Source organism: Pipra filicauda, unplaced genomic scaffold, assembly GCF_003945595.2.
Source record: "Pipra filicauda isolate LSUMZ 115617 unplaced genomic scaffold, ASM394559v2 scaffold196_size3971931_pilon, whole genome shotgun sequence".
Classification (NCBI taxonomy): Eukaryota; Metazoa; Chordata; class Aves; order Passeriformes; family Pipridae; genus Pipra; species Pipra filicauda.
This window is the reverse complement of record NW_024104305.1, coordinates 1731984-1792931: the sequence shown is the minus strand read 5'-3', so window position 1 is coordinate 1792931 and position 60948 is coordinate 1731984. Positions and strand designations below refer to the sequence as shown.

The window sequence follows — 60948 nt, the reverse complement described above, 5'->3', positions numbered from 1 at the left end:
CAAATAATCCAGGATTGACAGTCACAGCCCTGGAAGATAAGAATAGGTTATATCAAGTATTTGTGTGTAGTAGTTGTATTTTCAGGTCTGAGTTTTAGATGCTGGATCATTTTCCGAGCTGGTATATCATCAAGCATCAATGAATATGTTCTCCTAGAAGTGACTATTTCCATTATCTTCTTAGGTGCAACTAGACACTGCAAATATAGGAAAATATCCATAGGATTATTAAAGAATCTGCCTGAAAATTGATTCAGTATTAATTACTGATTGAAGGGTTTGTTATAGAGGCTCACCCTTTTAGATTAAAAAATCAGAATAAAACATGCATTAAATTATTGAGGACAAGAGTCTATTTCTAGAATGATGAATTGGATGTGTACTTTTAAAAATTCTGAACCTCTCAAAGTTTTCCAGCAAGTCTGTGTCCTTTAAAAAAACAAACACCCCCCCCCCAAAGAAACCGAAACCAAAAAAACCTGAAACAAACAAGCAAAACAAAAACAAAAAAAGCCCCAAACCAAAAACCCAAACCCAACAACCTGATATGGAAGTTGCTCTTTAGCATTTAGCCTTTTGCTTTTATCACTTGTCCTTTACAGGTTGTTTCAACATAATCTAAACAGCTATGCCTATAAAAACGGGTTGAAAAATTATGGCTTTGGAAGTCCTGTAGTATCTGTGGTCTAGAAGAAACTGTTGTTTATTAATATATGGTGGATGGTTCCTCACAGGAACATTCCCACTGAACATACTAGGATGTGCTCTCTAAGGATTGTCAACATCAGAAAGTAAGTCCAGCTTTATCCTTTCCATTCTGTGATGCAGCGAAGACGCCTTACAGATGATGAGCAAAGCAATCTTACAGATGATTGTTTATAGTTATACTATAGACCTATAGCATAGGTCAATCAAATACACTCGTGTTATCCTGCAATGGCACCGTCTGAATCATTCATGGATCACTCTTGTTAGTTTAGCTTTGTGGCAGTGGGTTTACCCGCTAGGACCGCATAAAATGATGAAGCGGTGCGGAAAACACGCACCCGGATTCTCCCAGTGCTTTTTTCGCATCTAGTTGAAGAAAACAGCTATAGCAGCTTTCGCCCGCATCTTGCGGCCCCGGCCCCCGCCCCTCCGCGGGCGCGCCCGCACCTCCCGCCGCGGATCGCGGAGAGGGAGGAGCGGCCGGTCCCGCCCCGCCCCTCCTCCCCCGGGCTCCCTCCCGCTCCCTCCCTCCTTCCCTGCTGCCGGGGCTGGCGGTAGTTGCGCGGCCGCAGGCGGGCGGGATGGCGGTGCGGGTGGTGCTGGCGCTGTGCGCGGTGCTCGCTGCCTGCCGGGCGGCGGCGGCGGAGCCCGCGGCGGGGGCCGCCAGTCGGCGGCGGCGGCTGAGCGCCGAGGAGGGCATCTCCTTCGAGTACCACCGCTACGCCGAGCTGCGGGAAGCGCTGGTGGCCGTGTGGCTGCAGTGCCCCGCCATCAGCAGGATCTACACGGTGGGGCGCAGCGCCGAGGGCCGGGAGCTCCTGGTCATCGAGATCTCCGACCGCCCCGGCGAGCACGAGCCCGGTAAGGGGGGCGGCCCCGGCGGTGCCCGCACCTGGCGGCAGGTAGCGGCGGGGCGGTACTGCCGCCCGGTGCTGCCGCGGGGACGGGCGCTGTCCCTAAAATCCTCGCTGCGGCAAAGGCACCGGCGGTCAGCGATCGTCTGCAGCCGGCGCGAAGCGGCTTTATGCCGCTGCCATTGGATTTAGCGCCCCGTTGCAGAGAGAAACGCGCTGAATTCCCCGGGAGATGTCAGGAGATGCGGCAGCAGCCGGAGTGAAGGCGCTGGAAGCAGGCGCCCAGCGCGGGTCCGCTGGCAGGGGAGGTGCTGGCCGCCCCTTCCCCGCACGCACCGCACCGCACCACCGGGAAAAGCCGTGAAGCAGGAGACTGTGCGTGTGAGCGGCGTGGCACGGCCAGCGTGTCCCAGCGGCCGTGTCACCCACCGCGGCACACTGCGGGCACCGGCGCAGATGTCTCTGGATGTGTGGTTGGGTGTACTTAAGGTTTGGGACGTTTTTTATCAAAGGGAATGTGATTGATGCTGTGCACTTGTTTTACACCTACGAGTGTGCATAGTTCATTGTTTCCAGTTTTAGAATCGATAGTATCACTAATGTCTCTATGTGAAAAGGCTTAATCGTGAAAGCCGCTCAGTACCTTTGGCCCAGCCATAAGCCTCATGCAATTATGTCCTCACATTTCCCTCACTGGGTTAGAGCACAGGTCTGAAAGTATGTGACTTTTAGGGAGGGATGTGGCTTCTGTGAGTCTCCGTGGATTTGGCCAATACAATTAGTGTTTAATATTCTACTTTATGACCTGAATATAACCTTGCTTTGCATCCTCAGGGGACTTAATGTTTTTATTTACAGCGTTAGGGCTACAGATAGAACTTGAAGGTTAGAGGATACTGGACATAAGGAAGATAGAAGAGGAAGGCAGGGTAGCAAACATCATCTTGAAATGAAAAATGTTGGAATTGCAGTGAAATTTGAAAAATTTCTTTGTGGTATGTTGCCATCTTGATATCAGGAGTGAGGATTCTGAAGCAAAGAATTATTCTATTGCCGCTGTGTAATTTGCACGATACAATGATAACAGTCATTTCTGTGGCTTTGGATTACTATCAGGAGATAGTAACTACAGCTCATTTTTTTGACTGTTGTGTTAAGCCAGGAGGGCTTGAAAGAGGGACAAAAAGAGCATGCTGCCCAGTCTGAGATGGGGCTATGGCTCTTCCTGGAGACACACTTCTCCTCTTGGTGTCAGTGACGTGAGAAAGGGTTCGTCATTGAGCCTAAGCAAAAGGGAATCCAACAGTATTCCTTTTCTGAAACATGCTTGGTCCCTCACTAAGGGAGGCCTCTAGACAAAAATACCACATGTTGCAACGTCCAAATCACATGTCAGGGAAAGTGATGAGTCCTGGCAATCTTTAGTGGTGGATGCTGAAAATGCTGCTTTTTGGAGGGGATTAATCAGGGTTTGAACCAAAGCAAATTCATTGTTTTATTTAAATCCTCAGTTTCATTCTGTCAGGTTCTGAGAGTTTCTCAAAAAGTGCAGAGCTATTGCTCTCTGCAGTGGCACATGGGAGAAACTCGGGGTCTTTTCAGGAAAGGCAACAAGCCAGACCTCATGCGTAGTTATGTTGCGCTCCTTTGAAAGAATTCTGAAGGCGTTGATAACACTCCTGCTTCTTTGTTATAGAGCCTAAGCACCTACATATTGTGCCAATGGTTGCATTAGACGTGTTTTCTTCTTAATAACGTGCCCTTTCTTCTACTGTGTAGTAAAAGGCAACACTGTTTATTTTCCTATGTGAGCTTTTTTAAGCTATGCAGTAAAAGAAGTGGAGCCTTGTATCAGCCTTGGCAGGAAATATGAGGCTGATTCTGCTCATACCTGAGGGGGGAACCTTGCTCACTCTGAGCATCTTACTTAATTCCCAGGGCAACAAATGGAGTAAGGATATTTGGTGAGATAAAACTTGCAGGATCAGAATCTAGTTTATCATCATCTATTATTGTTAATAAATGATAGAGAAATTCACAGACACAAATACATACACACATATACTTATTTTTTCTTTTTCCCTGACAGGCCAAAAAGTTGTAATTTCTGAGCATAATCTGTTCCTGCAAGATATCCTGAGTGTCATTGGGTTTATTTTTAAAATACAGGGAAGTATGAACAAAATATATGCTGTGGTTCGTAGATTTACAGTCTGTAGAGAGCTCGTGCTTCTAGAAGCCTGGTGAGTACACAGGGATGATACCTGAATCATCCAGTGAACAGCTGTGAAACAAAAACGTTTGTGTTCACTTAGCAAGCAAGTTGATGACAAAATAGATCAGGAAGGTGTCCGCAGAGCATCAGTAAAGACTCTTTGTACTGAGTAAATCAAATACTGCACATACATGCAACCATTGCATAATCACACATGGCCATGCAGCATTGTGAGAATGTATTTGATACTATGCAAGCATATAAATCAACTTTAATTTTAGAATATCAGCTGTTTTTGAAAGTTAATGTGTAGTATATGTGCAACATTTGAAAAAAAATGCATGAGAGAAATAGGAAAATTTTAGAAATGTGCTTTAGACCTCCAAAGCAACTGGAAAAAATCCTCAGTGAATGAAGACACTGGAACAAATTGTAAGGGCCTCCTTTTTTCACAGAGTAAATATACATTATGAGAATATTTTTTTAGGTCCTAATCCTGCACTGGAAGTCAGAATGATTCCATATGAGCCAGTCTGGTTTCTTGCTTAATCATACAAAGTGTCTTCACAAAACCTGGAAACCCTAATTAGTCATCTGGAAGATGCCAGCTGAGCCTTCAGCCTTTACTGAGTTCTTCCTGGGGACATGATAAATACCAGAAGCGTGAGACTGCCTAAAGTTTCTGATGCTACATTGAATACTTAGAGGATGTGCCTTCTCTGCAAACTCAAACACCTCTGCTTCAATTGTGGTTCATACCAACCAGAGTTTGGGCTACTGTTCTGCAATTTTGTGCATTTTGTGTTTTGGGTTGTTGTTTGGTTTTGTTTGCTTGTTATTTGGTCGTTGTTTTTTAAAGGTTTTTTTTCTGTCTTTGTTTGTTTGTTTGTTGTTTTTTGTGGCAGCAGTTTCTTTAGGCTGATACTGCACCTGTATGGGAGATTAGAGCCTGCAATCACTGATGGAAAAACAGCCCTTGAATAAGGAAAACCTGAACAACCCAGAAATGAAGATATTTGAACTTTATTCAAGTTGTATATTGAGGCAGGTGTTCCATGCAGATAACCTCACTTTGAGTCAGTGAGGAGAATCCTTAAGGGAGAGGAAGATGAATTAGTCTGTGTCAGTGGTTACTTATAGAAGGTGTTGCATAAACCTAGACTGGAAGCAATCAAAATGTTTAGGAGTAACTTTGATTGCATGAGAAAATATGGTTTTGTCCTTGTGCTTGCCAAAAATTGGCCAAGTTGACAGAAGGTGGTAGACAGGAAGGTCAGATAAAATGAGGAGAAAGAGGTCGTTGAAACTTGATGGTGCACCAAGGGATAGCAGAGGACAATTGATGGTAAAACACAGATTTTTTTATTTTTTTTTCTAGGACAAACTAAGCAATCTTTTGCCTCAGTTTAGGTACAGGAGGATATGGACTACTCTTGCTCTGGATATCTGATGTTCTGTTGAACAAACACCCATGGATGCTGATCTCTAAAGGCTTTTTGTTTGTTACCATAATTAAGCTCATTTTGAGTATGTTTGTATTCTTTAATAGCAATGAAATGTATTTAGAACTGATGAATACCAAAAGCAGTTTGTCCACCGTTTATGTTCAGCCACTTGTCTAGGCATGCTGCCACTTCTGGCTCATTTGTACTATTGATTTTGGAGGTGGAAGATCAGTCCTTTCCATTACCACTTCACTTTCAATGTGAAAGTGAAATATTTTGACACTTTCAAGATTCCTAGGTTGGATGTTTTGGGTTTTTTTTTCTTGCATTTACATAAAAAAATTGCAGGTAAATATTTCTATGGCTTCCTACTTTTTAAAAAATATAAACTACTAATATTTTAATAGTGTTTATTTTTCAGTGTTTAGTTTTGCGAAGAAATCCTCAAAGCAAGGCTTATTAATTGGATGGTTACATGTGTAACAGATACAGGCCCTGAAAATTAGTTTTGCATAAATTGGATGAACATATAGATTTTGTGACAAAAAATGACCTGCAAATTTGTGACATTTTCATCAAAGTGTTCATGCTAGAGAACAGGAAACAAAAATCCTGAAAATATCAGAATAATGACATTTTTGTAAACAAAATATTTAATGCTTTTTTAGTGTTAATGATTTTATCGTTCATTCTTTTCCCCACAAGCGTCTTTAATAATACTTCAGATAGAAGGAAAAGGTTTATTTGTAGTTGAGTGAGACAACTGATCTTCTAGAAAATTGCACACCTTGGATTTTGCAGTTTCGCACAACAAAGCATTGTGAACCTGTGAGGCAGGAGCACACTGAGCGTGAGTTGAGCAGTGCATTTGTGACTTGGAGCATTTTCAGGGCCTTGTGGGTGAGACTGCAGTTGATTTTATGAGGTGTAACTCAGCTACATTAATCCTTGGACCCATCACTTTATCAAAGACCCCACTTGGCAGGATGAGGAAATGAGCTGGGTGGGTCAGTGCTGGCACAGAGCCTGAATAAGCTGCTTGGCTTCCCAAATTATAGCTGCTGTACTAGCCCCCCCCCCCTCCAAATCACCAGATGTGAGGCTCTCAGTTTTTCACACCCCAGCCCTGCAGTGTTTCCTCCTGCAAAAACATAATTAAAGGGTGACTAAAAGAGAAAGGAAAATCATGGCTCTATATTGATAAGTGGGGAAATCCAAGATTTGTCCTCTAATGCGGAAACTATGGCTGGTTTTTTTTCTGTCAATGAAGTGATCCCTTATTCAGCTGTGGCACCAGCCATGTGAGCTAGTGTTTTTGGTGGTAAGAAATTGTGATAAGTAAAGCTGACAAAATAAAGAGAGAAGAATCATTTCTCATAACGTCTTTATGTCACTGTTGCACAAAACCTATTTTAAAATATTTTTTAAATTACTGTAATTTAAAAGACTCTGCAACCATTTCAGAGAACCATGAGCAAGTGCTGCTCTTTTTCAAAAGAGAAAAAACAGCAGTAAGAAGGAGAAAACATGTAGGAGGCTGCCATGATTTCAGCCCATCGTGGGCATGGTAGTCTTAGAGTGGGGAGACCACTGGATATTGCCTGTGGGTCTTATGGGCTGTCCTGCTTCAGATGGGTAAGTGCAGTGCTGGGTTTGATGGCAGGGCATTGTATCAGTGGTGATGTCAGAAAGTATAGAGCTCGTCTCTTGCTTATGGTGATATCATCAGATACAGCTGTTCTAATTTTATTATCTACAGTTAATTGCACTTGATTTTCTAAAGGTGCTTTTCCTTATGCTCTGAATCTGCACGTAAAAATCGTGTGAGCTCTTTGGCTCTATTCATATCTCCTGTATTTGCAGAGCATTAATACAAATTACATATGGGAAGAGCTTGTTATTAAATCCAGGTATTAGAGAGCAACCCTAATTTTTGCATGCTTGAGTTTTAAGCAAACACCAGTTTTTATCAAGGGCCTCTCGTTTAGCATTCCCTTTCTGAAGGGAGATGTTGAAGGGTAGAGGGCTGGTTGCTGCTAAATGCTTGTGCACTTAGTTCACACTCATCCAGCTGCACTCCATAAAAGTAGAGGCTGTAAATGAGTGGATATAAGCAGAACACTTTGTATCAGGAGTAGAGGAGATGCTGTGCTGACCGTCTTCTGTCAGCTGTAGTTTTGCTTCTCTTCTGGCTTAGTTTTGCAATCCTCTTTAAAGGTGAGCTGCTGTCTGGGCAGCCTGGTAATAAGAGCACCTGCAGCACCAAATCGTGAGTGGGAGTAGGGCAGCTGCTGCTGTCTCTATAGGAATGGATAAAATAAAATGCAGAGTAAAACATGCTTAAACCTATTACTCATGTAGCCTGCATTTGGACTTTTTCTTTCCTTTGTGCATCAGGGAACAGATTTTCTTTCAGAGCTTGTGAGGATGTTCTGGCTTTCTCATCAAACGCCACCAGCGATATGCTACTGACTTGCCTGCTGGGAATGCAGATCTGGGGCTGGCTGTACCTTGTGCATTCTACAGAAGACTGAGAAGCTGTAATTACCTTTCCAGAAAAATCCCTTATGGACTTTAGTGCCACTTGGGGTATCCCTCTGGAGTCACCCAGCCAGGATTTGGCCTGGGGTCATCTCTGGCAGGACGATTTTAATGCTGCCTGCATTCAGAGTGAGGTGTTCAGTGTCCTTTGTAGACTGTGTAGGTTACACAGGTCTTGGGAGGGCTATAAGATTTGCTGGCAGGAAGATGGCTTTCTGTGCATGCTGAGTGGGTTTTTTAAAGGCATGCTTTATTGTTAAGAGCCTTGAATATCTTCCTTTTTTTTAATGTACTTCATAACATGCAGTTTTTTGAAAATAGATTTTTCTTCCTTATTATTTGTTTAAGAGAAAAAATATTATTTCCTTGATAGTTCTGATTTTGTCCTATTTCAGTTTTCATGTTCAGCTAAAAATAGAGGTGCAGAATACCAAGAGAGAAGTGTGCTCACAGAACTCTGGTGAAAATCAAAGAGAGGTAGACACGTTTATAGATCACATTCGCAGCTAGTTGTTAATGCTATTCACGTTCCCACTGAAGTCAATGGAAATTCACAGTAAGTGTGGTTGGGCGGCTGTGCTAGGCAGTCTGCAGTGTTTTCTAGAGATACCCTCACTCTAAATTGCTTCACGGGCTAAGGTATTTAAAGACTCCCCTTTCTCTTACATCATTTAAAAAAGGGTTGAGCGGCTGTGTGCTACCTCTGAAGACACTGTGGCTTCCAGCTACGGCATGTCAGAAGTTTATCTTTTATTTGCTGGAATAACACAAAGGACAAACAAGCTGTGGTAAAAAGGTCTGTAATTATTAAGAATAAACATGACTCTACAGAAGGCTGTTGTTTTATTTTTCAGGCTTAAAATGAGTGTGAGTATGCAGAATATTCAGTTTGTTGATCTGACCCAGGCTGCTTTTTACAATCCTACTCCTTTTGAAAGAGTTCATTACTTTTATTTCTTTTAAAGAGTCATCATCACCTCTCACACCTGCAGAATGCCTTAGCAATTCTCAAAGAAAATAGAAGGGGAACCTGTTTTGTCCTGTACTTGGCTTAAACTGATCTTTTATTATGGAGACATTAATATGAACTCCAGAGAGTTAGTGAGAAGTCTATAGTCTTAGTCTATAGTGAGCATGGTATTTCCCAAGATTTTGTGAGACTTTTTGTTAAAGCCAGGAAGTTGCAGGTGTGTAATTTCTCAAAAGTGACCTCATTATTAAAATAATTTTTATTTTTTTTCAGGAGAAACTGTTTTTTATTCTATAATTTAGTAATCAATATCTTAAGTCTTTAAATTACATTGAGGGTGAAAAGCACAAGACAGCTATTTCTATTTCAGAATAAACAGAAATTTTTGGTTGTAACAGTGGAGTGGTTACTAGATTCAGCCAATAATTTAGTATTAAAACTAATTTAGAATTAGTTCTGTTTTAGTTCTGCCTAATTTTTGTTTTCAGAGGTGGTATGTGATGTAGAAGCCTACATACTGGGCATGCGTATTCATGCTTTAGTCTCCCTTTTACTGGTTATCAGATTGGGCTACAGTGACCTCTGAAAATGTCTGTTTTCCCTGCTGACTGCAAGAGGAGGTAACATTGGGCAGGCTTCTGACTTAGGAACATGTGCAAGAGCTTACGGTTAAGACCTGATGAATCCCAGCCTTCATGTGTCATCATCTAATGTACCTTGTTGTGGTTTATTGTGCTTGCTTAGCAAAACATACCATTTATTAACCCTTTCTGATCTTTCCTCAGCAGGTTAATTTATATTGTGAAGTCCTCATACCTATTATAATTCATGTTCCTCCTAAAAAAAAAGCAAAACCAAAAACATCATGCCACAGCTTTTTTTGGCCTACATTTTCTTTTTTAAAAAAATGTCTCATGCATGTATTACCACAGAGTTTTGCTTTTTTTTGTTTTGTTTTTCTTCTGTTGAATTGGAAATTAAACTGTAAAGAAGATTTGTAACTGATTTCTCTTAAAATTTTGTGGAATCAAGCAAAACTGAAAGCTACAGTGTGTACTTTCAGGCTTCTGGGTAAGGTAATTGAAATGATTGTAGAGTTACAATGAGCGGAGTAAAGGGTGTAAACTTCATATATTTCATTTTGGAGTAAGTTGCACATCAATAGCCAGAGTTCAGTGAATTCAATGCAAAGGTTATTTTGGTATGCTGAAGCTAAATGAAGACATCAAGGGTCTAGGTAGTTAAAAGGTTAGAAAAAAAATCCTTATCGGTAAAACGATAAAGATGAAACGGTAGCAGAGTAGATGGGTTTGATTTGCTGTGTGACAGGAAATGGAGCTCTTTGAATTGCCATAGGTTGGCTTGTATCATCTCAGGATAAGGATGAAAGCTGGTATTGTATTGGGAGTGAGTTAGGAGCTCTGCAGAACAACAGTGCTGAAACTGAGCAAGTCCCAGCTTGACATGCTGGGATTTTGGAACAGAAGTTCTGCCATACTGTGAAAAAACACCTGTATGTGCCGTGGTGCCATAGCTGCTCCCTGACACTGAAGTTGTCACTGCTCTTGCTGCTTTCAGGGGCACTGCTGGAGACAAGGACACTAGACTAAAAGTGAGGTCTTGATCTGTAGTGCCCTTCCCTTTGAATGGAGGTTTCTTGCAGTGTGCCAGTGTTGTGCCAGCTGAATGACATTGGCGGCATCTTCCCATCACAACAGCAGGTGATTGGGTCAGTACAAAGGCATATGTTAAAGATGTGTCTCTGTAGGTACAATGGCCAGATAAGAGAGAATCTTGAATCATAAACCTGTGGTTGACAGTTCAAAGGCAGTAAACATTTGTTTTTAATGAATTCGTTTTCCAAAGTGAGACATTTATAACTGCATGAGCAATTAGCTGCTTCCTGGTGTTAATATTGAATTATGAGCAAAATCTGACATCCTTGTTTACTCACAAATGAAGTCCTGTGGAGCAAGCTGAGATAGCCATTCTTTGTATGGAGCTGCTCGTGGCCATGGAGCATGAGCTGCCTGATTTATGACCAAAGAAAGATACTGCTCTGGCTGCAGAGCCTGCCCACAGTGAGAACAGCCATTGGATGCCATTTTGAGTACTTATGCTTTGGTATGATCTACCTTAAAGCTGAATGAAAAGAATTGTTTGATCAGAAGGGACATTGGATTGGCCAATGTTTATTGATCTATTTTCTTGGCAAAGACATCCTTACTAGTGTAGCAGCCTGATGATCTGGTAGGGTTTTTTGGTGTCTAGAAAGTATGATCTCAACCTTTGCCATATTAGTTCCTACCTGCTTCCTGTCAGTTTTTTCCTAGTAGCAAATAGCCCCAATGTTTGTGCTGACTTAGCTATGCATAATGGACATGTGGTGAGGGGTCATCAGGAATTTGTCTGCCATTTACCTGCTGCAGATAGACAATTTTTTGTTTTGTTTAAAAATCCACCTTGATAGCATATAAGTATGAAGAAGATACCAATTCCTTTTCTTCAGTGCTGATAGGTAGAGTCAGAGACAGAGACATCAACATTTGCGAAGTTTCCATGTGTTACAGTTAGGGGAACAAATCCATAGTTGAAATAAATAGTACAGACCTTCAGTGAAAATCTTGCAGTAAAAATCTTTAGAGGAAAAGTCTATAAATAAACAGAAACAGAGGAGCATCTGTTTCTTGATACTCCATGAAGCAGCTGATAAAAATAAAATCTGTATTATTACAGTAGCCAATACAAAGTGAAAAAGTACCTGCCAACAGAAGATCCCCTGAATAGAGAAGTTTAGGGGCCAAGAAGCTCATCTGACTTGAAAATTGAAGAATTGTCTGAAATAGATGTTGCCATGGAGACAGAGAGGATTAGCAGCCTGGGACTGATTTCATTGGTCTGCTGCTAGCACAAGTTGCTTGTTTGAGTAGCATTAATATGTTGTCTCATGCTGCTTTATATGCGGAGACCATCTGGCATTAGTGGTATTTAAAGGTGCAGTTCTGTTAAAGAAAGATTTGGCCAACATGGATTGATTTATGTTTGTAAGATAAGTTACAAGAGTTAGGAGGACTTTGAAAAGCTGTTTTGTGCATAAAAATATTCTGAAAAGTCACAGCACGTACAGAGATGAAGTGGGGCTTTGGGAAGGAGTACGAGAAATTTCAGAGGTTTGTTTTATACTCAGTCAGCACACATTTAAAATATTCACTGGACAAATATGCGCTTTTCCATGTTTCTTCAGGTGTGTATGTGAAGGCAGCCACCTTTTTGCAAAAATAAGCCTTTTCACTTTGCACTGCGAAGCTGCTTGGGAGCTACAGCTCCACCACCTTGAATAAGCGCAAGATCATATTGTGCATCATATTGTGTATTAAGGAAAAGTATGTTTTAGAGTTAAATGAACAAAATAGGGTCTAACTAAACAAGAGTCCATTTAACTCACTTCAGAGTCCATGATTTCAAGAAGAAATATTTTCTTTTACTTTGACTATATGCCTTTGAAAATGAATTTTTTAGCAAAGTATTTGAGAAGAAAGACAGTTTGTAGAGACTAAGATAAACCTTATCTTTGATCTATTTATAGCTGTGAGTCTTCATCTGCTTTCCTTAATACCACTCTGGAGTAGGAGTTATCTTCTAAAGAAGCTTATATGACAGTACTGACATTCCTCAGAGGCTTATAAATTTTCACTACTTTGTTTGATAAATATTATTATGATACTTAATTGTTCTCAAGGATTTTCCCCCACAGAGATGGCTGGTTAAAAAGTGACCAAATAATAGCCATAAAATGTTCCTGTCCGAACTTATGAGTTCCAGTGTGGAGGTCTTTCTGTGGGCTGAGCATCACAGGGAAAGTGGCTGGAGAGAAAACACTAGACCAAATTTGAAGTTAGGTCTTGATACTATACACTGTGAAAGCATAGGAATGGAAGCATTTTTATGTTCTCAGCTTACCAATGTCCTGAAATTACTGATGAAAAGTATTTATAATGGTGTTCTGCAGCTACATAGCACTTGTCCTCAGATATTCATTGGATATTGGTGTGTTCAGTGTAGTATGATAATAAAATGAAACAAGGACTTGTGGTCTGTTCCACAAATCTTTGTTTTAAGCTTTTATTCTGGAGCTCCGACTTTGGTGCCAAAATAAATTCTTCATATAATTTTGCTTCAAGTGCAAGACCCAAGAAATACATAGCTGTGGATGTCCTAGCTCATTCAAATAGCTTTAGAATGATTATGTTTGATACTTGATGTTTTTACAGCTTAGTTCTGTTTTAACTCTGTCAGAATGAATATAGGGAGCATGAAGAAAGCCAAATAACTTGTCTTCCCAGCCCACTTCCAACACCCAGTTCTTTGCTTGCATATCAGTTCAGTCCCTGGAGTTGGTTGGTTTGTTTGTTCTGCTGTGGGTTTTTTTTATTTTTTAAAACACTGTCATTCAGTTCTTACAAAGCTTGGGTGCGGTTTTGGGCATAATTCACCCAAAAACCCACCTCACAGTGACACAGACAGTACTATTGCAGGGCTTCTTGCTGCTGTTATCCCTGAGCTGCCTTCCAGTGTTATCTCATCATGTCTGGCATACATTTACCTACTTTCACAACACATGCAGGGTATGCCACACACTTTCACAGTGTGTGAAAGTATTAAAATCAGCCTGAGAGGCTGTGACCCTACCCTTGCATAATTGCAGGCCCTTTGAACCAGATAAACCCACAAGTAATTAAAGACACACTGTGGGGCCCATAGTAGCCTACTCCTACTGTGGGGGATGATTGGGAGGGACTAGCCCTGAGGAACCAAGGTGTGAGCCACCTACGCTGCTTGGTGTGTGGGGATGCCCTTGGTGCCCTTAGCAATGTAGACGTAGCCATAATTGTTGGTTTTCTGTTTTATTATTTGTGCTTAAAAACTTAATTTCTGAAGTCACAGATTTTGGCCAGATGCTTCTTCATTCCTTTGCATTATTTGGTTTGTTTCAGTTCTCCAGATACTGACATTTGACATACCAATATTTATAGTCTGGGAATTAACTTTTTTTTTCTCCATTCCATTAATTTCCAAGGATGCAATGCTACTTCCATTTTTGCTGCGTTTCCATAGCACTTAAATGAGCCTACTGCAGCTGATTAAACTATTCACAGATTATTTCAATGTGAGGAAAGATGATAGAATGGAGAAACAATAGCATCTGAAATATTGGTTGTACTACATAACATTATCCTGAGGTGAAAACTGGTGTCTTGACTGTATGAAATTGAAATAACTTCAACTAGGCTTTCTTGTCTGGAGCGTCCAACACAATTCTTTAAATTTGCTATTAATGTGAAGTGAAATGAATGTAGATGAATGTATCATAAGTTTTGTGATCTGGTAGCCCTGAAAACTGATGGTATGGAAATGTGCTTTTGAAACAACCAGCTGTAAATGCCTAATGACACCTTCTTCTCGTAATACCACCACAGTAGCTCCAGTAGATACAATAGATGTATCTTAACAATACATTTTCTTTATTTAGTGGATTACTCAAATATGATTCCATGTGATGGGGACAATTTCAGAAACTTGTAGCTAGAAACAGCTGAATTATGAGAAGGTGAAATGTGTCCTGTACAAAGAATCAGTAAAAGGCTCAAAAAATGCTTTGTTGAAATACAAACAGAACTGGTTTTAGATTTATGCTTCCTAAGATTTGTCCCAGGTAAATTGCACCTTTGGATAGCATTCCAGAGCTACTGCTGTAGTCCTAGTGAAATCACAACATGAAGTCGCTCTGGAGTGTTCAGTTATTGTTCTGAAGACTTGACAAAGATTTAGTGACCATCTATACCTCTGACTTCCTCCTTGAAGTTGCACAGAATATTTGTTCTACCTGAACCACAGTTTACCCTCTGGAACCCTGGAGCACGGTAGGGCTTGTACAGCTTGCCACAACCTGTGAGAGGGAATTCTTTGATATCTGTGTTGGCCAAACACCACAGAAACTGGAGATATTGGTTAGTGCAGTCCAATATGTTTTTCATTTTCTCTTTCCTAGGAACTGGAAAGATTAGGATGATCTAAACAAGAAAAAGGATTCTTTAGTGACCTCTCTAATGACTTAGTGGCATTTTCTTCTGCTCGTACTCATCTACTCTGCTAGCACAGAATATGGTGTCTCTATGAGTTTCTTATTCACTTGGTATCAACTTTAAATTGCTTTAAATTCTTTTCTCCAGTGTAAAGTAGATTGGTGTGGGGCAGGACATTGAGCATTGTGCTACTAGTCTGAGTTAGGATGAGAGCTGCATTTTGCAAAGGACAAATCATCATTCAGAGTTGCACAATTTAAAATTTATATATTGCCTATGCCTGTCATCTGGGGGCACTTCCCAGATTATTTCCATTAAAAGTAAATGTATGGACATTGAGTTAGATGGACCTTACCCTATTGGTGGTATATATTTAGAGTTGTTGCACACTGGAAAGCTGTGAATGGCATATATTTTTTGATACAAGGATTCATTTAAAACATTTTTCTCTTTCTCTTTTTCTTCCTCCTTTCTTTTAGCTACTACTCTTATCCTCTTGACCCTTTTTTTTTTTTTAGTCACTGCAGTTGTCTTTTAAAAGCAGCCTCTCAAAATACAGCAAAGGTGAAATAGAGGAGAGGAAACAGAGAAGACTAAAGAAAATGTGGCTTTGCTGCAAATTTTGTAGACTTCCAGGTTTCTCCAGCCTTAAGGCTGCATTATGGGGTGTATCAAGATTGTACTGTCTAGAAGGAAGCTGTAGCTGTAATGCACAAGACCATGGCACAGTAGTTAGCAATTTGTTTATAACATTGTGGTTTAGAGCAGAAACCCTTTCTGTAGGAGATTCTCCAGCAAAATCTCAGGAAAATTGAAGCAGCTGTGGCTGTAAAAGGAAACGTACATTAAAAATGCCAGGGAGAAACCACAGACAGGGATCCTCCTCTGCCATTTTTAGCTCTGTCATTAAATGTCCCTTTCAAAGCTTTGAACAGAGAGAGAAATCACATTTACATTTAGATACATAAAAGGAATACACAATGACATCAGTGGTTCAGCTGACAGTGAGATGATTGCTGCAATCTCTGATAAACTGAGGTCTGTCGTAGTTTGTGTCTAAATAGAAACCTCTGAGCAAAAGATCATGGGATTATAAGAGACAGTAAATGTACAGGGTCTGACCTAGTATCTAGGAGTGGAAGAAGCAAACAAAATATTGTGAAAATGTCACCATTAATACCTTTACAGAAAATGCTGATTTAGTTATTGAGATTTTCATGTGCAGAGTCAACAGGAGTGTGGATCAAACTCTTCCCTGTGATTGCTTTAGGTGAGGAATAAGTTCATTTCAATTCAGTCACCCTGCTTTTCTATTACTTTCCCTTTGGTTACCCTTGTGTTACTCTTTGTTGTTTAAAAATACATTGAAATTAACGCAACATAATTTCTCTTTGTGTTTAGTTGGCAAGTTAGGTAGCCCTTGTTTAATTTTTGAAACAGTTTATTGGACACGCACTAAGTGCATTTCAAGAAATGTATGTCAAGAGTTATTTCTTCCAACTTTCCCATTAACTGGATTACAATGAGTAATACATCTTCCAGGAAAGCAGTAAAAATTAAATAGCATGAAAATCTATATGGGTTTCAGTTCTGCACACAATGAAGTCAATTGAAGCTTTGCCAGTAACATCAAGGGACCCAGAGTTTAACATATCACTTAAACTATTAAGTACTATGAAAGTGAGATACAAAAGTTGTCTATCTGCGTCTTCTTAAGCTATTAATAATAATACAACTAACCATAAATTAAAATTATGTGGTTGTATGTACATATTCATGCATATGTGTACCTTTTATATCAGAAATCTTCCAAAAGATCCCCATAGAAAGGAAAAATCAAATATCTACAACTGGTTGTAGAGGATCCGTTTCTTGGTAGCTGTAGCAGAAGCTTATCAATGTGGAAGCGAAGGTGCACTGATTTGTGGGGTAATTGCTGAGCTGATCTTTAAAGCTCCTTGAATACTCAATAAGAGACAGTAAATTTAAAAGACTGGAAAGACTTACTCTAGTCCTTATCTTAGATAGGAGTCCACATTAAAAAGTAGATAAGTGGTAAACTTTCCAGCCCTTCATATTCATGCTGCAATTACTTTTTCATAAAGCAATGGTATGAAAATGTGAAAAGAAGCATAGCACCAATGGTTTTGAGATTTTGTTAATTCTTCCATTCAATAAGCAAATAAATCCCAGAACATCTGATGATAGTATACAGACACAAATTAACGCACAATTGTACCTGATCTTGTGTTGCAAGTTGTTTTGTATTGTGAACAGCGCACACAGGAAAAGGTTTAACAACAGATACAATATGTGAAGCCCATGCTCTTCCTCTCTTTCTAGTCATTTACACAGCTCAGTTGAGATATTTTGCCTTTTTTGATGTTAATTAGCAAAGCTTTCATGATCGTCAGTGTGCGCAAAATTGATATTCTGATTGATTTTATTTCCTATTTGTTTGGCTATTCCTAGCAGCAATTAAAATTTCAGGCTGCTTCAAAAACCAATCTTTTTTGCTAAGCTCTTGGGGGGATTAAAAAAACCCCAACAACTGAAGACCAAACACCAAAATCAAACAACAAAAAGAGTCTTTCCAAACTGCTTGTTATTTTCAAGCTTTGGAAAACAAAAATGCATTTTTTTTATTCCTTTGGGTATTGCTCCCTGAAAAATTACCAGAAAAGGAAAAGGGGAAAAATATCTATCTAAAAAACATGACAGTCTTGTGAGTTTAAAAAAAAAAAGAAAATGTTTTGGACTTAGGAAATGTCAAAAATCACAAGTCTTCTGCCTTGTAGTTGCATTCCTTGATTTCCTGGTTCAGTCAGGATGCTGTGGAGTAGCCTTTCCTGGAATGGTCGTAATTCTCCAGTGGCAAAGTTTCACCTTGAACAAAGAGGGTTTTTTCCCCCCCTAATATAGATCGATTAAATAAGTTTTAATAAAAATGAATAAAATTAGCCAATTATGAATCAGTTTGAAGCATGAAGGTATAGTTGGAATTCAGGTCTCACATGGCGTGTCAAAATTCACCAGTTGTTTACTGAGGATTTTGAGGTGATTTCCCGGCATATGTTGACATATCTTTCAAAATTTCAAGCATTATTATATATTATAAAAAAAGGTCTTTTGAACTTTTCATCAACTCTGTAAAATTCAAAGTGCACTTGGGGAAGGTTTCTCAGGTCAGCTTGCTTGCTTGATTTGCAAGAGTGAAGTCAGTATCTGTAACACTGTGGACACAGTGGGCCTGTCTCACCAGAGGATCAAGGCAAATCAGAATACCATTGGTAGGTGGCCAAATGAAAGATATCCCATCAAACAGTGTTTCAAATGTTCACATTGGGCTCAAAAGCCTTAAAGATCTACTAAGCCTAAACTATGTTCAAGTCAAGAGCTTGCTTTGTCTACAGTTCAGTAATTTCAAAGGGAAAAAACATAAATAACTTTAAAAAGGAAGTGGTCTTAGAGAATAGGAACAAAAATACCAAAGGTAACTTTCTAAAACTTTCTCATGTATTGAGGGGGTAAGAGCAGATAGGTTAGAGGGATATGGTGCATCTTGAATAACTGTTTTATTTAGTTCTCTGCAAATAGAGAAAAGACATAAAAGAATCCAGCTAATGTTAAAGTCTGTGAAAAGTCTGTAGATAAAAAGAAACAGAATTCTCCTGAGAGTGTTAGCGTGTTGCTATGTGAACAATTATAGTGTGGTAGCAGAAAATGTTTACTGAGTGCCTGCTATTCTAGGAAGGATTTTCTGTTGGCTATATTAAAAGAGGAAAAAGTGTTTTGATGCTAGTTAAAAAGATTTGTCCATTGTGAGTCTGTTCAGTTATGTTTACTCTGAGGAATCATGGCAAGCCTATTTACCAAGGCTCAAACAGTCTCTAAAATTGCTCAAGAGTTAAAAAGACATTCAAGGACAATTTCTTTCTTTTAAATTATTGATATACGGGTAATTATATGTGTGGAGGACAAATTTATTCAGAAGAGAGATGCACAAACCCAACCCTTCGTAGGGTGTCCACTAGATAACTAAAAGTACAGTTGTACCAAAAAATATTCTTTTACTTTGTTTAGTCAAGTCACTGAATCCAATGATGTTGATAAAAATATGTTACCACAGGTTTTCCTCTCCTTTAATAGAGCTTTTCCTGAGGGGATTTTTCAGTGTTTATTTGTACTGCTAACCTGTGCTTAAACCTGCATCTTCATCACTGTTGCCACCCACTTCGGTAGGTTAAACTTGTCCATGCTGCTTTCACACCTCCATTTAAAAGATTTTCTTGTGCAGTGTGGTTGTTGAAAATGAAATCTGAAGAGGAGACTGGGATAAACAACTCATTCATTAAGGAGATGTCACAGAATTTTTATCGAGGTCAGATAGTAATTTATTATATTTCCTAATGATCTGGAGGTTGACACCCTCCAAAAGAGGTGATCTTCAACAGTGGGAGACGTTCGTTCCCAATGGGACTGGAGGTATTGTAGTATCCAGGTATTATGTGCAAATAGGCAAGGAAAGAAATATTCTTTGTTGAAATGTGTTCCTTTGTAATGATGATGACATTGTTACTAGGTTTTCCTTGATATTTTTGTGTGAAAAAATGTTTCTAGCTGGTATGACAAAGATGATGTTCATTGTTCTCATTCTTTTTGATGTGACTGTGTTATTAAACTTCTTAAAATGGATTTTTTTTTACATTTCCCTAATAATGAAAATAAATATAATTTATTAAAGTAGTAAAATTGAAGATAACTATTATGATTTATTACATGTTTTCTTTCGTCAAGGAAAACTTTGGAAACTCATATAAAACTTAATTATAATTTTGAAGTTTTTTCTCTGTTCCTTCCTTCTTTACATTGTTATTATGTTATTTTTTTTAATCAGGACTCTGGAGGGAAATTCCTGACCTTTTTGTTTTTCCCATGTAAGTGCTGAACTGCATTTGACATGTCAACTCATAAAGTTGTCATAATGTCATGATTATGGTTTCAGACCTGTGTCTCTGTGAGATTTCCTCAGGAACCAGGAATCATAAGCAGTGTTTGTATATAGACTCTGGAATTATATTTCACTGATAAATGGAATGCAAACAATGAATTAAGAAGTGTTTTTAGTTAATTATTAAGCGTTACCATTTTTAGAATGATCAGAAGAGAAAGAACTGGGCAAAACTCTTCATAATTCTAGTAAAAGTGAAATGAAGTGTATATGATTTTTATATTAATTTTACTTTTGAGAATGATCTGTAATTGAAATGTAATTTATCATGGAGTAAAACATCACTGTTAAGGATACTTTTTACTCAATTCAAGTTTATTTTACATACTGCAAAGATGAATGCATTGTTCTTGGATATTTAAGTCAACACAGCAGTGGACAAAATGAACTGGCTTTTGTAGGAACAGTTATGCACTGCACTGCTACTTAAGTGAAGGTAGAAATTGGTTGCAAGATATTTTCCAGAGGTAAGAATACTGTTATGATGGATATAATGGAAAAATGTAAGAGAGGAAGGTTAAAAAATGGCTCAGAGGGAGCACTAAGTTTTAAAGCACTAAGCCTATAGAGGCATCAGCAAGAATAAGTTCACCTTTTGACACAAAAAGTAGGACAATGCATGTCCCATCCCTGTTCCAATGCAAATAATGTTCCAGCAGTTCCTAGTGCTTGAATAAAACAATCCCAACATTATGGTTCTCTGTGAGGCCAAACACTAATTTTACTGTTCTGCTTGTCAAGACCATGAGGAGTATAAATGCAAATATATTAGTTTGGCAGTAACCCGGGGCACATAGCTGCTGCTGCCTTGGGTGTCCAACATGTCTCCAGTGAATAGATGCTATTACTGTGCCACATGGAATATTTTTCAGGGTGGATGTGTAGAAAGCAAAGTGCAAAGATTAAGATTAAGCAGTGGTGAGGTTATGGATGGAAACTACTATTCAGTGTCTCTCATTAGAGAGAAAGTAATAAACTGTGCAAACTTAATAGTGAGGAGATGGTTTATGACAAGAAGATAAAGACATGAAGTAAGAAAATAATCATATAAAAAAAAGACAGGAAAAAATGTAGTAACATTCAAGTTAGAAAGTTACATTATGAAAACAAATATGAACAAATCCCCAGAATTGTTCCCTCTCTGCTTGTTCTTAGGCCAGTGCCAGTTGACCTTGTTAGGTCTGTGGCATGAGAAACCAATGAAGACTTCCCCCTCCTCCCCTTTTTGTCCTTATTACTAGCATGAGTTGCAGTTTTAGATAATGTGAAAACAGCAGGATGGTCCAGGTGGTGTGATCTCACAGGGTGAATGATGATGAAAGCTGGTTGTTAGCTTATAGCAAGGCCATGGAAACATGAACTTGGTGGCCCAGTGCTGCCTATCTCTGAGTCTGAGCGTGGCACTTGGAGTGAACTGGTCTGTGTCCCACCTTCAGGAACATGCAGCGCTGAGGCACTGCTTGTTTGAGGGCTGTGTGGCTCAGCATCTGGTACCTCAGAAAAAGGCATTGCTTGAGCTCAGGCTACCAGGTTTACACTTTCTCCCTGTTGTTCTCCCTCTTCTTAGGTCCCACAGTGAAGCTTCCTCCTCACTCACCCTTTACTTTAGCGGACTTCAATTTCTTAGAAGCATTTCTTTGCTGCCCTCCAAAACATCACTTTGAATCATGGGAGAGCCTTCTGGGCAAGTGACTGAATTTCAAAGTGCTGTTTTCCAGCCACTGTGATATTGTGAGACTGCCTTTGTTCACTTACAAGCCTTGCAGCAGAACTGAGCTTGTTCCTTTCAGAGGCTTACGTGGGATATTATTTCATATTTCATCCTACTGTCTGCCTAGGGTAGCTTATACTGGTCTCTTATTCTTCTCTATAATTGCCTTTATTAATTGACCTCTTATGGCAGCTTAGCTCTTAACTCACCCTTAAGTCCACAATAACTTTTGAAATATTTTGACTAGGTGGAAAGGGATTACCTTCTGTATTGTATTTTAACCTCAGAAAATCCTGGCCTCCTGTTTCTCAAAATGAAGGACATGTAAGTGCTACAGAAGCACAGCAGGATTTTTATTTCCACAGTGATTTCCAGATGAAAATCTTAGCATGTATTAAGTGTTTTCTTCATTTTTTAAAACTTTGTTCTTTACTTATCTTCCAACATAGTTTAAATATGCCTCTCTCTCTTCTATTTCTAACATTCTCTAAATATTAAGATAAATTAAAAATGCACAAGTGTTTCTGAATGAAGACGAGTACTTGGAAGTTCTTGGAAGAAACACACTTTGTCTTAATGCAACACCTTATATATGGGACATAGGGTGATCAAAGTACCATACAGTACCATCACCTTAAAATTTTTAAAGGAAAAAAAGCTTATTTTTCTATACCCTCTTCAAGCCCATATGGTATGAAATGAAGTTTGTGTACACTGTGATGTAAAGTAGGATTTATAGCTGCTATGTAAACCTTGATAGGATGCTTTTGCCTTGTTTCATTGTTTTGTGGTTAATTTTTGTGGTATATAGATTCAGTAGAGAGATTTGAACTTAAGAAGAAATGGAGTTTAGCTTGGTCTGCTACCCAGGACTCTGCTTCCAGAACAATTCTTTGAAATTACCTGCATCAAGGTTTGTGTAAGAAAAAAATAGCATTAGGAATTTGTGCCAGCAAAATGTGGTGGTTTAAGTATCCCCAGGCATAGAATACTGATGCCAAAGTAAAATCTCAGTTTCCTATATTGGACAGAAAAAAGTACATCTAGCAGAACATGTGCTCTGAATGGAATCTCTCATGTCTCTTTAGACCTTTGAAATGTACAGTGTCACTGAAGGTAGTGTATCTTCAGAGTGAATTATTTGTGGGATGCACATCTGTGTTACGTGGTGCTCATTAGAACAGTAGTGGCTGCTTCTGTGGTTTGCTGCCACCCACATTTGTCTGTCCATACTGTTGTCTGTTATTCCTTTATAACTAGTTGCAGTCAAATCTAGGAGTGATAGAGGAATCCCATACCACAGAACTGCAAGAGTAAACCCACCAAACTAAATCATAAAAAAGTCCAGCTCAGAAAACTTTTTAAGAGCAAAATTGTCTTCCTGTATGAAATAGTACAGCTAGCACCACATGTAATGGAAAAAAGAAATGGAAAAAAAATGGAAAATGTTATTTATCTAAGTCTTAACACATACTTCTTTCATATGTGCTTATACATTTGAAGTGTTGAGGTTTTGCACTTTCAGACATCTGGGCCCTCCTTTTATTAAAAAGTGGGTATTGAAGTTAGAATAAATACACAAATAAATAAATCACTGTTGTGAACCAGTATGGTGATCTTTATGGCAGCTCTTTAAACTTATTTCAGGCTACTTTTCTGCTCACTATCAGAAACATGTTTAAGTGCGGTATTGAATTGTAGTGTGATTACTTCAGAAAATAATCTGTCTTCAGTTTGTAGACAGTTTGGCACAGGATTTGGAGTAACGAGGTTTGACACTGTTTTGTCAAATCTCAGATCGGCTAAAATATTTTATATTCTGTAGAATGTTATTTTTTTAATGAATTAAGGTTTCCAACCCTTCATTAAAGCCAGAAGTGCTTTTTGAGTTTGCAGGCTCAAAGAGGAACCATAACATTCTGATTTTTGTATTAGCAAAGGTGTGAATACAAACTGTCACAATACATTTGAATATCAGCATTTACTCTCTTATTGATAAATTTAACAGCCAGATTCACTTTAAAAATGAAATTGTTTTGGTGTGGACCATTGCCTTTGACAGTTGCTTGAATGTTGGCTCTCCAGGATGCTTGCAGTCTCCTAACTCATTCACTTGTGGGTAAAAGAAACTTTGTCTAGTTCTAGATAGGATTTCCACTTTGTAAGAGAAATAGAGTTGAGGGAAAAGGCCTACAGACTCTGTGGGAGGAGAGTATTTCAATCCATATAAGCCACAGTGAGCGACTGTGAAGAACAAATCTGCTTTTTTCTGCTGATGGTACTATGTTGTCAAGCTGCAAAATTTCACCTGGTTGTGATTGTTACCTTTCTTAGATTCCTCGGGGGCATGACAGCCAATTCAGGCACTCTATAGTGTCACACTTGAGTGTGCCCCTTTAAGCAGCGTGGCCATTCCTGGCTCAGCCAACCGCATCCTGAAACCTTGGTTCAGGTCTGGAGCTGAGCTGTGAAAGGCAGTGCAGACATCTCTTTCATGCTCTTGTGTCTCCCTTTTTATCCCCAAGACAGGGTGCTTCTGTAGAACTGGAAGATGTTTTGCAGATTATAAATAAAAGAAGAAGCAAAAGAAGATGGCAATGAGAAACCTACATCAACTGACATATGAGTATCGAGTAGCTCAGTGCAAGGAATTGTTATAGAGGTCAAAGTGATAAAGAAAAATTTACTGGAAGGTTCATCAGACGAGGGACAAAGGCTGTCAGGAGTTAGTTATTTAAAAATAAACAGATAAACATAGAAGGATGCTTTAGAGCAAAATCTGGCAGGAGGAGAATACAAAATTTCCATGTAGACCCTGGCAGCTTCTTTGGCTTCTTCACTTAACCGATTAAAAAATTAACTGTCTTTCACTCTTTTATGTTGAGATTTAGACTGTTCATGGGATTTAAATGAACCTATACATGGAGGGCGTAATGAAATTGCAGTCTCTTCCCTAGTTTTGTATAATTTACCTGAAAGGTATTATATTCACTAGGTGTGACATTGTTTTCATAAAACTTGTGTTTTCCTTTGTAGGTGGATTTGTGTGAGTGTAATCCCAATTCAGCAATCCTAAAATAAAAGCATAAGATAGCACATTTCCTTCCTTCTTTTAAATAGAAACACGTATCTGTAAAGCCCAGTGATAAGCAAATAGCAGCTGAACATCACACATCATCCTGCTTTCTCTCATGCACATTAATGCGATACTGAAATCACATCTGTTAGGATATTTCTGTAGTGAAAAATCCATGGAGAAAGTGCTCTGCAGTACAGCTGACAAGACTTTCAAGAATGTTATAATACTCTTAAATTTATTTTTTTTATTGGAACCATAGTAGCAATATACTCAGGAAAAAATACAATGTAATAAGTAGTGTTACATATTTTTTTTTTCTCTGCCAGTATTCACTTGCTTTTATAATAACCCTGCAGTGAACTGATATTCATTTTGTTCAGTCTTGCTTTTCTTACATTATTCTGTCTGGTTCTTCATTTTGAACTGTTCCTGAAGAAAAAATGTAGTCATATTCTGTTGTCTACTTGAAGTGAATGTTGCTTATTCTGCCTATTTTGGACGTTTCTTTGATTCCAAAGACTTGTAGCATCATTTAGGATTGGTACTCAATATTTTTGCTGTTGAAACATTAACAGACAAAACATTGGTAAATGTTAAAACCTCAGAGTAAGGTTAGTTAAAATACTAATTTGCACTTCTGAGCCAATAATGATCACTTCTGTTGTCCAGTGAGCAAATTTTCAAACCACCTTTCTTGCACTTGCTCTTGTGACATCTTTGATAGCAAACAACTTCCCCACAACAGTGTCAGAGGCAATGATTGATATCCTTCCTCAGATCTCTCCTTAAATATTTACTTTTGTCACAGCTGTTCTTAAAGATAAGGGAGAAAAAGGGGTTAAGGAGATCTTTGTTAAGATCATTGCCTGTCCTGTGCTTGCCATATGCTTCTATTCTCTTTTCTTCTTTTGCTTAGATAGCAAATGCTCTGAGAGCAGGTACAGTCTTTGTTCCGTGGTGGCAGACTGGTGTCTGTCCTATCACGGAGGCTGTTACAGGCTTCATGATAGTAGTATTAATGCTTATATGGGAAGTCTTGCACTAATGGAGTGGCAGCTTAGAGTAAATCATGGGTAAGATCCCAGAATTGCTTTCTGCACTCTGACTATCCCTTATAATCGTTAGTGTACTTGTTGGGAAGGAGGGTCTGTCAGCTCTGACTGATGTGTTGGGTTTTTGGCAAGGCTTTTTTTTTTTTTTTTTTGTTTTTTTTTTTTTTTTTGGTTGGTTTTTTTTTAATGCCCATTGTTGAGTGATCAGTACAGTAAACTGTATAGATTTTTCATATATCTGTATAACACTCAAGCCACTCACCATTGACAAACAATTTAAAATAGGAGCCTTTCTTTTTCTGCGAAAAAATGTCATGCTCAGACTATTTTTGCCTGGTTGAAAGAGCTGTAAGCCAAAGCATGAAATGCTCATAGCAGGCGTGTATAATACATAGCTCAGAAAGCCTGATAATGTCTGGTTTCCTACGTTACACAGTGTTATGTTTTAGTTTGATAGTTTATAAATTATGCAGCCGTGACAGAACAACATCTCAATGGAAGTCTGGGAGCTGTTCCTAGTCAGGAAACCCTTGCAGTTCCTGAATTTATCTCTTGGATTTTTTTTTTTTCTTCTTGCCACAAAACGTTTAGGTTTGCCCTTCTATCCTGCTTCCTTTGTTGATTATTTAGATCTAATGGGGCCTTCTGAATAGTGCAAGATGTGCTAACAGCATTGTTCCCAATGTGAAATGTTTTATGAGCATACTTTGGTTTTGAGTTTGTTGCTTTCATGGGATTAAATACTAGACTACCATGTCCAGCGGGCTACATAAAGCTTACCCTGAGATCCTGGAATGCATTTGTTCCCAGCATAGCCTGATAACTAAGGACTGCTTTAATTTCCCTCTGTAAAAAAAGTGTAACTCTCTAACATTAAAGAGTTTGAAATAGTTGTCTTACCATAGGATAGTATAATATAGATGCAATTTTACTGTCTGTCTTCCTTTTTAAGCAAAAGAAGAGATAAGAGGCTTAATGTTGTACTAACCTCCGTGTCCAGCCTATGGTTGGTTACCAGGTGAAGTCTGCCCAGCAGACAGTTAATCACCAACACCCCACTACAACCATGTGCCCAACACTGATACTTTATGTGCACTTTTTCTAGTAGCTTTTCAAATAGTGTCAGGATTCTAAATTTCACACTACAAGATGGAGTTGTCAAGCCTTTTTGAATCTGTTGGTTCATATCTGGTTTGAAGAGTAGGCCTCAGGGAAAATGAGCCGCCTGGAGAATTTTAGTATGAAAAAATTATTTTTTCTGGGTTAACACAAGTACAAAGAAAATATCTTTGGAAAAAATTGTCTTATTAGGACCTGTATTTTTTTATCCTCAGATAAATTATAAGTATGTGAAAAGACTTGCTTAAAAAAAAGTTTGTTAAATGTGGATAGAACCCAAATATAGAAAAATTACATCCAGAAAGAAACTTCTCAGAAATAAAGACTTGATGGAGAATTTACACAAGTCAGTGGAAAGTCTCTGATGAAAGTTGCTTTTGCTTGAGTCTGTAATGCCTCATTCTGGCAAACTCGTGAACATGTGCTTGACTTCATACTTCAGACTAACCCCTCTGACACTAATATGCTGAAGGTAAGTACATGTTTAATGGTTCAAGTCCTACATAAAGGGAAAAGAAAAAATGAGCTCTAAAGGCAATTTCAGTGGTAGTTTTTGCTACTAGTGAAGTTAAAAGGGAAAATGTCTTTATTGTATACATACAAAAGTCTTTATGGTTAGAAGAGCAGCTCAAATATCAGTGGGTTGTTTGGGGAGAAAAGTATAGTTCCTTCCTGCTGGGTTAGTAGCATGGCTTCGTGAGTTATATGGGCTGACTGCGCTTTACCAAATTTGTTGCCTTTTATTAGGTGCGGTTTTAATGGACAGTGTGGTAATCTGCAAGTCCCTTTACTTTCCCATTTCCATGTTCCTAAAATCTGAACACAATTTTTTATATTAGTTATGTTTTGTAACTATTTCTTTTTTCTGTATGGTTCAGCAGACTGTTGGGAAAAATACAGTGAAAGATGTTTTTGGCAGTTGTGACACTGTGATCATAAAAGTTAAAACTAGGATGAAAGAAAAAGTTAAGTACATATAAAAAAAAAATAGAAAATGTGGCAAAGAGCGGTTAGCTAATATTTTATGAAACAATCTAAGCAGCTTTAAGTTTGTCTTTTAATGCAAATATATAATCATTTCATAAAAAGCTTTTTCTTTCAGATTATTCGATTAAATAAGAATGAACTACTGAATTGTAAGGTGTAACAGGGTTAATAAAGATGGGGAATACTGGGTCACCTCCCAAAAAGTTCAGTTTCTCTCTCTCCCTTGAAGTCATGTGGTTTTGATTTTGTTTGTGAACTGTGCCAAATCTGTCTTTTCTTATGATTTTGAGTATCTGCAAATGCAATTTCTTTAGTTAAAATTAGAAGTATGCTTTAGATCTAAGAAGATGTTAGCAAAAAGAAACAAATGAAAATAATTTTCATGACCTGGGGATGACCTTCTCGGTGCCTGAGTCTCTCTATGAGGGATGTTCGTGCTTTTCTGTAAGATGTACCTGTCCACGTACATACACAATGGTAAGGAAATACCTGTATACAGTTAGAAAAGATTTTGCATCCACATTACTCAGTACTATTCCTCTTGTTTGTTGAATTACTATTCTTGAATTAAGAGCTCAACAGATGCATAGTGGATCAGGCACCAACCACATCATCTTCCTATTCAATTGGCATTATTATTTCCTATGTTCCATTTTTTCTTCATTAGAGAAGTTTTTCTTCGCAAAATATCCCAAATACCTTGAAGCTCCAAGTGAGAATATTGCTGTAGGTTTTCTCAGGAGGTGCCTTTTGGCTGAGTTATGCTCTCTTCTGCAGGCTGGCTAGTTAGCTACTTCACGAGGTCTCTGGCCATGAAGAATGATAGTATGTTATGAGAAAAGTAATTTCATGAACCTCAGAATATTTTGAATAAATAAAGGTACAAAATGCATAAATCCAGCTTTTAAAAAAGTGCCAGACTTTATTATACCTCTTCATTATACCTTGCCAGCTCTCTATACATGCATAAAATTGAAATAAAATGCAATAAATCTGGAAGGTAGGGTGTGGTTTTCCTCTTGGTTTCAGTGCTTTAATATTGGTCTGAATTACAGAAGTGTGGCAACATATTTCAGCTCCTAGTGTTTTATTACACTTAGTAAAAAATATAAATGACTACACAGGAATCATGGTACAAATGCTCAGACTGATGCCAGATACTTCTGATAGCAGTAAAAAAAGTCCCTTGGACTTCTATTAGTGCAGGTATTTGTCCTTGGATAAGATGTACATTTTCACTTATATGATATTTTCTCCCAAATTGTCAGAAAAGAGCTTGTCTGATGTACTGCTAGTGCCATAAAAGAGAAAGTAAGTTTCAAGTGAGATGAAAGGGACAACAAAAGATGTATTTGCTGTAGTTTTTTGTATTGCTCAGAGGAAACAGTAATTAGACAGTGCTAGGAATTAATCCTTGATTTCTGACCCTGCTGGTATGGCCCGTTAATGTGCTTGGCTATTATTTGCCCTTTGTGAGGAATGTGCCTTGTTACTTGGAACTAACCTTTCTGCTTGCACTTAGAATAAACTCTAGGTAGGTTCATTTTATACCAAATTGCACATAGGTCTATTGTCATACGTAGAGCTCATTATAAAATATGAAGTCGCTCAGCTTCCATTTGACTTTCTGCCCTTACAGGTGCTGTTCAAGGTCAGGATTGCACTTTCTGTTGTTCTTGACTGAGACCATATGTACCATATCCTTTCTCTAAATGCGGAACTGTCTTACTACTCTTTGGAGGAAAAACCCAGTGGAAGCTCTGAGAAAAGCTGAGAAGATACCAACCATTACATTTGTTCCCTATATAAGAAAAAAAATCTGTCTGTTTTTAGGACACTAGGATGTATGCTTTTGGGCAGACCTAAAAGCCATTACAGATTTTTTTGTTAACCATTTATTTCTATCTTATGAAGGGTGTTCTGTGTCTTGCAGCTAATACAGCTGTGCTGTGGTTTGCAGTGTCAGGGTCAGTGTCCATATGGGATTTTTGTCTGGAGTTTCCTCATTTAAAGGCAAAACATCTTTTGAAAGCCTTATGGATACACTCCCATCTGCTATTGAGACAAAGAATTTGTCTGGTTCAGTTATCTCCATCATTATTCTTGAGTCAGCAAGCTGTTATGATTCACTTCTTCCTCTTACGCATGAAGCTTGATTTTATTAGCCTCTGCACCAGTTTAGCTTTCTCTCCCTGTACTGTGTTGCTAGGAATAATAATCACCTCTTTTTTTTCTTTTTAATCTGTAAGGTGGTATGGGAAACATTTTCTAAAGGGTATCTCTATTTCAAATATATGTGACTGTGAAGAGATAGACCTCCTCCAAGCATCCAGGTCTGCATTTCTACCTAAGCCAACTACAAATAAGTCATTAAGGTACAACACCAATTTTTATTTAGAATTTTATATACCATTGAAAAATTCTGAAGCCAGTGTTGCAATTTGGATATGTAGTGTTGGTCTACCGATCTTGATCACTGTCTACCCATTTAACCTTTATTTTCTTCTATTTCGTACTGACCTGATTTAACCATTGCAATCTCAAGAACAAGTACAGTTGAGATTTACTGCTGGTTATCAGATAGCATTAGTACCTTAAATGCACTTGAGAGACTTGAGAGAGCATTAGCTGCTAAAATCAGGCTGGAGATGAAGTGCAGCAGAAGAACAGATTTCAGTAAGACACTTTTTAATCAGGGTTTCACAGAGTTTGCCGTGTTTTTAAGCCTACAATGTAGCTGTATTTTTTCTGGGAAAACAAACAAACAATCAACAACCATCACCTGTCATCTAAAATGATGGAACTCTGCTGTTAAAAAGGGTGATAGTAAAATAATTTTTAAGAAAAAAAGAATCCACTTGAGTATTTGTTGGTTTCTGAGAATATTGACGTAAATCATGTTGGTTGTGTTCTGACGTAAATGGTGTCCTCTTTTAGTCATCACAATATTTCATATTTTTTTCCACAAAGGAGTAAATTAACTGCAAAATTGCTTTTGCAGTTTGCCTTTGTCTTTCTTACTGTCATTTTTTTAAAAGACCACTTTATAACACTTTCTGTAAACTCTATGACCAATAATCACAGAAGCTAAGCTCAATAAATATTAGGGCTCATCAAGCAGGGAGAGCTATATAAATATGCCAGTGCAAAACAAACTCTTATTCTGTAGCCTGCTGTCTACACTATGGACTTGATACAGATGTTTGTTTATGGGGAGATTTTAACCCTTTCCATCTGTTAGCAATGACCAGTGCACTTCAGCATCATCTGTGTGAATCACAGATCTGCAGCCCACACATTTTTTCACACAGTGTCAGATTGTGACAAAATAGCAGTGGAATAAAAGAATTTTCCAGTTACCAATAAAGAAGGAACATCCAGTACGAGTAGCCTTGGTGGAGTAACAAGTGCCACTGCAATGCCTCAGAAAGGCTCCTGGAAATCAAAGGAGGAAGTGTGAAGGTTTACCACTAGTTATTCCTAGATCCTTAAGCACAAAAAGTATATTTCCCAAGGACCCAGAATGTCCTTGTGACACAAATTGTAATACTTTTCAGTCAGAAATAGCTCTCCTCTGCGGAGAGAACAATACAAAGAATTTTGCTGGGTGAAGGCGAATTCCTTGAGTGTGCTTCCCTTGCACATACTGGTACAGCCCAGGGCCCAAGGCAGTGAGCCCCAAACGCTACCCAAGCTTGCTTTCCTGCTGAAACATGGCCCTGCAGCGAGTTCTGGGGCTTGATGCTACAGAGGAGGAGCCAGGAGCCCTGGCCTGACTTTACTTTCTCAGCCCTTTTCAGATTTGCTTTCTGCTGTGGGCACTGCTGCCCATCATTTCCAGCCTGGAAACTGCCACCACACAAGCTCATGTCTGTACTTCTGTGCTTTTGGCCACCCATTTGGCAGAGGGACTCATAGAATGGTTTGAGTTTGAAGGGACTTAAAGTCATGTAGTTCCACCCCCCCATGTGGGCAAGGACATATGGACACTCTGGACCAGGTTGCTGAAAGCCCCATCCAACCTGACTTTGAACACTTCTAGGGATGGGGCATCCCCACCTTCTCTGGCCAACTTGTTCCAGTGCCTCACCACCTGCACAGTAAAGAATTTCTTCCTGATATCTAATCTAAATCTACAAGCAGTGTTTAATCAGGCCTGTATAACTTACTGGAAAGGAATTATTTACATGTTTTCATTGACTTTTTCTTTGTTTCCAGTAATAAGGGAGAGCCTTACTGTTGTTTCTTCACCATATTCATCCAGCATTTCTACCCAGTTCTTTGATTTCAGAGTCTGGAATTTAGCTGTATTTTTTTTTCCCTTTGATTTCTATTTCTTTTCTTTTTGAAATGAGGATGTGTCTCCTGATGGCAGCAGGCGTTTGAACTAGTTAGCTTTGAAATTTTCTGTATATTTGTTACATGCAAAAGGAGTGAGCTAGTTGAGCTCAGTCCTTTTGAAGTGTTCTGATGGCTGGCAAGTACTTTCATAGTTGAAGTGAAAAAGCTGATTCTAGAGTTTGCTGAAGAGAGAAAACTTGTTAAGCGAACTTGATGAGGAACCATCATAAATACATGTCTAAATTATGTATCAACTTTCTTTTAATCAGGTCTATTCTGCTGATGAATTGATGGATTGAAAAAAAATAATCTTTGCTCTATTTGCCAACCAAAACTTGAAGGATACAGCGAGTCCTTTTGAAATGAAAATTCACTTGGTCATACACTGTTATAAATGGAAAATTCTCCTCTCTTACTGAGTACGGTGGAAGACATGAATTGAATCTCTTACATCCCACAGCCAGCATCAGGGCAGACATAGAGTTACTCGTGACATCTCTGTACTGCCAGTACTGAAGAATCTCAGGGTACATTTTGGTCCGTATTTTTTCCAAGCAGTGAGACCAAAAACTGGTAGGTAAAAAACCCCTGTCTCCTACTGTGCCACAGACTAGTAAGGGTGGTTCACAGATTGGTAAGGGTGAAAAGCAATTTCATGTTTGTTTTCTTAGGAACCTCATCTTCAGTGCTGAGCTAACAATACTTGCTGCTGTAACACTGTAACAAATTCTGTAAATGCAAAGTCCTATTCAGTTTTCTGAGGGCATGAAAAATGCAATTTATTGTAAAACTAATTTGGTTAACCCAGTTGTATATACAGATGGTTATTTGTTGCTTCTAGAATTCTGATGATTTTTAAAATGTGCTTTGAACTTGAGAGGGCTTTTTAACACATTTACATAAGATGAGGGTTTTATGCATATCACATTTCCATGTTTCTTATTAAGTTAAAAGGTTTTGATTAAATAAGTAAACTTGTTTTGCTTTACAAGAGATGTATTATGATTTAAAGAATCATCACCACCTGTATTGGATAAAACCATCAGTTTGTGCACAGTAACACCAGTCTAGTAGGCAAAAATTGTTGTACTCTGTGGTAAGGCAGGTGGGCTTTTCCCAAAATGCTGGATGCAGTGCTACACTGTGCAACACTTCAGTGTAAGTGCAGTATGTTGTGGAAAGATCACAGGGATGTGCCAGCAAAGAGCTGTAGGTGGGAACTGCAGGAACCGAGCAGATGCTTTGCCCGCTTCTTGTGGGAGGCTGTGCCAAGTCCTGTAGCTGCTGGGGTGAGAGTGGGCTGTTGGAAACCTGGAGAAAACACTGAGTCATGCAGAACCTTTCTGGTGGAAATAGCTGTCTTGGGCATGAGGTAATCTATCTGGAGAATTTAATTTCCAATGCAAAGTCACATAAGATCCTAGTTTGAAGCCCAACTGACAGACTTTGTACTCAGTAGAATGGAGGTTGCATCTTAATTTGTACACATCAAGGCCAGCAGAAACAGCTGCTGTTTGTGAGCTTTCACTCCGAGTTTAACGCATTGTACAGAATTTGTTGTTAACTTTGATTTTAAGCAGTAGTGAAAATTTCCAGAAAGAGCTTGAAACTGCTCTTGAATCATAGCTGTTAAAAATTATGCCTTTTTTTTTTTAAAACGGGAAGTTGCCAAAATATCCCTAATTTTCTTTTGCCTTGTTTTCTTCTCAGTGTATTTTCTAGCAGTTAATGGCAAGAAAGTGAAATATTAGGTTTTTCAAAGGCCTTCAATGTTGACCGGTTTATGCTTTCATGTAAGCCACATGTGAGACTTCCAGTAGTTTCCCTTTCAACAAGGTTAGACCAATGCTACTGTCTTAGTAGAAGTTGTCCTAAAATCATAGCAGGCCTCTACAGTGATTTAGAAACTAATACTGCATTGCAGCTCCCTCTTTCAATGCCATTTTTGTACAAATTGTGAAGATTTTGAGGCAGATTCAAGACATTTGGTTTACAGAGTGTCTAAAATCTAAATTTTCTAATTAGTTCACTTTCCTATCTCACATCCCCATGTATTTTCTTCTTTTCCTCTCTTTTTTCATATTCAGAGTAGAAACCCATTTTATAATCTTTGGTTTTCCATGTAGTTGAACTCCAGAGAATTTCTTTTTCTTTAAAATACGAATAAAAATGTGGAGCATAAGAAAGTCTTCAATAACATTTAATGAATGAACTTCTTGCCAGCGAGGGTTCTGAGATTTCATATGCCATTTATCTACAAGAGAACTTTACTGGTTACTATATTAAAAATGACAAGCAACTGTAAATAATCAGAAACACGAAGTCTGTTATTTCAGGAATGTTGCAGGCTTTTCCATAAGAAATACAGGAAAGCAGAAGGACTTAAATTCTAAGGGTATTTGAGGCTGGTTTGCAAAACAGTTTATTAAGCACTTAAACTTCACAGTAGTTAATTGTTTTTGCCCCACATGGTTTGCACTTCCATGACTGAAATATTGTGCAGTAACGCTAACTGATTGACATTAGACCATGACTAGTGGCATGACATTGCCTTAACTCATGATATATATAATTAGTATGTGCTAAAGTTTTTGTCCCTACATTTTAGAAAATTACTCTTTACTGTACAAATACAGCCTGACCTGAAAATGGCAGTCGTTAGTCACAGTTAATTGGATGGCCTGTCTGGCATTAATGATGTACATGCTGTTCCTAGGAAACTGTAGAAGACCTTTGCTGACAGTAACTGCAGAAGCGAATGATGACATTCACCATGTTTGTCAGGCACCAGAAAAGCACGACATTTTAAAACACTTTTTTCCTCAATCGTTTATCAGGTTGTAATGTACCACACAGTCAATTTAAGAGGGATGTAAAAGCTTTCTAAAAGCCATAATGATGTCATGGCTTAGGTTTCACCAGAGATACTAAGATATTTATAAACTTGATCGCTACATTTCATTTCTTATGTTAGTATCCGCTGATTCATTCATTATCGCAAACCTCTGTATCTGAGCTGAAATTAGGTGTAAGTATATATAATGTCATACATTGTTTGCAAGACTTACTTTTGCTATTGTGAATGAGAGATTATTGTTTGTCAAGATATGCTATCAGAAAATTAATAAAATTCATTAAAGAAGAATTTTGAATATTCACTCAATGTAAAAGCTCCTTTGTGTTTATTATATCTTGCACCGTGGGAATCCATCTAAACAATTTTACTTTTTTTTTTTTTTTTGTGAGGGTCAAATAGATGAGAAAAGCCAGTTATATTTCTTTAAGCTTCTTCCTTAAAGCTACCTCCAGTTCTGCAGTGGAACAGAAGTTTTTCTACTTGTTTGAAACAACTGTTTAAAAATTCTTCATCAAATTGACTTTTACAGAGTCTTTTAATAAAAAAAACCCAAACAATTCTATGAGGCAATTGCAGCTGCAGAACCTTATGAAGGGTGATTGAGACCTGCATTAAATGGTTCATGAAGGATTAATGGGAAGAGCAGCTCTTCCTCTAGCTAAGTAGCATGCTGGCAACAGGTGACCCAGAGGCTGTTTTCTCCATGGGCTGGGCTGTTTTCCAGAGAAGGCTGAAACTTGTAGAAGTGGTGTGGCAGGATATATTCTATGAATAGGCCAGGGAAGCCATAAAGTGTTAAGGCTGAATGACCTGATGGATGCCATCCTTGGCGTTTGAGGTATCTATGTTAGCCTGTGCAATAGTGGAGGAGGAGGTGGTGATGATTTCTTTGGGTGCAGTAGTGGGTCTGGGATGCTGGCTGCATTCCAGAGTCATTCACTAAAACTCAGGCAGCTGAGCTTGCTTAACTCAGCCAACAGAGTGATGGGCATTTTACTGTTGGCCTCAGCGGTCTGCCCTTCGGTTCGGACTTCATTGCCGTAGAGAAAGAGAGGATTAGGAAAGAGTTTAGGCAGGAGTGACTTGAAAAAAAAATAATAAAAAGAAGGTCCCCAGAAGGTACACCCTGAGTTGCAGTTTTTACTCTAACAAGGCAGACAGCAATGTAAATGCAAATTAAGGGCTTCATTAACTGCAAAGATGTATCAGCAGATAGTAGCCTGTGGAAACTCCCTCGGCTTTTTTGGGGCACTGTGGTGACAACTAATGACTTCGTCACCATTGTCTCCTTTTCCAGAATGGATTCCCTGATTTTCTTTGCTCATAATGGGTATGAACAAGTAGTGAGTGGACTGCTAATTCCCCCCCCCCCCCAGCTAGTTTGTGACATTAATTTGTTTTTGCTGAAATAAACAGTAAAAATTTGTTTTCCATGTGGCAGCTGCAAAATGTGGAAGTGAGACTTATTTTTCCCATTGTTCTGTTAGATGTGAGTTACACTGTTAAAATGACTGAGTTTTCCTAAGATTCTTAGATAAAGTATGAAATTTAATACCTACTCATATTGAGCAGAAAGCCAGTGTTTCTTTTGTTGCTGTGCCTAGAATTAAGAAAATGGGCAGGGCTGGGGGCTGGCAGAGAAGAGATCCCACAAATGTGGTCCAGGCAGCCTTGTTCTCTGTGGTCAGAGGATTGATAAGAAATGGGTTTCTTTCCTTCAGAGACAAGGATAAGAAAATGCCCAAGGGAGCTAAAATATAAACACAGGTTATGTTTTGAGGCAGGGCTGTTATTCAGCGCTCTGTTATCTTTCCATTTTCATTCCTTTTGCATTTGCTTTTAGATTGTTTCTTCAACTCTTAGTGTGCTTGGAGTTTGGAAACTTGGAGTTTCGCTGACACCTCACTGCCAAGAGGATTCTTTGAATACTGGTTTCGCACTTTGTGTTATGAGTAATGTAATTTTTCTTTATCGCTCTAAAAACGGTCAGTGTTCTCTTTCACTAAAAATTGCTCTCTTGTTTTCCTGACCAAGCCCTCTATGCCATAATGATTGGTATATTTGACTGTCCCTTATTAGTCTTCCTAAGGAAAATAGGGTTGATGTCTTCAATCATTTTTCATAGGAAACACTTTCTATATTTCCAGTGACTTGTTACCTCTTCCTGACCTCCTTGCTCATTGGGGATGGGTCATTACCACTGAAGATATGCTGTCATGAGGCTGTACTCTTGGCTCACCATAGACCCTGTGTGACTTTTCATGAACCCTTCTAACACTGTTAACGATTCTTTGGGGAGGAGGCCAAGTAATACGGTATGGGAAGCATCTGTTTCTCTTTATTCACTTGAGCCAGGCCTGTAAAATTCAAGTGGGTGAGAAAAGTGGGTGATTAATGCATAGGTTGGGGAATCAGAAGAAATTCTTTCTCCCTCAGGCTTCCTTAGGGATGTTCTAGGGCACAAGTGGAAAATGCAACAGTGTTCATATTTATGGCAGTAACGGCGTTGCCTGTTAGCTTGTGAAACATTGTTCCCATAAGTAACATGCCAATATACATATGCATGTCTATCCTAAGTATATGTGATGTGCGGTGCTGCACATTTTATTATATAGTATCCATCTGTTTTCATGGGATCAAGTTGATTGTGTGGTCTGATTACTCTTGATATGATTAAACCTCTTGCATTCCCTGGTATTAACAGATAGGAAGAAACAGTAAATAGGATGTCAATGCCAAAAGAGGAAATGGAGGGTTTTAGTCACAGTAACTGCCTTGTGTCCATCAGATAAAATGAAACTGTTTCTCTGAAACCAGAAAACTTTTTAACCTGTCTAGCAAAAAAATTCAGGGATGAATCCGTATGTACAAACCCAATTTATCTGGAAGAAAAGGAAGTCACGGTATTAATAGCACTGTGTCTGCTAGCATCTAATCACTGGATTAAGGTTAACAAGCACAGACTGAAGGGTCGTAAGTAGATACGACTGCATGCTTGATTAGCAATTACTTAGGTCTTGTTTGTGTAACACTCTTCCTGGCTTGAATTTGCCCCTCTAATAGTGCTAAAGACTATCACAAAGTGTGGCTGAAGGCTATTCAGAGCATATAATCAGCTGAATGTTTGATTAAAGCAGTTACAACATAACTAGATTTTAAAATAAGAATAAGGAAAAAGGGGCTTCAGCCCAGAAAATATCATATTTCTCATTTTAGTTCCAGGACACTCCTTTTAATTTTATTCAATCATTTACATGTATACTAAAACCTCTTCAGAATTAGGGCCCAAAATGTAGTCTTTTAAAAGATAAATACTTCACAGCTCTATAAGACATATCTTGTGTGATTTTTATGTCCATGGTCATGAGAATGAGACTTATGAGCAATTGGGAATATTGGATGACTTTTTTATATAGAGAATATACATTGAATACATATTACATATGAACTGAATATCCAAAACATATGCTGAGTAATATTTTTTGGATCACTATGATCAAGAGCTGTTCATTGGTAATGCTTTTGTGAAAGAATTGCAGTTTAATGCCTGTGTATTGCAGTAAGCTTAACCTATTCTTGGAGGGATCATTAAAGATTAGAAGCTTTGTTAGTGTCAGTTTATATATTTAAAAACTGTCTAATCAAGACATACTTCTGTAGTATTGAGGCATCAATTGAATTAGATCTCAGTAGTTCCTATTAAAGTAATAATGTTAAGTTTGGTGCTTAGCATTTATTTTGGCACACTCTGATGGTCTTTCTCTGACTTTGACAAACAGCTGAATATTAATTAGCATTTGTTAAGCCAGAGTTTAGAAAAAGAACCTAAATCCACTTTTTTGAAGGAGGTTTGCTTCTGGGAATACTGTACCCAGTTGTAGTAATAGTCATACCCACATCTCAGGTATGCTGTGTCATCCACTCTATGGGTGATTTTTACATGTTGTTCTAAGACATGTTCTTGCTTTTTCTTGCAGGAGAACCAGAATTTAAATATGTTGGGAATATGCATGGGAATGAAGCTGTTGGAAGGGAATTACTCATCTTCTTGGCTCAGTACTTGTGTAATGAATACCAGAAAGGAAATGATACCATTATCAACTTGATCCATAGCACACGTATCCATATCATGCCATCTTTGAATCCAGATGGCTTTGAGAAGGCAGCATCCCAGGTTTGTAAGGCTATGTGTTTAAGAATATCAATATCTATTAGTCTCAGGATTATAATGACACTTGGACTAGAAGTTTTACAGATACATGTACTCTTGGTGGTGATTGTTGAATGCAACAACAAAACTGAAGTATTTCCTAATAGTACAGTAAGCTTGTTACGTTTAACGGGGAGGATTTTATGCTTGACTTTTCAATGAATAGCCTTCTCTCTTGTGACTTTACTGTATTTTAAAATATAATGATGTTTATGTTTCATGCGTATTCTTAGATGAAAGAATATTCATCTAAGTTCACTGACTGAACTGCTTCCTAAACAAGTAGCTTCTAGTGATACATGATGTTTCAGAAGTGTTAGAAAAGGGAAAGCTGATGTTTTCTTTAAGAATATTCTCATGTAAATGCACTTAAAAGAATTATTTACATTCATCAGAACTTGATCCCAAACCAACAAACTTTTCAAACCATGTTTTTTAATATGAATAACTTTGATTCTAAGTTTAAGCATGAGACACTTTAATTAAAGTATTAGTCAAAAAAATTTAGTATGCATTTTAGGGTGATGACTCAGTCAAGAAACACGTAATGCATTAATGCATGACTAGCAAATGGCAGCCAAACAGGGACCCTGTTGTACAGATTCTGGTGTGTATTATGTTCAAAACTAAAATAAGAATTCTCTTGTTTACAAGGTGAATTTATTTTTTTAATTAATGTGAAAATGTTGAAAATTTTCATGTGATTATTAATTTATTATTAAATAACCCAAACTTTATTAAGATCTTTATTAAGCTGGTTCTCATGAAGTCTTTAAAAAAACCACACAGCCCTCTTTTAAACTATATTTGGTCATATGTCTCCCTCTCGTGGCAGTGAAGCAAAAGCTGCCCTCAAATTGGTGCAGCATTTTACTGCTTTGAAATCTCTTTCTCTGTAGAGATTCTGTAATATTATTGGAAACTTTTGCTCTTAGCCAATGTACACCTACTTTTATATGTTGCCTTACAAGTTAAATATGATTTATAATACAATTTGTTTTAGTGCTGCTGTTATTCTAAGTAAGAAGTATTTTGGTCATGTACACAGTGTATGACAGTTGATTCAATATACTTCAAGAACAAAACCAGTAACCAGACTAAGCCTGCTTTAAAGAGTACTGAAAAAAATACAGAGGCAAGCTACATAAAACTATGTGTTCTGAAGTCACTTCCTTAATGAAACCCCAAACTTATTTTAGAGAATCAGCTTAAAGAAAAGATTTTGCAAAAATTCTCATTGCATCTTTATTTGGTGCTACCATTTCAGTGAACAAAGCTAACAGGCAAAATAAAATAAAAGTTTCAAGTAAAGGGTTCTTCTTTATCTTAAAGCCATTTAGAGGAACTTTTAAACAAGTGTGAACATTCCTCATGGCTGGTGGATAAATCTACAGCTGCTCTGAGTCTCACTAAAATGAGGTCTGTAATTCACAGTCACAGGCAGGAAACAAAGGGGAAAAGCCAAATCTTGGGGAAGACACAGCTGGCACTGAAAAATCTGTACTTCTGGTAATTTTATCCATCCTTAGTCAAAGTGTGCCCTGATGAGAATTATCCTGTCCTGCAAGACCCTCAGTGAAACAGAGGTTGGTTTTGTTCCCAGAGAGGTCTAGGAAGAAATAGGGGTGACTCAGGTCTTGGTGCCTCAGAAGTTTGAGGCATGATCCCTTCTTATTCTCAAGCACGTGAGGGGTAAACATACACATAGAAAGCTTGATATGTAATCTCATGAATCTACTCATCTCCCTTCTCTTCCTGTTCCCTTTCCTCATTCAGCCTGGTGAACTTAAAGACTGGTTTGTTGGTCGAAGTAATGCCCAAGGGATAGATCTAAACCGAAATTTTCCCGATCTTGATAGAATAGTCTACATTAATGAGAAAGAAGGTGGCCCAAACAACCATCTCCTGAAAAACATGAAAAAAGCTGTGGACCAGAATCCCAAGGTAAGTACAGCCTGAATATCAGGCCACTTACATGCCCATCTCTTCCCTTTTATGCAAGCAAACATGCAGCAACCTCTAAGATATGTGTGTATGGTCTTTATGATTCATATTCTTCTGAATATTTTCTTAATTTTGTTAAATTTATCCGTCTGATGCTTCTTGAATTTTTCCTCAAAGTGACTTGCCATAGTAAACCCTTTTGATCTGTATCACTTAATCCTTAGACAATTCCTCACTCAGACCACAGTGGGTTTTTTTGTTTTGGTTTGGTTTTTTGTTTTGTTTGTTTGTTTTTTTTGTGTAGCCTTCTCCCTTGATTTGAAGCTATTTTGGGAAATATTCTGCATTTTTACCATTGCCAGAAATTCATTTGTGTATTGTGGTTAATTACAATGCTGGCTCAATAACTATTCTCACATATAACACATGCCTTTTTGTTAGCCTTCAATATACAGCCATATATCTGGAGGGATTTTTATCTTGTTGTGTTTACTCCCCATAGGAGGTTCTAGAAAATATAGTGTTGTGACTGCAGTCCCATAGGACTGTGGCCTTAATAGATGTATTCTGTCTTCAAAATCAAATTATTAATAAAGTAATTTTACTTTCCATGCGGAGAATAGACTGCATCCTACCAACATTTATTTTGAATTAGTTTATTTTCCTTAGTGTAAAATTTAATAGGCTTCCCATCCATAATGAGAAGAAGTAAAAGGTTGCTTTTTTGTAGTCTCATTCTGAGCTAACTTACACTACTTTTAAACTGATATTAATCTACTTAATATAATTCTAAATCTAATATAAAGGACTCGTTTAGTTTTCTCTGAAGCCAAAATAAAATTGCTGTTCATTTATCTGTCTTATATAATGTATGTGATAATTAAGCCCATTGTATTAAATTGAATGTCTCTACATGGAATGATCAGTTTATAACTTCTGGTAATGCTATTTTGTTGTAGCTTGCTCCTGAAACGAAAGGTGTCATTCACTGGATAATGGATATTCCTTTTGTGCTCTCTGCCAATCTTCATGGAGGAGACCTCGTTGCAAACTATCCTTATGATGAGACTCGGAGTGGTATGTAAATGGAAGTTAACATGAAATAGCGGGAGAGAAGTTTCATTCTATACTTATTTTACTGCTAGCTATGGTCCACTTTGTAAACATTATGTCATTGCATTGTAATGGCTTGTTTTATCATATTAATCACATGTTTATGACCATATTTTCTAGTTTTGAAGATGATAGTTTGTTTCAGTAGATTTATTTGACAAAAATGATGTAATACCTGAGGGAATCATAGTCCCTCAGATATTTTAATCAAGGCAACTTAGCTCTTAATTAGCTGGGGCTGTTTGTACCCTGTTAAATGAAGTGAGAAAGATGTGTCTAGGCTAAGGTTTTTTGCACCTGTAAAAAATGAATTTCTGAAAGCAGTAGTTTGGTAAGAGAAACAACTATCACTGTTGCCACTTTCTCAGTCCCTTATAAAAAGGATCACGTTCTGGCAGAGATGTTATCATATAGTATACAGCAATATTAGTTTGTTTTCCCTGCTACCAGGGGATGAGCAAATGACTGAAGTTTCATGAAATGATTAAATTGTTTGTGATTCTCTTATTTCAGTCAATTCTCTCTCAGGTTAATTGCAAATCCTTTTAATATCAGACTATAAAACTCTTTAGGGAGACACTTGTGTCTTGTTCAGTGTGCCTAGGATTTCCAGGCACAGTTCCACTGTGCAGTGCTGGTAATCTAGGTTGTGAGCTCAGTCATACGACTGCCCTTTTAACAATCCTTGTTCCTGGACATTTTTTTCCTCCCTAGGTAGTGCTCATGAATACAGCTCCTGCCCCGATGATGCTATTTTTCAGAGCCTGGCCCGCAGTTATTCTTCTTTTAATCCCGCTATGTCTGATCCGAACAGACCACCATGTCGTAAAAATGACGATGACAGCAGCTTTGTGGACGGAACAACCAATGGTGGTGCATGGTACAGTGTCCCGGGAGGTGAGCCCACCGCATGGGGGATCCGGGTCACGGGATATTTTGAGCTTGAGTTATGTTATCCACGACTTTTGGCCTGGTTAAGGCTAAATCAAAGGTTGATCCCTCACCACAGTACATCTATAAAATCCCATAAAGCTCACTGTGGTGCCTACTAAAATATTCCTTTTTATTGCTTTTTCTATAGTGTTTCTTCAGTTAGGGTTCAGGTCATTGCAAATTTAATAGTTCTGCAGTGGGCAAGTGATTTGTCTGTTATTGTGAGAGTTTAAGGTTTGGTTTGGGTTTTTTTAAGAAAAGAGTAAAAAACAAAGCCCTGATGAGAGCGGGCTACTGATGTTTCATTTAAACCTCAAAAACAGAGGCATCCAAGCCTGAAGGAAGTGGGGAAGGCGTGGTTTTGCAGTGTTGTAGAAAACAAGAGTTTGGACTTTGATTTTGGGGGGAGCAAAACCAGCCACAAAGATACCTGTGTCTCCATACTTTGTGGCTTGGTTAGTGCCTGATTCTGCCCAGGTGCTGTCCCCCTAGACTTTGGTAGAGCCTTCTGTGCTAAGAGGAACAGTAGAGCTCCTATGGGTATGTCCAGACTAATTTTGAAGAAGTCTAGAAGAGTAGCCTGAAATGAGTTTTTTCATTCAAATGAGACGTTTCATTCTTTTATACTAAGAATTTTTATGTGCTATTTTCTTTGGAAACTGAGGCAGACAGGCATGGGGATATCTAAATCTTTGAGTCTTCTGTCACTACTAAACTTGGAGTGAAAACTGAGTTGGATATTCTGAGCTAGAAACTCAGCTTGCATTGGAGTGATTTGCCTGTGCTTTGGCTTTGTTGATTTATACCAGATAACTTTGAACACACATAACAGTTTTATTGTTTGCTTACCTCTTAATATTCAATTACAGTCTCTGACTGAATTTTAAATTTTTACCTGAAGTGAGCAGGAATCTCTCAAAGCATTAGACAGCCTAGGTGGTAGCCGAACTCTGTTTCTCTTACAGTAGAGGGGCTATTAGAAGAAAATAATTAAGCTCATGTGAAGAAATTAGAAACAGAACAACGACTAATAGTGCTCACATAGCCGGATATCACCAGCTTATTCTTAGAACTGTTATTCCCAGTCTTCACAGGGGCAGCATCTTTCCTCTGCTGTGGTACCACAGGTACTAGGTACCAGGGACTGGGTGTGAAGACGTTTTTGAAAATAACTGGAAAAAAAAAAAATTCCCTTTGTGAGAGGCTTTTCACGGACTTTGAAATGGGACCATTAAAACACCCTTAACAAAACAAAGTTTGCAAAAGTTGAAAAAAAATAAACAAAATATTGAGAAGTTTAATAGTTAAAATTTGTTTCAATTCAGTTCAAAAATTATCTGAATGAAATATTAAGTATTAACTGTAAAAACATGGACATAAAACTTTAGCTTCTTTTTCCATAGGAAATTGCTATGAAAACCAGTTTTTCCATTGTTTTGATGAAATGCTTTGATTCTGACTAAACTTCACGCGCTTAAGACACATTTTTCCATTGGAAAATCTTATGGAAAGTCTGAATTATTTTCTCTTTTTGGATCTTATTTTAAGTTAGACTGCAAATTCCTCAAGCGAGGCCTTTGTTTTTCTCATGTATTTGTACAGATGTTAGTAGGCAGGAATTCTAGTTCTAAGCAGGATCTGTGATCCTAATATGTTGCAGCTAATAAAAAACTGAGAGACAACAATATGCTTTGGACTATACTGCATGAGTCTCTTGTGGGTTTTTTGGGTTTTTTTGTTCCTCTAAGTGTAGAAATCAACTGACAAGCTGCAACTTTTGAACAAAACCTCCATGGTAGTTTTTGCTGACTTAAAAAAACTGGTGCAATTCAGAGCAACTAGTTCTGTTCTTTCTATATCTACTGCTAAGGAAAATAACTAAACATTGCTCAGTTCAAGTGAAAATTGTCTTGGAAACTTTAGTCTGGAAAGCTCCGTCTGGAAATCAAAATTAGGCAATTAGTTTGTGGATTGTATCAGTGATCTTTTGCTATCCATATGGTAATGCACTCAAAGTTAGTGGCATAAGCTGTTGAAAAGCCATTTGTGTTGATTTAGGAAAAGTGTTCCACTGTGTATCCTTACCAGAGTTAGGAATTTATCTCTGAAGACCTTGTCTCGGTGGTATCTGCTCCTATCAGAGCTAAGGTAGCACTTCTCTGCCTTCGCACCCTTGGGTTACTGTGGGCTGTCATCCCCCACTTTCTCCTTTTCCCTTCCTTTCCCATTTTTCTACTAAAGCCAAGCATTCATTTCTGTGGAATGTACCCACTCTTACCTATTTTCCCACTTTATTGCCAATACCCACTCTTGCCCGTTTTCTGTGTTTATTCCCAGTCATCTTCTGGAGGTTGCCTTTGACAGTACCTCATGAGACCAAGAGTTCTGACCTAGGAAAGGAGGATTTTTCATTCTAATGAATCACTATAGGTGCTGTTGCCCTATAGAGCTCATTATCGAGCCCCCAGTTGTGTCGTATCTGTTCTTTGTCCGTATCATTCACCCACAGGAACTTGTACCTTCTGTAAAAGACAGGCCTGCATAGTGGGATGGCAGCAATGTTCACTGGTTCTCCGGTATGCAGGGATAATATGTGGGTGGTGCTCTCGTGTGACTGTGGGTTGCTTTTGTGTGTTTTTCCGAGTGCCTGGGTTCTTTCAATAGGAAGGCTGAACATCTGGTGGCAGAAACATCTGATAACAGTCCTTGTCTCAAACTGGTAGTAAGGATGAACCCTCCATTGCATTCCTGTTCCATCCTTCCCTTTTGTCTGACCTCGGGATTTCCTCACCAGCCTCATACAAGATGGCAATTCTGCTTTCAGACTTTAAGCTTTTGGGATGGAGAGAGCAGATGATGTACAGGAATATTTGACACTTGCTTCTCTCTCTTAATACGCTTTACTGTGAGATTTTTCTCACCCTTACCTGTTTAATAGTTACTTTCTTCTTTAGAGCAGAGGCACAGAGAAAATAGCTCCCCCCTATAGCATCTTGGTACTAAATCTGACGCCATAATGTGTGTTACACTTGTAGTAGTTGTCATCTGTAATTAGTTGATCCTTATAGGTTTTTCAGAGACAGCAAGCAAAGGCAAAGAGGTCATTCTTTTGTGTTCAGGAATGGCTCTTTAAGCCGTCAGACTCTGGGGAGAAACAAGTTTGTACATAAAAACCATGCTGGTTTTAACACTCTTTTTCTCCTATCAGCATTTAATTAATGATTTCACTTATGTACAAGAAAGCCAAATTAAATTTGCACAAACAGCTTTAATTTTGGCATTTCCTTTGCTGTTTAGTGCACAATTTTTCAACATCCATAATGGTTTTTTAATGCACTTTTTGTGTGGAGTATCTATTAGGAACTATAAATGAGAAGAGCAGATAGTAAAGGATTACTACCTAGCCACATGCCTGTTCTGCTTGTTCTGTCATTACAGAGTCACCTGAGTCTAATCAGATTCATGTCATTGCAAAAATAGCTTTTCAAAGCAGCTTACTGCTATTGCTGTACTATTAGGCTATTGTTTAAATGTCTTTTTTTTTATTATTATTTTTATTTTCAGATACTCTCAAATCACTCTTGGCACTCAACTAATTCCTTACTTGAATTGCCAGTTTTGGAAACAGCTTTAGGGATTTTTAGGATTTCATACAACACATGTAGGAGGCAACTGTTCTCCCCATTATGCACAAGGCTCAAGTTCATCTTGTCCTGCTGAATGTTACTGTCTTTTCTATGTGTAGAGGCTGAACTAGCTTAGTGCTGTAGCTTGTAGTCTTAAGTAACTCTGATGCATGGATGTCAGGAACACAACCTGCACTCTGCTTCCTTTGTGAAGCTTGGCGTTCCTTTTTTAAAACATGAAGAAATTAATTTTTTCCCATATTCTAAGCTTGTTTATGTAAACACTAACCTAGAGACAGTATAGTCCTTCAGGAGACTAGAACAGTGCAACAGGGGAGGCTTTGTGTTTTCAAAGGAAAGTCTTACTCATGGTCAGCAAAGGGCATTCATTGCTGAATCTCGGTTATATCTGAAGTATCTAAGCCTTTCTGATCTTCAGAGAGTGGTTGCTGTTAAAGTGTAAGAAAGTTACTGCTATACTTTGTTAAAATGAGAGGCTTTGGAAGTGTGATGATGTGCATGCATGTAATACATGCCATGTACATAATCAGATGGAATAGGGCAGTTCGAGGACTTGACCAGTAGCAGCAAAGTTGCTGCAAGGTTGAATAAATATTTTTAATATTTAAAAAGTATTAAATATGTATTGTAACTCTGTAAATATGTATTGATTTATTGGATATTGCACCCAATCATCATCTTGAATGTGCAGGTAAAGAGTGCACAGCCCAGTGCACTCCAGATTACATATGTAGTAGACCACAGTTTAAATCTAGGCCAGCTTCCACCCATTTTTTGTCCCAGAGATTCAGATCATCACCTGCAATTCAGTGAAGCTGAATTTTTTCAAAAGCAACACATAAACCTTGGAGCAGGCCAGGAACTGGGAAACAAACTATGGGGTATGGCCATTGTGCACAAAACTGGAAAATATATTACTTCTTTATTCTGTTCTTGAGAAACTAGGGCATTCCTGAGTAACACTTTGGGGGAAGGAGAAATTTCTTGAGAATTGGAACAGTAATGGTCAATGTTGTTGGCACCACAGTAAAATTACATAATGCCCTTTGTCTCCCAGTTCTCCTCTTCATGCATTCTTTCTTTCTTTTAGAAGAAATACAAAAATCAAGAAAAGCAGCGCTATCTAGTGTCTAGAACAGATGCCCGGCAGTCAGCACTGCTGTCAGGATTTAACACATGATTCCACACCTCTCTTACTGTGTACTCTTGCACGGTCCATCTAGCGTTCAGCTGGTTGGAACGTCAGAGGCATCCTTTGAAGGAGCACCTTTGCCTTCTGTGTCCTCATTTTTCTAAAAAAGGTTTAGAAATAAAAAGGTTCTTTTAGCAATCTGAAAAGTCCTTGTGCCTATCAGCAGTTAGGAGTCTTGTTGCCTGGTTGGCAGAAAATAAACTCTTCACCCTAATGTGTTCGCAAAATCCCACCTGACTCAATCTGTTTGCTGCCCTCGGAGTTCTGTTTTGGGTATGACATCAGCTCTCTGGTAGTTATGAACCTTGAACAACACTGATGCTTTAGTAAAGAGACTACATTAGGTCTCAGGTAGCTTGCATGGGAGAATGTAGGCCTGAATGAATTAGCTGTCCTAGAAGCACTTTTAAATCCTTCATTGACCTCCATGGAGGTGCTCAGAATGCTTGATAGAGATTTTCTTTTCAGTCCTCCATTTGAGAATCCACTGACTCTGCTAGCTAGATAGACTGGGAAGGCAAGTGATAGTTCTCCATCAGCTTCCACAAAGAATATATTTATAACCCTCCTGGGGATGGCCACAGTCCCTCTCCAGCTTGTTGACCCAGTTACAAACCTGGAAACCTCTTTGGCTACTGATTGACCAAATGGAGAAAATAGCCAATATATCCATGTGGTAAGAGAAGGGGCTCAGAAAGGTGAAAGAGCACATAATTTGCATCAAGTTTTTATTCCTAATGATGATGTTATCGTGCTGCATGTATTTTTAAATTTCTATGATTAAAGTTCAATTAATAATGATGTTTCTCTTCTCTCTTGAGGGCTGTCCAGTACTGATTTTGCAGAGACTTTGAGTGGGTAGGAAATACCCCTATCTATGGAAAAAATTCCATGAAAATAAATTTTATAGGATTTCTTTTGTATTTTTTTTTTTGTAAAATATTTTGAATCTATGCAGAAAATCTTGACAAACAGATGTTTTTCATGTAAAATGTTACTAAATTGAACTGCTGTATTTTAAGGAAAAAAGCCCCAACACATTTTTGACCCATCTTTATAAACCTCTTTTTCAATGTCACTTTATTATGTTTAATTTGCTTTATAATTAATTGTCATTATTCTTGGCTTACAAAGTGGTTGTCTTTCTTTTTTTTATATAAAAATATTTTAGCCATAATCTGAAATAATTTTCTGTTCCCAAAGAGAAATTATGTAATGTATATGTCAACTATCCAAATATGTGTGAGGTAGGAGTATACAGGCCAGGTGCAGCATTAAGTAGAAGTATACAGGCCATGTGCCAAATCTTTTTTAAGCTTTCCCTGGAAGAATATGTTTTTTTGGAATTAATTGTTCAATTGGTTTCTCTGATACAAAGCTTCTGAATTCAAAACTAAGTGGATTAACTGGAACTGCACGAATAGCTGTTCTTTTCTGAATAGTACCAGCATCTCAGGTGTCACCCTCAATTTAGTTCAGAATAATGCAAAATCCATCACTAATTCTCTTTTCTGGCATTGCAGGGATGCAGGATTTCAATTACCTCAGCAGCAACTGCTTTGAAATCACAGTGGAACTTAGCTGTGAAAAGTTCCCACCTGAAGAAACTCTGAAGGGCTACTGGGAGGACAATAAGAACTCCCTTATAAATTACATTGAGCAGGTAACACAAAAGAGGGTGGCAAAACTCTAGTTATTGTATATAAAACTTATAAACTTTTCTGCTGTGTGAACATCTAATTCAAATTTCATATTAATCCAGATGTCGCTCCGTAATTCCTACCTGTCTCTAAGATGGTAAATCCTGTGTGATATTTCTAAATAAGTGGAAGAAGAGGGGAAAAGAAGGAAGATGTTATAGTATGGAATTAATCTCATCTTGCTTAAGCTGTTGCAGACATTTAATTTAAATGATTTGTGTTGGGTTCCTCAGTGAAAATAAATACACATTTCCATAATTCACTCCCCCAGCAGTGATGTGTTTACTAAGAGAGATGGATTGCCCTCTGCAGATATTAAAGTGTGCGTACAGATGTGGGATGGATCGCTCTGTGGGTGTACAGGGAACCTAGACAGCTGGATTAGACTGTGATTGCTTGGCAGTTCACTATAACATCATGAGACATCTCTAATTCTGGTTTTGTAGATATTCTGCTGCTCTCTGACTGCATGAGCTGCTGATAGTATAGAGTTGTCAGTCTGATGATTCTATTAAAAATGACACCAAATCTGGTAGAAGTGTTTATATAATCTTGTGCTAAGGGATTGTTAGAAGTTAAGACTCATGAAATAGATGTGTGTGTATTTGGGGGTTTTCTTTGTTGCTGTTTTTTTTGGTTGATTGCATTTTTTAATTGTTTCATGCCAATGTATCAAGCTGCACTGAAATGATGGTTCCAAGCAGTGTGGGAATATTGAATTTCTGAAACCTGACTATTGTAGTTAACGATTACAAATATATATGATATCATTAATGGCCGCACACCTGAGATTGTGAAATCAGAAACACACTTGGTTAGCAGATCTGATCAGTTAATACATTCATTTCTTTAAGAATTTATTTGTGCAGAAATGCTTTAGTTAGTCAGAAATCTGAAATACTTGAAATGTTTGAGTTATACTGTTTTGTTAATAAGTTATATGTGGGCTCAGGAAAAAGCTGTACCCATCCTGCAGGTTTTTACCCACTGATTATGAGATCCATCTCAAATTGTTCAGCTCCTCTGCACATGGGTTAATTTTCTTTGACTTGTGGAAAACTATGTTATCACTGCATTTTCAAAACTATTCATGTGTAAGATACTATTTTGCCAACTTCCTTTGCTCCTGCGGAGCTGCTGGCTTTATCCTTGAAGTTCAGTTGGCCTATTAGGCATTGGTTTTTATCTTATTGCAGGATAAAAGGTCCAGCTCTGTGCTCCAGCTCCCCTGCGATTGCTGAGGATAGTGCAAATATGTACTTTCTACTTTTCTAAGCTGATCTACATCAGGCTTCTCCCATACTGTGAAGTAGAGGAAACTGAACTAAACTATAGCAGCTGAATATACCATATAGGTTCATAAAGGGGAACATCAATATCTCAAAATAAAATTTGGGTTCCACAAGTATTTTCAAATATCACAAAATCAGAGAGAAGCCTGAACTCCACAGTACTTTGCTGCTTAATTTCCAGGCTCCCGATGAAATGCATCTCCACACAGGTTCCCACCATCCTCTTCCCAGCACTGGGAGTTCCCTATTTCAGGCCATGAAAAAGCAGTTGATCCTCAGTGTCTTGCCTCTGAGGAGCTCAGCCTGCTTTCAAACCATGCTTAAGGTATGCTGGCAGGACTCCACACACTGCGGTCAAATCAGTGCTTTAATTTCATATATGCTAGGAACAGTCAAGTTAGGTACTGCTGGGGCTGTTGCCTGGAGACAAGAAGGAACTAGGACATGATCCACCATTGCCTTGTGGGGAGTGTTGTGACTCTCTATAGTCCCAGCTCGAAAACCTGGGTGTTTTGGGTGCACAACAGACGTCTCAAGCATCTCACAAAGGGATTGCCCATCGAAGTCCAAGTGACCGCATTTACTTTGATAATGTTTCACCTTTAAGCAGTTATGTCCATTATTATCTCTACATTTTTAAAGTTGATTAAATTTTTCTTAAAAAAAAGGATTTTTAAAGCCCTCTTTCAAAGCTTTTCAGTGGATTCATTGATCCCCAATATGATAAAGACTTTCAAGTCATATATATTATGATTTGCTGCATATTTCTGAGAACTGCTTGCATTGCACAGGTAAATTATTATAACTACCTGCTGAATTATTTTTCCTCTTCATTCTTTGTTCCATTATGATGTTAAGTATTTATCATTGATAGTTGTCAGCATGTAGACATGCTTTGTTAGATATATCAGTAGATATTCCATTGACAAAAAATGCCATCTTTTCTTAAGAATTTTCCAATTATTTACTATGTGTTGCCGACCCTATTTATTTTAGATTCATCGAGGAGTGAAGGGGTTTGTTAAAGATCTTCAAGGCAATCCAATATCAAATGCTACAATTTCTGTGGAGGGAATAAGCCATGACATTACATCAGGTGAGTGTGGTACCTTAGCAAAATTAGAAGTGCTGAGATATATTGCTTCACCTCTTCTTAGCAACCGGAAGCCATTTCACATCTTTTTAACTGAAGCTTTAAGGGAGAAAAATTTTGAGGCCAGGAAAGCTTGCTGTGCCTCAAGAAGCTTGTTGTCTGCAGGATTTCATGCATCTTCTGCTTGTATTTTGCTCTCAAAGTATCTGAGACTGGTTTTCGTGACTTCATGGATCTCTGATGTGAGCTGGTTCTGGAGGCTCTTGGTTATTAATGCTTAGACTGTCTTCTGATTTATAATGCAAATAGTGTTTCACAGCTCTGCCAGGATTTAAAGTCCTGTCAGCAGTGCTGTTTTTAGTTTGAAGGCTAAATTTTAGTCTAAAAGTGTTATATTATTTACAATGCAATCATACCTTTGGGTATGTAAATTCTTGACAGATTTTCAGTTTACATAACTTCCTTCCACAAAGGTAAATTCTCTCTGCTGTTTACAATTACGTGACCTTTTTTTCAGAAAGGTGATTCTAAAAGGTGAAAGTATTGTGTTGGTTGGTGTTCACAGAAAATTATGTCACCTCTTCAGTGATGTTGTGCTTTATTCTAGGAATAAAACTAGCTCACACAGTGCCAACTTTCAGTCTGCCCTGTAGACCTATGCTGTCCTATTCTGAATGACATTTTTTTTTTTATTTGCACAAGATACTAATTAGAAAAACAATAAGAAAATGTCATTTTTTTATACATGATCTTACATTATGGTCATTTTCTCAACAATATGTCTCACTGTAGTGAGAATGCAGAATGCAGAATACTATGAAACAGGACTAGAAGAATCTTCAGGTGGCTCCAATTTGTGTTTGTTTGTGCATCACCTTCCAAGAGGCCAGCACTTCTGCCAAGCAGGGGAACAGTCTGTGAAAACATTAGTCATCTTCTTTCACTGTAAATAAGAAGACAAAACATATAGAGGTTGGAAATAAATTTTCAGGCATAACAAAAAGGAAATAAGCTGTGAAAAGAGGCATTTTGAGGTAGGAGAGAGTGAGGCATATGAGAGAGAAGCTCATGCTTCTGTGGTACAAAAAATCATTAATCTTTCCACATCATTGTGTGTGTATAAGCCTTAAAGTCATGTATTGTCAAAAGAGTGAGGAAAACAAGTACTTGAATTTTGGCACAGTCAAAATAAAGGATAAATATTCTTTGGCTTTTCTCCTGTTCTTTGTTCATGAGTTGAAATTCAGCTTTGTTCCATTGCCAGGAATTAGAATAGATCATTATCGTATTTCTACAGAATACTTTTTTCCTTTCTGTTTTATGAAGAGAAAAATCTGGGAACAACTGGACTGACTACTGACATTTTTTGACCATGCGAATTGCAGACATTTAAGTAATATTTCCCTTTGTGCACTGTGTAGCTGAAGATGTGGTGAAAAAGCATTTAAGGGACTGGCAGAAAGAGCATGGTAAAGTCTTTTAAATGGACTGCTAACTGAACTTTAGAATAGCCTTGCAATGTTTTTTGGAGATAGAGAAATTTGGAGTATTAGCCTGTGACAAATTAGGTAATTGCACACCTGCTGGTGCAGGGAGGATCTGAGTCTTTGTGAAGATAGGATAGGGTCATTTCTGTAGAAGAGGATGATGCGTTTTGATTCTGTGACTGAAAAAGATAATCTACAGTAACAGTGTAGTAGGATCCTCTCTTTCACCTGAGTGTATTAAACTTTCATTTCTTTGTTTATCTGAGCCAAAGAAAAAAGCCCTAGACAATGCCTGGATACTGAAACATGTAGATAATGATACTTCAAGGGTGGTACACATGGAATATTCTAGGACATGATGATTTACAGCTTTTTCTGAAGTGTGAGAAAAGTGGTCCCATTTATTTAAATTTGATGAGAATAAAATGCATTTACACTTAGATTTTCAGAATACTGAGGAACAATAAAAATCCATATCAAACTGCAAACTGAAACTCAGACACTTAACAGGGACTTTACAATGGCTGGAGTGCGCTTCTAAAGTAGAGTAATGCCCCATATTGTCCTGTTCTTCAGTGTGATGGAGAACCTTCAGCCTCAGCGGGCAAAATCTTTCACGACGTCTACAGCACAACTTCAAAGTTTAAATCAGTGTTTTGGTTACCTGAAAAGGAGAAAATCTGTAATGACATATTTATACAGCTCTTACAGAAGAATCCTTTCAGACAGACAAAAGGAAAAGGCTGACAGGAATATAAAAGACTGACATACCCCTTCTCCTTAGCTGCATAATTAGTTTTATACATGTTTATTTGGATTTTCTTCTTCTCCTCTACAGCCAAGGATGGTGACTATTGGAGATTGCTTGTGCCTGGAAATTACAAACTTACAGCCTCAGCACCAGGCTATCTAGCAATAACGAAAAAAGTGGCTGTGCCCTTCAGCCCTGCGGTTGTGGTAAGTGCTCACGTGTCTTGGTTTATCACCTATTATATATTTAAAAGGTCTCTTTTCCCTCATGGTATGCATGTAAGCAGAAGGTGATTTTTCAGAATATTTAAGAATATGCTAATTTAGAAAGACTGGAAATCTACTCTTTTAGCACTTGATGCACCAGCTGTTGAGAGTAATCTCATTTTAAACTCATTTAATCTCTTGCTGATCTTATTTATAATGAAAAGACACTGAGAAGGGTAGTGTTGGGATACTTAAACATTTTATTGGTTGAAGTGTGAATAGACAATCAGAAAGAGGATTACAGGATGTATCTAAATAGTGCAACATGAAAAGTAAGAGATGTTAAGGTTTGGATTGAGACATGATATGTTCAGTCTAAATTGTCAAATGACTACCTGCTTGGTTTAGAACCAGTGTTCAGCTCTGTGCAGAAAGATAGTGATGGACCTCTCTTTGTGTGGATGCCCAGTATGTGCGGTGATTAAGACCTAGACTGCGTCTAAGATCTTAGAAGCATTTTTAACTCACCCTCTGTCCAGATGTGGATGTCTCTTAGCAATTAAAGTGCACATCATATCTACATTAATGAGCCACATGTTAGGAAAAGCTCCCTGGATCTTTTTGCTGGCATAAAATTGAATGAATACATGTTTTGATACGGTGAGGGTATATGCATTGCTAGGTGTTAGCACTAAGCTGATGATACTTCTTATAATATGATGTATGATTTATGTGGCTATTAGTTTTAATTTCATTGGCCCATACCATTTGAAATTTTTAAACAAGTCAAAGACTTGACAAATGTCTGGTTCTTTTGGAAATTTTGCTGACCTGTGTGTATTTTTAGATAAGTTATTGCACTGATATGCTGGTATTGCACATATTTAAATCAGCCTCGAGACACTTTGGAATAAACCTAACCTAAAATAGACGGTACCTCCCTAAGCCCCATGTCTGTGTTAAACAACTTCTTTCAATAAATGACTCTTAAAAGCCTACGCTACTCTCTTTCTACAAGTCTTACTGACATTTTTTGTTGTTTCTCTTACTCAGGTTGATTTTGAACTGGAGTCATTGTCTGAAAGAAAAGAAGAGGAAAAAGAAGAGTTGATGGAATGGTGGAAGATGATGTCAGAAACACTAAATTTTTAAATGAGAATTTTGACTTTACAGCTTTTAATCTATGTTGACTTAGTATAATGTACTGTGGAAACTCCCTATATTCTAGATTTTGTGCACTTCACAATAATTAACTTTGAATTTTTCAGTCATATTTTGATTAATATGATTACAAATAACTACTAGCCTCCTAGGTAGATAAATAAGTTATTAATTTTCTTTCATATTGTTATAGAAAATTTACTCTTATATACAAATCAGAAAAATATGAATGAATATGCAGCCTATATGACTATATGACAGTACAATCTGTTGTGTATTATTTGCAAGTTCAGAATATGTAGGTTAACTTTTGATTTTAAAAAAGAAATATACTGTAGTCAATTATTGATACCGCCAGAAATATTTGACAGTGCATAGTAATAGACAGTGCTCTTTATAAGTTCTATAATGGATGTTATTGAAAAGATTTATAATAACAGTGTGTGGTGTAATAATGTTTTACAAGGATTAAAATTCACTATAACATTTTTTATGCTTCTGGTGTTGGGGCTATTTAAATATGTAAGAAACATAAGTTGACTTCATTTTAGTAAGCAGAAGAAATCTGCATAAACTTTTATTAAAGGTGGAATAGAATGAATACAGGAAATAGGAGACCTTTATTTCTTAAACAGTTGGCAATATTCGAAGATCAGGTTTTAATTACTTCTCATTACTTATTAAGCAAATTAAAAATTCTGAGTGGGCGAAGAAGAGGAGCTTGTGCATCTTGTTAATGTGCTGCTTGTGTTTGTTTTACAGCAAGAAAAGAAATAATTTCAGGTGATGTCTGTTTTAGTTAGATAACTACCTTTTCAACATGGTGTCTAGGTAATCAGCCAAATGTTAATCTGTTCACTGAAGGCTACCAAAGTATAGTCTAGACAATGGACTGGAAATCTACTGAGGTTGTGCATTTAGTCTTGCAAGTCAAGAATACATGTTTCCAACTTTGTTTCTTCTTCTGGCTAGTCTTATTTAAATCTAGATGCAAGAAAGATAAGTGAAAATTTTTTCAGTGTGGTGAAATTTTTGCAGTATTTTTGAAGATGATACAAAAAGCAACTTTGATTTAGAAAGATTTTTCTTGCTCTCCCCCTTTTTTAAATAATTTAATTAATATACTGCAGTATTTTGGCTAAGATGAGTGAAATTTGCAGCATCAGAAAACACACATGGACCGTAGTAGGTGCAAGTTTAGTATAATTCTTCTGAAACAACTGCTGGTATGCTACTTGATAGCAGCTAAACATCTCATCTGTTTGAAAGCTTACACACTCTTGCTGATCTATTTTAATTCAAGATCAGATATTTGATATAGATTTCCTTCCTCTGTTTCTTTTATATCACTGTGTTTTGATTAGCGTATTATTTTAGCTTATGCTGTAGGAATTCAGTATGGTTCAGAACCAATCAACAATGCACTATCATGCTCCTGCTGCAAGTGAAAAATCACATGTTCAGGTGTAGGATCCAAGTTCACCTCCTTTGAGTATTTAAAAATTTACTGAAATACTGTTTTCTGAGAATTTTAAATTCTTTAATAAAAGTAGCACCTGATCCTTTTAGAGGAACAGGCTTAAGATCTGACACACATTGACAAACTGAACAGTAATAAAAAGGCATAAGCTTTCTCTCTCTGATCAAGAGTTTGCTATGTAACCTGTAGCTCGTTTGGGTAGTAGATGTTTAATTCCAAATTTCAGGGGAACTTTAAGTACTGTGAGTTGTTATACAGCGATGAACTTTGAATCTCCATTGTGATGAGGAACTCCAGTGGCAAATAAACAATCGTATCTGAACATGTCTTGATAACTTGTGGCTAGCTGTGCACAACGCTGTGCATAAAGGATGCCTGCTTACACCAGATTGGGTGCTTATGACAATTTGAAAGGCTAAGATGTAGCACAGAACGCATTCTGTGTCTGGCAATAATGATACTGTTTTTAAGTGAACCAGGTAAGGTCAAAGCAAATAGTATAAAAATTAATTATAATAAGAGACTGCTGGCGTGTGGGCAAATGGCTACAGTAGTAATGTAATAAGGCAAATGTCTTTTTGTACAGAATACCCTGCTCTGCCTCTTCCAAACATAAGAATTTTGATCTGAATGACACTACTACATGGTACAATGCCTGTCATGCATCCAGTCTTCCTGTGGCATAGTTAGTGCAGACATTACATCAAAGTGATCTCATAAAAGATTTCTAATCCATACCTGTATTATGTGTTTGAGATCTTCTGGTCTACTGTTTCATGCATTTGAGATTAAATGTGGTGTCCCTTAAGTGATCTCTTCGTTGTGCTCTAGATGACTGCTTGCTATTACCATATTGAGATCAGGTTAAAGTGATTAAATGTTACAACACCAGAACCACTGCCACTGTTCTTGCTCTAGGTAAACATCCTTAAGAACAGCGTAGTCAGGACTCTTAATAAATTAATTCATTATGTAGCTTTTCCTAGCTGAGCTGAGCTGTGTTGTAGAACTGTGTATGTTTAATGGAAGATTAAATTGTTCTGTGATGCTGAGCTTTTGGTTAAAAAGGCACATGCTGTACTCTTGTACAATAAATCTACAGTTTTATTTAAAACATAAAATGTGTGAGTAATTTACAGGTTCAAAACATGACCTCTTTGGCTGTGCATGTCTGCAGAGTATGCCATAAACTCATCTTCAGTGAGGTGTGTGCCAATTAATTTGCTGTTTGAACAGAGAAAGGAGCTGGGGTTAGTGATAATATCCCATTGAGAGCCATCCACAGCCCCTTAACTTTGTGCTTGAACATCCGCCTTTTGGAGTATACAACTTTCTGTGCACTTTTCCCATGGAGGCCTTTAAATCAAGTAAGGGATAGTAATGAGGTGCTCTGCATTTGCCATGTGGGGACAGGGCATACATTTTTCATGTCTCTTTCACAATATTTACAGATCTTTTTTCATATTGATCATATCGATCCTTAGGATTAGAAAGCACAGTGTGCAGCATGCTAGCAAACCTGTGGTACTATGCATTCCTTGTAACTACAGTGACCAGGATTATAATAACAATGAAGTCAGTCAAATAAAATCACTGCATCTTAATTTTCTTTTCCTTTTTCTAGGTTGTGCTCACATCCATGTATGTGAATTTACATATAGTCCTGGCTAGTCCTGAGCTGCTAATAACACACATTAAAGTGTAAATTAAAACTATGTTATGTTAGAAAGAATTGCTGTCAAGTTTCTTTGAGGTTTTTTATTTTTAACAGATATAACAAGTGTGTTAGGAACACTTAATAATTAGGCCCTGAAAGGAAGAAGTTTCAGAGAAGGATGACAGATAGGTTTAAAGGAGCTTGAATTTAAAGCTAAAAGGTGTGGTTCCAATGAGCCTGATTTTCTCCCATATCTATGTTTACTTTGATTCGGGTCTGGTGAGGCTGTAGAATAGCAGCAGTTTCATGACGGCCTCTCTAAGAGTTCGAGCAGCTGGCTAGAGCTCCTCAGTAAACCTGCTCCAACGGAGGAGTGTCTTGTTTCCTACTTGTAGTTAGCACTGGAAATGCAGGACTGAGAAATGTCACTGCAACACTTGCTTTCTGCCTTCCTGAATCTTGCAAAATACTTGTTCTGGTCATCTCCTTGCAGGTATTTTATTCCCTGTGAACATTTCTGTTTATTATGTAGAACTACATCTGTTATAAATAATTTACTGCTCGTTAATTTGACTCATAGGTTTGATCATTGACACAGGCTCTGTTCCAGTATTTCTGACTTACATAATTAAACCCAGAAAAACAAAAACACTGAGGAGATTTTCTGAAAGTCATGGCATAAAGAAACCCCCAGTGTGTTTTTTTGCCTGTCGGCTTGTGAGGGTTTTGAGTGAGCCTGCTTCAAGTTTCTGTTTTTAAAACCTACTTTAGGGAGAAAAGAATATGACAACTGAGAAGCTGATGTAATTTGGTGCATCCGGAGGCCAAGGATATACAGCAATATAGCAAGTATTAGAATCGGCAGTATAAAAATGAGATCTTTACAAACAGTTGCTGTTTACTTTTACTAACTGTGGCAGTGGGAGTGTTATCATGGCTGGGCTTCGCGAACGAAGATTTGGGAAAGGCTCTATCCACATTTGCTACAGGCACGCTGGTGACTTATGAGGCCAATACGAGACAGACATATCCGATTGCAAAAGGCACAGCAGAAAGACTCCTTAGATGGTGTATTCTGCAATATACGGTTCTTTCTGCGTTGCCTTTTCTCCTTGAGAGTGATCCTGCGTGTGTTCTCAAAGGAGACAGCTGCGTTATAGATGGTGTGTCTCCAGGCCTCCCGATTGGAGGCCAGAGTAGACCAGTTATGGTGATCAATATGGCCAAGGCTGAGATGTTGTTTCAGGGAGTCCTTGTATCTTTTCTTCGGGGCTCCTCTCTTGTGACAGCCAGTGGCAAGTTCACCATAGAGCAAGATCTTCGGGAGGCGGTGGTCCTTCATCCTGGAGACGTGCCCTGCCCATCGCAGCTGTGTTCTCAACAGCATGGCCTCTATACTTGTGACTGCTGCTTGCTCTAGAACAGTGGGAGTGCATTAATTGAGTTAAATAGCCTTGCAGTGCTGATCTTTCTTCATCCCTCCTTATTTTGCCTCTCCACACCTCAGGCATTGTATTTCAGCAATGACTTAAACACATCCATGATTAGGCATCATTCATCACAATGCTAGATTTCCCCTGAATTAATGTTTAATAATTCATATTATTTTATCTTTGTTCTACTTTCATATTCTGTCAAGCCACCACAGATTTTTGTAATCACAGATCCCTGTGCACAGTGGAAATTGTTAAAGAGAGAAGCTGAAGAGTTTGGCTCCTGCTTTGGGAATGTAGTGGGAATTTGACATCTGGAAATGCACTGGAAGCAGTCTAGTGTTGAGAAATATGTAGATTTTACAGACTTCTATTTTAATAATTATTTAGTAATGGGCTAAATAGGGTTTTGTACCTGTGAGATTCTAGGAGTGCAGCATGTCTGTGTCTTTAGTCTTAAGATAAAGCTACACTGAAAAGATTCCTGTTATCAGACCCTCAAGCCTAGAATCTGAGTAGTCAGGACTATCTGGTGTCAAGGATGCTCATTTTGCATCAGTAGTAGTTGTTTTTTCATCTTTTCTAGGAGAAAGATGCAAAATAATAAGAAACCATTTCACAGTGTGTAGAATTGGTTGAGGAACTTGAGATTCATTGAAAGACACAAAGTAGAAAT

The 60948-nt window shown here is 38.0% G+C and overlaps 1 protein-coding gene across 1 annotated transcript; it reads left to right on the top strand.

The window, feature by feature from the left end:
- The first annotated feature begins 1274 nt into the window (after positions 1-1274).
- Positions 1275-58303, top strand: CPE (carboxypeptidase E). The gene is made up of 9 exons (XM_027745742.2): positions 1275-1569; positions 38951-39147; positions 40960-41127; positions 42087-42204; positions 42955-43137; positions 49536-49675; positions 52001-52100; positions 54423-54541; positions 55595-58303. Exons 1-9 carry the CDS (start codon positions 1290-1292, stop codon positions 55691-55693), a joined length of 1404 nt encoding a protein of 467 aa, XP_027601543.1. The 5' UTR covers positions 1275-1289; the 3' UTR covers positions 55694-58303.
- Positions 58304-60948: the final 2645 nt, after the last annotated feature.

Bases quoted from the DNA above. Each gene is read 5' to 3' on its own strand.
- CPE (XM_027745742.2), top strand. From the start codon at position 1,290: ATGGCGGTGCGGGTGGTGCTGGCGCTGTGCGCGGTGCTCGCTGCCTGC. The intron at 42,205-42,954 runs GTATGTAAATGG...TTTCCTCCCTAG, and splicing joins TTATGATGAGACTCGGAGTG to GTAGTGCTCATGAATACAGC. The intron at 54,542-55,594 runs GTAAGTGCTCAC...TCTCTTACTCAG, and splicing joins CCTTCAGCCCTGCGGTTGTG to GTTGATTTTGAACTGGAGTC.